Source organism: Dermacentor variabilis, chromosome 8 (genome assembly GCF_050947875.1).
Source record: "Dermacentor variabilis isolate Ectoservices chromosome 8, ASM5094787v1, whole genome shotgun sequence".
Lineage (NCBI taxonomy): Eukaryota > Metazoa > Arthropoda > Arachnida > Ixodida > Ixodidae > Dermacentor > Dermacentor variabilis.
Genome location: NC_134575.1, coordinates 67,548,135 through 67,620,223, shown reverse-complemented (window position 1 = coordinate 67,620,223; position 72,089 = coordinate 67,548,135). Strand labels below are relative to the sequence as shown.

At 45.4% G+C, this 72,089-nt stretch overlaps 1 protein-coding gene across 1 annotated transcript; it reads right to left on the bottom strand.

The window, feature by feature from the left end:
• Positions 1-20,849: 20,849 nt before the first annotated feature.
• LOC142590314 (uncharacterized) lies at positions 20,850-63,725 on the bottom strand. Its single transcript, XM_075702335.1, has 3 exons — positions 63,644-63,725; positions 29,129-29,516; positions 20,850-24,351 (listed from the first exon to the last, which is right to left on the bottom strand). Exons 2-3 carry the CDS (start codon positions 29,468-29,470, stop codon positions 24,019-24,021), a joined length of 675 nt encoding a protein of 224 aa, XP_075558450.1. The 5' UTR covers positions 29,471-29,516; positions 63,644-63,725; the 3' UTR covers positions 20,850-24,018.
• Between the last annotated feature and the right edge of the window lie 8,364 nt (positions 63,726-72,089).

Sequence of the window (72,089 nt, the reverse complement as noted above, 5' to 3'; positions counted from 1 at the left end):
GGCCACTATTTTTCCTTGATATTTTTCTCGGAGACCTCGCTAGCATCAGCTGATCGCAATTTGTACGGTCTGTTTGGCTACAAATCTTAATAATCGTACTTCCCACCGCAGCGGCGGGTCGGCTGCTTTCATCAGATTATCATTGCCCTTCATTAAACGTTACGATCTTGCTTTTCGGGGCTTGTTGGGCGGATCCATCTGACCGCCATTAACTCCCAGTCAATAATAGCTATACAATAGTAGGTCCTATGTTTTGCTCACCATCAACCTCATAGGCGGAATTTTGTCCTCAGCTGGAAGATATATCACATTTCTTAACGAATAAAAATTAAAATATAATAATTTTTGCAGATATAAACATTGATATTCTCGATTTCAACTGTCAGTCCTGGTCCGACTATGGACCTTGTCTATTCAGCTATGGCTTTTCTTTCCTAATTCAGACTCCAACTAGGCGTGATATTTCAGATTCCTCAACGCCGATTGATCACATATTTTCTTCATTTGGTTATCATTTTTATTTCTCTTTTGGGGTAATCGATTACTCTATCACTGATTGTTACCCTTTGTTTTTTTCTATCGGTTCAGAAACAGAAAATTTAAAAGATATCTTCAATCTTTATTCAACAAAACACAGTTTATTCATCTTGTTCATACCACAAACTGCGATGACGTATATATAGAAAGTTGTCCTGAGAAAGCCTTTTCTTTGTTCCATTCCATAACTACGAAATCCATTGATCGGTGTACTGCTTATTCAACACTAAGACATTGGTAGTCTACTCCAAGAAATCCTTGGATCACAGATGCCATGTTGCGCTTCATAACAAGAAAAAATTATCTTCACACGAAATCAAAATCGCAGCGCTTTACATAAATTTCAAAAATCGCTTCCGTATATATTCAAACGTTCTTTCTGCCGTTTTGAGGCGCGCAAAACGAGACTACTACGAAAACAAAATGCTTGAAAACGGAAATGATACCAGGCGTCACTGCAAACTAATTCGACAGTTTCTTAATATGATAGCGTCTGATCCGGCCGTCAGAAAAATTATCTTAAATTATCCTGAGTACACCAGCCATACTTATGTTGCTAAAACATTTAGTGAACGCTTTGTTCCTTGTGACAACGGTCCTTGAGCTAGTGCAATGCCTAGTATTTTGCGCAACTCATGCTCATTTCATCTCGGTCTTGTTTCACCACGTGAAGTCTGCAATGTTATTTCTACCTTAAGATCAACTGGACCTGGCCTTGATTCCATCAAACTAGCTCATATGAAGCTTGTTTCTGCTAACATCTCACCTGTCTTTGCTTATATTGTTCACAAAATGTTCCAGGCTGGTGTATTTCCTAAATCGCTTAAAGTTGGTAAAATAATTCCTGCATTCAAATAAGGCAATCGTGAAAATATCAACAATTATTGGCCCATTTGTATCTTGCCATTTTTTAGCAAAGTTGTTGCAAGACTTATCTATACTCGCCTCATGAACTACCTAAATAAGTGTAGGCTTATCATTCCCCTCCATTTTGGGTTCATGCATGGCCATTCAACTGAGTTAGCTCTAGCTTACTTAGCTGACAAAATTAAGTAAGCCATTGATCGGGGGCTATATTTATTGATCTTACAAATGCATTTGACACAGTAAGTCACTGCATTCTATTCAAACAGCTGGAGCACTTCGGCATTAATGGTCCACCTTTGGAACTTCTCCGCCGCTAGTTGTCTAATCGTTCCATAGTTCTCTGTGTAAATGATCATTACATTACCAATAAATTAATTACCACTGGTGTTCCTCAGTGTTCCATCTTAGGTCCGTTGCTTTTCTTATTATTCATAAGTGACTTACCTAATGTACTGACCGATTAAGACTGCATATTATGTGCCGACAACACCACATTATACTCATCTCAGCACACACTAACACACACACACACACCGCCCTGCAATCTACACTCATTACTGACCTCTCCAACGTCCACACGTTGTGCGCGTTAAACCAGCGGCATATAAATCCAGTTAAAACAACGTTTGTCCTGTTGCATAGTCCATCAAAAGTAGTAGTAAATCTCATAACAACTTCTTCGAATAATTATGAACTACCTATATTTGGAACAGTGAGATTTCTTTGTGTTATCCTTGACAAACCCCTGAAGTAGCAATGTCATGTAAGATCATTACTACACAAATTGTCATTCGGTGTTCATGTTCTCATCAAAACACGTGCATACTTTGGGCCACATATTCTTACTTTATGTCAAGCATATATGGGTAGCCATTTAACATACTGTTTTTCTACATGGGGAAACACATATTCTGCTCACCTCAAGCCTTTAGAACGCCTTCAAAACCAAGCAAAGATACTCATGACATTAAAACCATTGCGCTGTCATTCCCTGTCTATTTACCAACATCTTCATATTCTACCAATTTCGTACTTACGTTAATTTAAGTTATCACTTCTCATGTTTCGCTTCATTCATCTTGACATACCTACGCATGTCATTTTTGGAGGGTCGCCTCCTTAATCTATACAACACTATGTCTTCTGAGGAGAATAACCTTCTTTTACCCTACATCACATCCGATTATGAAATGTTTACCCTCAGCTTCGGGGGTATAACTGTTTGGAATTCACTTCCTGCTAACACTAAGATTAACTCTGTACTCCTTCCAACGAAAATTAAAAATGAAATTGTTAGAAAAGCGGCTTGCACTGTGACCTTTCTCTTTGTTTCTGTGTTGACCCGCCGTGGTTGCTAAGTGGCTATGGTGTTGGGCTGCTGAGCACGAGGTCGTGGGATCAAACCCCGGCCACGGCGGCCCCATTTCTATGAGGGCGAAATGCGAAAACACCCGTGTACTTAGATTTAGGTGCATGTTCAGGAACCCCAGGTGGTCGAAATTTCTGGAGTCCTCCACTACGGCGTGCCTCCTAATGAGAAAGTGGATTTTATCACGTAAAACCCCATAATTTAATTTTTTTTCTGTGTTGTTGGTTTTTTTTCTGATTTCCTTTTTGTTTGTTTTTTCTGCGGACCCATGTTTTCTGGTATCTTTGTAGCAGTTTCCACCATGTATAAATTTCTTCACTCTTATTGTTTATATTCATTTTAAGCAAATACTTTCGTTTTTTACTGTTATATATTCTTGATAAACAATCTTGATAATCTGTATCTATGCCTTTGTTAGCTTATCATAATGAAATACCCTTTTTTTATTGGCACAGTTTTTTATTTTAATGTTTTCTCTTGTTGTTTTGCATCTACATAAGCTTCTGCTGTGTATAATAGTTTGTTGAATACATCTTACTGCTGTTTATGCCATTATCATGTATGCATTGTAAAACGGGAGGTCCCCCAAACACTTCCATTTTGGGACTGCCCAATGCAGTGCTGAAGATGTACGATTGTCTTCTCTTCCACTACAAATTAACCTCAAATTAAAGTGGACGAGAAGACAACTTCACTCAAGTTCGAGTCGAACCCACATCACTCCGCACTTTGCTAGCGGTGCTTTACCAATTAAGCCAGCGGCCATCCTCCCGTTTACTTTCTTGGGTATCTGCGCATGTGCACAAGCTTAGGCCTGGGAGCATTAGCCAGTGCCAATCACGGCCATGATGGCGGATGTGCAACGTCCTTGTAACCGCAGGCGTCACGTCTTAAGTGAGCCTTCGAAGCAGCAAACTGAATAATCAACAATTCACGGCATCAAGACTGCCAAACTGAAGGATCTCGCCATGCAATGAGCGAAAGAAGAATAAAGGAATGCGGGCAGATATCGTAGGAATGATCAGAACTGCCCGTATATACACGAAGTCATATCTTCATACTATCTGCACCAAGTTACTTCTGCAATAAATTTATTCATAGGGCACAAATGGGCATTCGAAATATTCAGGAGACGCCCAGTAATTCATATTTAGCGAGCGTATCAGGAACGCCCACCGTGTTACCCGTATCATATAAATCGTCTCATGAAACTTTATTTTGAACCTAAACTTTGTCTGTGAGATGCGCAATAACCTGGGAAGGCTAAGCTAGACTGCTCCAAACACTTCAAATGACGATCCATGTTGCCTCGTTCTACATTCTCTCCAGTATGATTGGCTACTCACTTGGTATAGCAAAGCTTGCCTAGCAAATTGGTAGACTTATGCCATAAAAAATAGACTCAAAATAGTACCGCGAAAATAAAGATTCGCATAAGATATCCATAACATTCGTGTGAAACAGACATTTGTTCTCTTTTAGAAAATAAGTAGGTGACGCACGTAAGCGCATAGAATCGCACACATTTTTGTGCTGGACAGAAGCTTTCTCTGAGTTAATATTTTACCAGAATAAAGTCTGGCTTTACAACATGTATGCTCCCTTTATAGAATATTGTACTCCCTCCGTGTGTGCTATACGTTTTTGAGGCCTACATGACTCTCGACACGCGTTTACAGGACTGAACATGTGAACGTGTGCGTAAGCACACGTTCACGCAGATATTGCACGTCGCAAGAAATATCACAGGAGACGAGCATACTTTTTATGTAATTTGTGGTAATCGAGTCACTGAATGCGTGGTACGAACGCGCCTTCCTTTTATACAAGGTGACTGCACTGCTGATTTTTTGGAGTGGCAATAGCGGGGGCGTTTTCACAAGAGTGGTTGCATTTTGTCGTATTGAGGGCAATCTTTGTTGTCCTCTCCATGTTTGTTTATCTGCAAAAATTTCACAGTAAATGGGCGTCGGGGGGTGGTCGAATGCTTTTAGTCTTGTAATAATGGGCTGAATTCGGGCTCACCATAGGCAAAGCCTTTTATTTGAACACATGTCGTCTTTGCACGAGTTCAATGTACAGTCGTAGGTTGTATCTAGTTCAAGCGATACTCCTGCTTACCAAGAACTATTCTCTTGCTTACACTCTCAAATATCGGGCACATCGCCATTCTTACATGCTCGCCTAATCGGGCTGTGCACTTTTACTGCATTTATTGAAAGTCCTTTGTTCTCTAAGGCGGTCAGGCGCAAGGCGTAGATGGTGAGAGAGGAGACATTGTCAGGCGTCACTTGGTTTAGTCGATCCCAGGATGGAGTCTTGGTATATTTGCAAGTCATTTGGTGATTTGTCTCTTGCGCCGAGGTTGCATCTTGTCAGAAAAGGGCCTAACCAGCACCCCTGCACCAGCAGAAGCCCACCGCGAATAAACGATGGAAAATCACATTGAGGCTACGCCTAACGCCACCAACGTTTTCCCTTTGGGAGCGATAATCGAAGCATCATTCGCAATGGACTGTACGTTAAGGAACAACGACGTCATTGTGGCTCTCTCATTCCTACAACGAAAGTGTTAGGGAATGTTTCCCAACGGTTTTTGTGCGGTAGCGGTGAAACACAACGATGGCTTCCGGCAGAGTGATTGCCATCAGTGTCAAAGAGCCAGCGATGCGAACCAAATCATGGGTCCAGGTCACGGGTCCAGGTCATAGGTCCAGGGTAGGGCGGCTAGATCCAGGGTAACAAATGGAACACGCAGCGAGGCACCTGGGTCAGTGATGAATCATCATTAACATGGCGACGCTTGAAGGCAGCATGCCGCGTAGCTGACGCTTTCAACGCAGCCGTGTCACTGAGAATAGGCAGCAGTGCACAGCCCTACTAATCAGTCGGAACTCGTGCAGCCTAACGCCGGGTTGGCACAGCCGGCACCACATGCAGGAGCATGCGTCGGATATAATTGATAGTTTATGGGTACTGAGCTCCGATATAATGAACAACCACCAACGACGCCACAACCATCGCCTGTCCTGGGCGTCCACCATTCCTAGTTACCTCGCTTGTAAGCCGCTGTGTGCTCGCCGTTCCAACCGACGCATTCGCACCGCTCGTTTACGGTCCTAGGAGCTGCACGATGGCAAAACTAGAAGCTCCGAATTTTGCCCTTCATTTTACCGTTCACAGACGGCCTGCTTGTCACACAACTTCACCTGTGTGTGTGTGTGTGTGTGTGTGTGTGTGTGTGTGTGTGTGTGTGTGTGTGTGTGTGTGTGTGTGTGTGTGTGTGTGTGTGTGTGTGTCTGTGTGTCTGTGCGTGTGCGTGTACGTGTGTGTGTGTGTGTGTGTGTGTGTGTGTGTCTGTGCGTGTGCGTGTACGTGTGTGTGTGTGTGTGTGTGTGTGTGTGTGTGTGTGTGTGTGTGTGTGTGTGTGTGTGTGTGTGTGTGTGTGTGTGTGTGTGTGTGTGTGTGTGTGTGTGTGTGTGTGTGTGTGTGTGTGTGTGTGTGTGTGTGTGTGTGTGTGTGTGTGTGTGTGTGTGTGTGTGTGTGTGTGTGTGTGTGTGTGTGTGTGTGTGTGTGTGTGTGTGTGTGTGTGTGTGTGTGTGTGTGTGTGTGTGTGTGTGTGTGTGTGTGAAACAAGCTGATAAATGTGAAGCAAGAACGACCAGTTCAATTCTTTGCCTATGTTTCGTTAATATATTTCGTTTATATTATATATATTTCGCAAATATATAGGATGCTTTTTTAGCTGCACCAAATTTTGCAAGATTGCGAGTGGCAGATTACGACACCACTGTTTTATGCATTGAAGCGCAAAAGTAATTCGTACAGCAATGCATTTCGGAGTAATAGTTCTTGGGAGACCTGCAAGGTGGAGAAAAGTAATTAATAAAGGGAAGATGACACATCCACCCATTGGATGGATGTCACATTTTGCCGTTATTAAACAATGCATTTCGTTGGACACACTGAAAATGAATATATTAAAACTGGTGCAGTTCGGATAATTCGTTCCAAGTGGATACGCCTTGCGAATTTTCTAATTAAGATTTGTAGATTAAAAATGGCCATAAAATAATTATTCCAAAATAATTAGCGTAATTGTGTTACTTTTTCAATTGAGCACTTTGATTTCTCGCAGTGATTTAGACCAAGGGTTAGCATTGTGCTATCTGCCATAGCCAATCTTAAAAAGTTTTGTGCAGCCAAAAAAGAAACATCCTCTATTCCGTTTACTGAAGCACAAGGCAGCTCCAAGGAGGTTAAAGAAAAACTGTTTTACGTTTTGTTTTAGGTTAACGAAAAACTGTTTTCCTTTAACCTCCTTGGGCCGCCCCAACACGCTGGGCATGCGGCGATCTTCCGTGCTTACCGTTTTTTCGGGCATAACTGCCGCGGCTGCCAGTTGATCCAGATGAGCTTTGGTTTAACGTCCTATGTGCTCAGATGAGCAGACAATTTGCGCATTGGTTTTGATTCGCCTTCAGGACCAGTGCGAAGGACGAAGAAAACGAGACTATGAATTCACGACTGTTTCGAAGAGCAAACGCCCACAACGAAGTAGAACGAGACATAACGAGCGCAGTTCTTTTTCTCGTCAACGCAGACGGGTTAGAGAGATAAAAAGTAAAACATGTGACACGACCTGCAGTAGAAATGATAAATTACAGGAGAGTGGATAACCCGTTCTCGTTCTTCGTGCGGGCGCTTCCAAACAACCATGAATCTACATCAAATGGCCCGGCTATCCACTCTCCTCCGAGAAAATGAACGCGGCGCTCCAGTAAAGTTTGCCTGAACTTCTTTTTTAATTTCTTGCACTGAACCGAAGCATGAATCCATTGCTTTAATCTCGAAAAAAGCCATTTGTGCTCAAGAAATAATTCCGATTCATGCGGGTTTCCGGGCTAGTCGCGAACATTTATTTTTTACCGATAGCTCGGTGCATTTGCCCTCCTCTTATCACTGTCGGTAAACACGGCTCAGACCTATGCAAGTCTGGTTCGGCGTATTTAGACTCGTTGCCAGTGTTATTTTTGTGTGCCGTCGGAAAGTTGCGCAGATCCGTGTCATTACGATGCGAGAAGGAACCCTCGGATGAACAACTACGCAGGAATGCTAGCAGCCGGTTGCGCCGCAGGTAGCGTGAAATTGCGGATACGCCTATGCAACGAACCGGAAGTGATGCGCGTGCATACATCTATGCGGAGCGTTTTTTTTTTTTTAGATCATACGGAATTTTCTAGTCTTACATATGGCTGACATTGTAAGTCTAGGGATGGTCGATGAACTTTTTGATTCGATAATCGATTAATCTTTCGTCATTTTAGCATTAAAGCGATTCATCGCTTTCAAGGTAGGGCTTTTCTTCGATTAACTTAAAATATTGCCGCGAACTTTCAAAACATTGAAACACAGTTATCGACTTTTGTAGGACCCTACTTTAATGTTTGAGAGGTGGAGCCAAGTTTGAAACAGAAGTGGCACTAGTGGGTTTCGAAAAGATAAACAATATATGGCATAAATAGGCGGGTGGTATATACATCGTGTAAATATATTAGCACATACAGTCGCAACAGAGCAGTCAACATAACATAATTCCCAAACAAATGGATATATAGAGTGACATTGAAATGAACAGAACAATGAAAGCACTAATAACGTCCCACGATGCCGCTGTCTTCAAAAAAAGTCTTTAGTGCTTTTAAAGCGTTCTTCTGCAAGGCCGTTGTTGGCCAAGGGCCCAAAAGTTTCCTTAAACTGAAAGGTCTGCGGTCTAATTTAGTTAGCGCTGATTTAAGTCGGCATCTTGGTGTGTCGTGATGTGGGCAATCTAGAAGGAGGTGATATATATCTTCATCTACAAATCCACAATCACATTCGGGGGTTTCCGCTCGGCCAATTCTGTGTAAGAAATGCTTTGTGTAGGCAGTGCCTAGCCTTAATCGATGAATAAGCGTTTCCATAGTTCTATCTAATGACAGTGAAAATTTGAATTCAATAAATGGATCAATATGATGCGTCAGAGCTCTTAGAATTCTGGTCAAACCAAGTGTTTCTAGACATGTTGAAAGACGTTGTCCTTATAATGCAGCGCAATTCATTCTTTGATATTGGGAGCGGAGCCGTATCATCTTTCAGGTGCGCTTGTCGTGCTGCTTCATCGGCTGCTGTGTTGCCAGGAATGTTGCAATGCCCTGGTATCCACTGGAATGCTATTGCATGTTTCGCTTCGCTTGCCTTTGTGAGGTTTTTAAGTGTTTCATATATTATAGTGTTGCTGAATGTTTTCCCCTTTGTGCTGCAGAGTGATGTTAGAGCCGCCTGTGAATCGCTGAAAATTACCCATTTTTGCGCTTCTGTTACTGACAATATAAATTTTACCGCACATAGGATTGCGAACAGTTCAGCCGTTGTGGACGATGTCGCACGAGATAAGTTAAATGATTCTTGTTTGTTGAGGTGCGGTATAATGAATGATGAAGTTGAAGAGGTTGCTGTACTGGAGCCGTCTGTATAGACGTGTGTGTATCCTGAATACCGCATATATATCTTGTATAGTGCTAGTTGTTGAGCAGCTTTAATGTAGTACCCGCTGACCCGCTGACTAGAAAATATGTTATTAGGCGACAGTATCGTTTGTACTTTTGAGACTTTCGACTACATAGGTGTGGAGACATTTGCCATAGTCTTCCTGTGGAAACGTTGCTTTATAAGTCCTGGTGTTGTGTGAAAATATTATTTGATATGTAACCGTGAACCCTGAAGGATGTGTGACGGAACCACCCAAGAGATAAGGAGTAGCCGGCGCCTTAAATTGCGCGTCAACATCTCCTTATATCATATCAATAAAAAAATAACATACATGCCACTAGTGAATTCCTGTACAACAGAGTTAAGAGATAAGGAGTAGCCGGCGCCTTAAATTGCGCGCCAACATCTCCTTATATCATATCAATAAAAAAATAACATACATGCCACTAGTGAATTCCTGTACAACAGAGTTAAAAAAGAAATATGAAAAAAAATGTCAAAAGTGAAAGGTGAAGTACAACTGAAATATGCAATAAAGTGCAATATGCACTGGTGGAAAAATTACTGGTTTAGAAGTCTAAACCACCTGTTCTTTTCTACAGAGCGAATATGTCAATTGGCATGGATGTTTGGGCAAAACCGACACCTTTTTTTGAATGACCTCAACCCAGCAAGTCAGCATGGATGCTCGGACGCTATAGATTGGCTGGAATCGACGTGAAGTCCATCGCTATGTCTCGCTGAATTGAACGCCGGTCACCGTGGCCACATTTCGAAGGAGGCGAAATGCGAAAACACCCGTGTACTTAGCTTTAGGCGCACGTTAAAGAACCCCAAGTGCCCAAAATTTCCGGAGTTCCTCACTACGACGTGCCTTATAATCATATCGCAGTTTTGGCACATAAAACCCATAAAACCCATTTTGGCACATAGTGGTAAGGAGCTCGCGCCGCAGAAAATCTGGCAATCTGGTTTCGGCGAAAAGATTTACAAACCACCCATACCCAGGCCCCTCATGTGATGCAAGAAATTTACTTAATTATTTGAATCTTAATTTAAGCTGAATTGAATTAATTGAAGCTAAAATACGCGGAAAATTTTTTAACTATTACTTTTAATACTAAATTGTTAACTATTACTGCAGATAGGATAGCTCTCGGAATGCAATTTGACTATACGAAAAAACAATTCTGTTACCCGAAAACCCCAGCGTTTCTACAATTCACAAACCAGCCGCGGCGTCCGCCATTTGCGCGTGCCGGCGCGCGGGTGTCTCGGGGGCCACGGAACGGTGCGCCCGATTCCTTGCAATACCTCCATCTGGCGCGGCCCATGCAAGAGGCCGCGTTACCAGAAAGCCCGCCTCCGTGCATACCACTCGCGGCGAGCGTTTCCCGGTAAACGTTACGGTTGCGTATGCTCCAATTGCCGGGAAGCATGAGAAGCAATCAGGGATCTTTTAATGCTATCGTGTTACACTCTTATGCCCCTGTCACAGGGACGCGGCTAAGGTCCTTTTAACTCCCTTCAACCAAGGACGTCTTTATCTCGAGAGAGATGCGCGCCGTGTCACACAGCAGTCCTTCAGCAAAGGAAGATTAAGGAAGTTCCTAGCGAAAGGAGATGGAAGATCTCCCTTGCCGAGTGAATGGAGTACTCTTGTTCCCAGCGTGCTTGAATTTCGAGTCAAGAAATCACCCTCATTTATATTAATTTCACATTTACCAGCAATTATAACTGTTTTATTGCATATGATATAGTATTTGAGCACTGAAATAGATATTTGAGTTGAGCAGCTACATTCGACTCTCGAACCAGGCGTTCTCGGAATGGCTGCTGCATTTTCCCTGACTGCGCCATTTTTTGTTGTTTTGGTCAACGCGATCGCACGTCTCGCGCATGCGGAATGAGTGATTCAGGTCTTTCCCAAGAATATATAACGTGTTTCTTTCATGACTGCGTACGACGTGAGCAGCGCGTAATGGGCCCCCAGCGGCAGCTTTCAAAAGCTCGCTTATAGGCCGTGTGACACGGAGCTAACTCGTTTGAGGTGACACTCCCTTGCGGTCCTCTAAGGGAAGGAAGTTTGAAGGAGATCCGTGTTGCCCGTGTGACGCGGGTATTAAAGGCGAAGCTTATGCGTCCTCCAATTTTATTTTTTTTAATCGCTATGTCAGATACATGCTCCAAACGGGCGCACATGCTGTGCCACGTGTTTAGTGGACTGGGAGTGGCACGACAGTCAACCGCTGGGTTGCTATAGTAAGCATTGAAGTGCGAGGGCATTTCAAGCCTCCAGCTTCGGTCGGCGTGGTGGCGGATGCGGTGTGCGGGAAAAGAGAAGGGAAGCGCTCCGTTCGGCATCGCTCGGGACTCGGAAAAACAGTCGACAGCCACGCAGTCACTGCTCGCGCGCTGTCATTCCAGCACGATTTCAAAACTTTCGCGCTATTCTGTCGAAAAATCATCAAAGCGGTTAATCGAACAGGTTTAATCGATGAAGTCGATTAACCAAAGGTGGTCATCGGTGATGATTAATTGTATTGCGGGATACATTTAATCGATCAATCGATTAATCATTAAGCTATATTACCAACCCTATTGTTCTCCTTATGCTGGATTACACGAAGCAGCGTATATTTATTGCTCGAGAAACCGAAGTGCCTAATCGACTAAGTAAGATAAATTTACGAATCGCAGCCGATAAGTTTTCAAGGCACATCCACTTGAATCGACTTCTAAGGATCGCACGGTTCTTGATATATTCACCGCGAGACTTGCGGTAATAAATGCACTATTGTTCCACTATAGTCTACTCTAGTTCACTCTAGTTGCACTTACTCTTTTAACAAACCGCCATTTTATACATTTATGCACAAAAGGAACTGGAGCGCCCACGTATTTGATTGCACAGTTTGGGAATGAATATCTCGAAAATGGCGTCATACTGAAAATTTGCTCCTGGATACGCCTTGCGAACTGACAAGCTACAGTTTGTATATCTCAATATGTTCTCTAATGTAATTAATTGTAAAGTTAATTAGCGAAATTTCGTTATTTAGCCAATTATGTATTTCGTATTTTCTAACTTCTTTTACCGGTGTCGTGACGTCATGACTCAGTGTGTCGTGACATTCAAGTAGGACGTTGCGACATTTTGAAACTCTCACCGGCTTGGTCGATCGCCTGTTATATTGCAACCCGTTGCGATTGCCAATGTAGCAGCAATGCGGACGACCAAGCGGGCCGGAGTGAGTGCCAAAACACCTCAACGTCCTGCTTGCACGTCATCACACACTGAGTCATGACGTCAGAACACCGGTAAAAGACAACCGAAGCTGGCTGTATTGAAGCTAATATATTAAATTGTTTAGGGCACTGCGAGGCTTGATAGTAGTTTTCTGGTGTTTGCGGTACCGGACCTTCATTTAAAGCAAAGCAAAGGATACTTGAAAATATTGCGTCAGTACCCCTTTAATGAGCACAGCAACATAACCCCCATACAGCAGCGGCGGCTCAGTGTTTGAGCATCCAGCTCGTTTGCGGAAAGTATCGGTTTGGAAGCTAGGTGACACCGGAAACTCACCGTTCTCCTTTTTTTTCGGAAAGCATCGAATGGCCCATGCAGCGAGAAGCCGGTGGCGCCTGTAGCAGCGGAGCTGCACCTATAACTTCCCGTTGGCTGCGACGCTACATCACGAGCGTGCGAGCGCTTGCCGGTTCGGGCCTCGACGGAGCATAGCGGCCGAAAGCGTATACCTGCTTCCACGGTACTGCGTGAGGGGAGAGGGCATCGCCACGACTCCTTGTCACCCTCACTCTCACTCGCGGAAAACTGTGTCATCCACGTGTTCCTGGTCCGCGCAAGCTCTCGCCTGCATTCTAACTGCGCCTCGGCAGGACAAGTTCAAACGCGCTAAGCATCTCAAGGCGCCCGCTTGTCCGCGAGGAGTTCATAACTCGAGGGACCGCTCAAAGGCGTTCATTTGGACAGTAATGCCTTCGCATTCACAACTCAAGACCTTAGGTGTTCTCCGATTTTTCGATGGCTTGAGATGTCCCCTGGCCTAGGGCTTCGCTGGTTGTGAGGGTGCTCATCTCTATTTAGAGATTTATAGATCTCCTCTATGGGCGCCGCTTGTCTAATCACACACGGATTCGTTGTGGGGCCTACCACGTGGATGCGTGAGCAGACAAGAGCTGTCACTTGGCACCTGCCTGTACGGTAGGTACAAGCGCTCTTCTCGCCAAGTGCTCAGTCATTAATTATGCATCAACGCTTGCAACAGGGCGTATTTCCCTAGCCCGAGGGCGTCCCTGCTAATAGGTGCTTTGGAATACCACATAGAAAAGTACCACCGTGGGAGCGGCCCAGACCCCCCTTATTTTCTACGTTTCATTGTACCCACGGGGATCAACGGGATTTGCATGGCGCGAGCGTCTTCCCCAGGGTAGTTCACCCCCTAACGAAAGTCAAGTGTCTCGCTAGGGGACGCCTTTGCCCATTTAGATAACCGGTGGGTATCTGCGGTGGCAGCGTGGTTTCGAACCGACGTCCACACCCAGCTGAGGCGGGCATTCAACCGCCAGGCCACCGTAACCCCATATTTTTTGTTTAGTGATACTTGAGTTCAGTTTATGCGAAATTTGTAATCAACTGCTTTAAAGAGTAGATGCTGGTGAACCGCATTTTGCACCGCTGTATAAAACGTGGTTAAGTGAGTATCGCGCAGTGCCAGTACAACGTACTATGAAACTTTCCATATTGGGAGCTGCCTTTTCTTGGAGCCCTTGCTGTTCCTCACTGCGGAAATTTGACTGGCAACATTTTATCAGCAGGTTTATTCATAAATACTAGAAATCTGTTAGACTGAATATCAACATAAAAAAACAGGAAGACGCCGTTTAGTAATCAAAACTCGGAAAGCAACATTTGCTTCGAGAAGTATTGCGCTTTGTGCACGCTAGCGCGTGTCCGTCACTTTTTTCAGCAACCATCGAGACTTCTTTAAAGCTGCTAAATTGAACTGTCGCTTTGCTTGTACACTCACATCTTCTGCAGTTTCCTGTGAAAAGATATGACAGTGCCGCTGGCCCTATTCGAGAGTCTCAATCAATTACAAAAGTGAATATGAGTGACAGCAATTACGCAGTGGATAGATTTTATTGACTGATATTTACAAGTCGTCTCTTTGTTCACTCTTAAAAACACGGTTAAACACTGTTCAGGCACAATAGGACAAAATCATGTTTCACGACGTTCTTTGAGTATACACTCGGACAGTCATCGTAGAACACAATGGTTCATTGGCACTGGAAACTGTACACGCAAACTGGTATATATAAAAATTCGTGTCACTTCCTCCGGCTGTGTACATGAATCGGGACATGCTTGCACCGGCTTAACGGCTCTGCACTCGAAAATAAAAGGTTTCAAGAAAAACGTTGTATGCGCAGGCTGAGTAAACGAAGGAATGGTCATTTCTTAAAAATATGGCAAGCCAAGTTTCGTAGCGGCAAACCTATACTTTTGCACACCACTGAAGCCATGAAAAAGACAAAGCCAGAGTGCTAGACATCCTTGGGGTAATTTAAACGTAAATCAGTGATTCTCGCTTCATTTAATAGATCTAATTGAATTTTGTTTTGGCATAATGACTTTCATGAACATTCTTTTCTCGTCACCTTACGGAACTTTCACACAGAGTTATACTCATCTAATGTTTCAACCCTGTCTTTATTGGAACGCACCAAAGTTCTGGATCTTTCGCGACAGTCTTCGTTGTGACCAAGATAGGTAAGCAATATTTGTCGGGGCTTTATTTGGGTATTGTTTTCCATTTACACAAAAAAAGTCACACGATCTGTGTCTTTTCAGTAAACGTGCTTCCTGGACATGAGCTGTTACTTGTCTGTAGCGATTATGACTCAAATTTCAGCATGTTTATTAATAGGCTAAATACCTATTTTTTAGTGATATTTGTTTTTCTCTAAGAAGGGCTTGTCTCGGTTTGCTTTTGCTGTTCTGTCGTTTACTTTTAAACTAATGGCGTAATTTCTTTTGTGAAGTAACGCCAGAGCACACCACGACACTATGGCATTATTAAGGTGGCCTCAAGTCAGTATATCCAGCTCACAGGCTTTTCGAACTCACAGGCTCTTAAGATGAAGCACAATTACCCGCACTCATAATATTTTCTTTTGGGGTATATCGGTAACATTGGTACTCGGTAAAACTACAAGAGGTTGCATGGACCTTTCTTAATGGCCAGCGATGAAAATATCTTCAAAGTTCGACACTTGCTTTTAACAAGTGTCTTTCAATTGAAAGTCTAGGTTGAATTGTGTTACTACCCATAATCAACATTATTTTATTATCGTCTTTTTCCACATGATCAGTTTTGTCATATATTCATGTTTATATTTCTCCCGAGAGTGGTCTCATGCTACTAATTTCTGACCCTATTAAATATCTGCTCATATTCTGTATCTACTGCATGCTCAAAAGCAATAAAAGAAAAGGAAAGTTCTTCGTTTCATCTTTCACAATTTCTACCACCCAAAATCCTGTTTGCAGCAAATTTGTCCTCACGCAGTATGGGCAGTGTGCTGGTGACAGCTAATCAAAAAGTCATGGCTGCAAATATACAGCGCAATAAAGAGTTCTAGAAGCAGACTACTCATTTGCCTATAGAACTACGCAGGCAGGTTGCATTACTGTACAACACTGCAAGCTATACGGTCAACGTTATCGGTGACCTTAATGTCCTGGTTGCCTTGTAACTTTGTTGTTTTATAACCCGGCAGCACGTCTACTGACTCGGAATATAATGGAACAGTTGATGAGCTATAAAAACTACACACAGTAAAAAAATTAATGTACGCACCCTACTCCACCCTAAACACTGTATGTGCGGCACTGCCGCTTAACTTCTATCAAACAGCTTTCCACCTGTTTCTTTCCGCAACCATTTTATACTGGTTTAGTATACTTACCAGCTAGCTGGCCAAGTCTTGGTCATATGCCTGAATATCAACAGTAATTTCAAGATGGCGGCGTCACGGTACCATTGTCTGAACCTCCCATACGGAATGCGAACTTCACTGAAATAGTTCGAAAATAACAAATGAGAGGAATCCCTTCCAGAACAGCTCAGCAAAGCTCTTGAACAACGTACATGAGCATCAGCAGTGGAAGCCACAAGAACCGAACCTTGTGCAAGCACACCCGGGGGTAAATGTCTAACTAGCTATAAAGCAAGCGTCTACAAGCGCGTACAGACAAGGACACACATAAACTTGACAGAACTGTGGAACTCAATATCAACAACAGCTTTGCACAGAACAACGGTGAAAGGTACACGAACGAGCTGAAAGCTGACCGACTGGCCACAGCTTGTAAGACGGCGATAAAGTTGCAGTTGTGTACAAGAGCGCGTCACATAGACACTTAAATTGCACCAAAACAAAACACAGCCGCAGCAACGATAAATGCGCAGCGCAGGCACGAACAGTACATTCCTTCTCAAACTTTCTCGCTCAAGAACGGGCAAAACTTGGCGAGTCATGAATAGTCTGTTACTCACAGGCGTTGAGGTTTGACGGCAACATTTCAAAATCTCACTGCAACGAGGTGCAATGTTTTGTAATCACTTAGATGAGCGTTATTATAGGAGTAAATGTGTTTCTCGCGTCCAGCTACACCTGAACGTGCTGTACATGCACATTCGCTGCAGTTATCTGGACTGGCAGACTCAAAGAACAGAACATGTCGCTGTTGCATTAAAATTAAAACTCCGAGAGAAATATCTTCCTGAGTTTCAATCTGGTATTGTTTTTCGTAAAAGAGGTGCACCTAAATCAACGCATCTGGTACTTTTGTGAAAATTCCAGCTGGATATCGGACATTGCTGGAGCTTCATGCTTGCTAGGCCCTTTCTGTGAGTGTGTCATGCATTACACCATTTGTCCTGTGTAGTGTAGGTTTATTCTGCCAAACTAACTCATAAAATTGAGACGCTTCAACAAGAAGTCACAGCAACGAATATGTTTTCGTGACCTAGCATGCCAGGAACCAAATATAACGTATGGGCTCGGCAAATCTTAAAGCAGGGTGTCTAATTAGAAGGCATTTTCTGTAGCCTATTATAGGCAAGGTATTTCACGTACAAGCGAAGTTGGTAGTTGCACGGCAGCTTAGCAGACATTAGCGCTTGAGTATACTTCAGAGACCGAGCTCTGAGTCCATTCCCAAATCAACAATGATAACTTAATCTATTCCAGTTCAATCAGCCGTAGCGAGAACTGTTTGCCCGTTCTTGTCACAAACACCACCGCCTTTAAGATTTGTCGTCTGCTGTACATTCCCACTTCCAAAGTAATAGATGGCGAATACACTATGCGGAACATGCTAGGGTCAACAAGCCTTTCTGTCTCACTTGGCGAGCATGCCTGAGCTCGTAACATCTCAACTCCACGCCTAACACACAGCACCCGACGAACCCGTGCCTACAATGTACGCGTGTTGAAAGCAGTATTTTAAAAAAGTGGCTGAATAATATCGCTTTATGCGTCAGTGTGTATCGGTTGCAGCGAATATTTTTTTTCAAGAAGTGGAAAGTGAAAGCCTTAACTATTCAACTTGTGTGTATTCGTGAATGTGTTTGTTTCAGCATACATAGTGCGTACGAGCAATCTGTCTGCTATCACCTTGTGAAATTCGCTGTCGCTTGGTTTTTTTTCAGTAGCACTCACGGCTTATGGGGGGGGGGGGAGGCGATCAATTGTAAGCTTGATGGAATTTTTTAAAAGTCACTTGTTGCAGATAAAATAATTCCAGTCCTTGAGCTGCATTGTAATGAGAGGCGGACCTTACTGGCATGAAAAGTTTAAATACATATTCGCCTTATTCGCAAAAGGTTAATAATTACCTTCATGAGTAATTACTTTATGGCACATATTGCAATTTACAAATTTTAGTGAGTGAGATTGTAAGGCGTATCCACTTGGAGCGAATTTTCAGAATGACATCAGTTTGGAGATATGCACCATCAAACTCAACGTAAAAATACACAGTTGGTCCACTTACGTTTTTAACAAAACGCTCATTTATGCATTGAAGCATAAAAGTAACCGGAACGCCCATGTATTTGGTCCCACACTTTGGGAAAGATTATCTAGAAACTGGTGTCATCCTGAAGATTCATTTCAAGTGAAATTCGCCTTGCAAACACACCGGCTACAGTTAGTAAATTGCAGTATGTGCTCTAACGTAACTAATTAGTCAATGTTTGTTAATTACTTGATATGTGTCTCAATTTTGTGTGCAACCATCTTTCTGAACATTCCAGCTTAAGGTCTGGAATTATCTGCAAGAGGCTATTTTTAAGAATTCCATAAAATCTAAAGATGATGACCCTGTCTAACGAACCGACAAGGCCTTCACAGCTAGATATTGTTTCAGTTACAGTGCCCTTATCATCACCAGATTATAACAATCAATTTGTGGTTCAACAATAAATTGAAAATCTTCCGTAGCCTTACACTGAAAAAAAAATATCACACGCGTTATTTCAAGATCTTCAATATAGCAGCACTATGTACACGTATGTTTTACGTTTGCTTCAATAGCACAGAATACTGTCTATGCTCTGCCATCAGGACCCAGGAAGGATTTAGGGAGAGGGAAGTCAAACTTCATGACGGCCTCATTATGTTCGAAAAGCTCGTCCGAGTGGCCCTTTAGTTCTTCCTGTATTTAAATTAAATGCATCGCTCAGCTTCATGATTTTGTTTGCAACATCAAGCAGTAAAACAACGCTACCGCGGCTTTGACGGATGAGAAGAAATGGGTTGCTTTGAACCACAGCATCATTGTGCTTTGTTGCCTCGCCTTTTGCTACAACACAATGATGTGCTTGGTACTTACTGCAAACGAAAGAAGTATACAAACACAGACACACATATGCGCTGTCTTAGAACTAAAGTTCACTTCCCACGGCAAGAGAGTTAAGCACGTGGGAGGCAGTACCGGCACCACGGCAGCGCACCACCAAATTTCATGTACCCGAAAGAAACAACTGCACTATGTTCCCGCTTGTATTTGTCAGTCTGTATCATTGTACCTTTTAACTTGCACCTAAGAATGAATTATGCAGCGCCAACAAGCCCCGAACCAATCACTGTATGATGGAATGACACGTAGGTGCTACATTGTTCCGTGTGTGCCTACGCCCTGTTATACCGCCACTTTCACCTAGAGTAACATCGCGTGTGTGTGATCGGTGTGTGAATGGGGCTACACTTAGTGGTGACCTTTCGCTCGTGTTTCATGTGGTTCGAAGCTTGAGTGCCTAAATCTGTAGAAGTTATGCCTAATTTGCCTAGCATAGCTTCTATGCGCATCGCACGCCCCAAGATATCAAGATACTCCCTGGAATGTTTCGGACATTCACCCGTTTGCGTGTGGTGCACAAGACTTGAAGATAATACCGCTGTCATTGTTGCCAAGTTAACACGGACAATGCTTTTGTCTTAGAGGAAGAGTAGCACTTTACTGCAAGCTAGCTGCAGGTCCCTAACTAGTGTTGAGCATTAGATGCTTCTGTAAAAGTGTTCCACGTGCGCAGTCACATTGGAAGCTCGTTTAGTGGACTTTAACATTCCTGCGTCGTTTTACTAAATTCAGCTGCACGCGCAGTGGCAGGTAATGAAAAGCAACAGGAAACGTACAAACGTACACTTTCTCTGAAAAGCGCGAGTTTTACACGTTAACAGGGGGCATTGAGAAAGCACATTAACCCTGTGTACATAGAGATTACAAAGACGTTCACGCCCTTTCTATGACTGATACTTCACAGAAAAGCTGCTGCGGTTTACTTAGCACTCGTAGCAAAAGTTATTTATTCGCTACGCGCTTAATTTACCAGCTTCCATAAGGATGGCTAAACAAAATAAGGCGAGCGTTCGGTTAACCTTCCGTGGCAACCATCAATTGAGCGTCAACTGATTACTGAAGCATCATTGAAAAGCCTTGCCTGAGAAGACTTGTACTGCTTATGCCTAATTTTTGCGGAAAGAAGCTGCTTAATTAGCAGGATAGTCTGCTGGCCCGTAGTGAACAGATTGCATAATGCAGCAATGATGCTCCTCACGGACCTCCTAAAATGACTCAATTTTGTTCTCAAAAGCGTCGAATTTCTTATAAGGCTGTAAATTCTCCGCAAAAGGACTCGTAGCAAGCATCTGTGCATTCTAGCTAACAACTCGAGCCCTAACCAAAGTATGAATTTTTGTTCTCGGAAAGTATTTTACAAATAAAACCGTTCTAATGTCAGAGTAATATTTAAAAATAACTTGGCAAAAGTGCCTTCGCCTAGCGACTTGGTCATTCCAGTGAAACAATCAACAGCACCATTTTATATTTGGAGAAAATGCGAGCACGTAAGTTATGCCACAGTGATTACAGATCGAAGTTTCTGTGAATGCATCATCAAAGCTAACGCTGCGCTTTCCAAAACCTAACCAAAACCAAAAGCTAACCAAAACCGTAAGCCATCAGATCTGCCTTATATGGGCGTTAGAATAGAAATGAAGCGTTGTGGAATGAAAACGACCTTCATTCGGCAGAGACAAGAATTTGCTTACCATCACCTTCGCCACATTTTATTTATCCTTCAATGTGCGCCTGCGCAGACCCGAATACCATATTTTTGAACACCTAGCGCAGTTGTGTTGCATGCACGACAGCAAGTAGCAACGACTTTTAGTTATTCATAAGTCCTACTCAGCCGATTTCCCAAGAACAGATCTCAAAAACAGTAGCAAGAATACTTGCACCAGTATACACAAAAATTGTCTTGCCTCAGTGCAGTCAAATATTGACCATCACTGGGGTAGTAGCTTCATTCACAGCTTCACAAAATGAATTCAAGTGTTTGTTGAGCTTGCGTCTCTATGCACGCATTCCACGGCAAGATGATGATAGAGATTCAGGGTGCTGCGTCAGATTTGTGCGCGACAGAAGCGGCTCCGGCTATTTAACGCGACATAGGCTTTATCCTTGACCTGTAAATTTTCGTGTGCTCGCATGTCACTTTGCTTGAATAGGTTTTTGCATTCAACTTTTTTACTCTACTTACTTTCTTATTTCTACAATACATTATTATTATTTTCTGCAATTTCTTCACGCTCAACATCTGGCTCAGCATGTAAGACTTGTGGTTCTCCTAACGTCTTCAGCGCTAACTTAAATTTTTATGTGTATATTCTATCATCCCGCTGAATGTTATCATTCGCGATAAGAGTGAAAGTATCGGCTTATAAGCAAACGCTGTCGTGCAAGGGAACTTTGGTGAATGGGGCCAATTGTTGCTAACACTTAACATGCAATGCTAGTGATCTCATGGTTTCTGACTTTTTTATATGCAGCACGTACTGAGCTAGCCGAGCGAAAGCTTCCCTAATAGGATAAACCGCAGCTGCATGGTGCTCTGTAGCACTACTGTCACCGAAGATGAAGCGCCTTCCTTTGACTAACCGTCAAAATTCTATGCATTCAATATTCGTTCCGACAAAGGGGGTAAAAACAGCGCGAAGGACAGAACGAAATCAAAGACGACGTACACACCCCTGAGATGCTTCCTGCAAAACACGTCTGTACGCGAATTCTTGCCTGTCTCCTACGGCCTAACGCCTCTTTGAAGGGCTATCCCCGTCCGTGGGACATGCAAGCTGGATGCGTCGCATCCTGCACTCTCATGCTTGGGGACAAGTGCGATTCTGCGCGAATGTCTGCGTGTTGCAAATATCGAACACAGCGCTATTTACGTCGTCTCTGCTTTCTGCTTGTCGTTCGCGCTGTTTTTACTCCCTTTGTCATGAACCAAACAGCCCAATTCGGCACACTCCTCTCGTTCCGACATATATCCCAAACGGGCTCATGTCACCAATGCACGTAGAAGGTTGTTGAAATGTTTCTAATAATAACGAAAAGGCCTTTAAATATTAGAAGCCGAAAACTGCCACGTGGTGCTTTCTCCATGTGTCGTTCACTTAACGTCGGTGATATTCCTGGCACAACAATCCAGTATGACCACTGTGCACTAACCCACATTAAGAAATCTGACCAGAAAAAATAAGCGGCATTCCTTCCGAAGAAGTTTCAAGTGCTTTCTCAACGCCTCGTTCACTCGTGATGTTCACCAAGAAGGATCACTTACCACATTACTTTGACGAAGCACGTGCAGTGGCCTCGTTCACTTCAACGTGCAACCTTGCTCATTCCGCTCTACCAGTATATATATTCATAAGTACATCAGAAGACGTTGGTGCATTCAGCAAAACAGTGACACCCCAGAATGTTTTTTTCTTATGACTATAAAACGGCAATAGTACACTCTATGTTAGTGTAATTTAGCCCCCACTGATAGCCTTCGGACTTAGCAATTCATGGCACGCTGAATGCAGCTTAAACCACCTAGATTTAGTGTACCTCGCATGTGATAACCCATCGGGACTGGCCAAATCGTATGCACTGATTGATCACAATACGCATCAAGAAATCAGCTCGTCGTGCACGCTGATTTGGATAGCTCTTCAGTTGCCAGAAGCACCTCCTCCCTGCACAAATCACACGCTTTATTATAGCCGTTTCCTCCTGTTACTCAATAAGTGTTCAAGCTGCTCTAGTTCCGTAATCAGTTGTCACTCAATGCAGCCGCCATGTTTACTGTGTTCGCACAGGTGCTTCGCAAAGCTCTTTACATATATACAAAACGCACAATAACAACGCTTCCGCGTCTCAGTGAACAAGCTGCCTTACCGCTTCCAGAGCCGAAGCACTGGAAGCTTACAACCGGCCACTGTATGAGAGAAGGCCGACAGAAACACATTGATATCCGAGCACTCGCACATACTTTCGCCGCATTCTCTACTTCCCGCGTTACATGAAGCAGCCCACATGCTTCATCGTTTCCTCTCTCATCTCACTCGCAGTCGACGTCTCTCCTGCGACATTCGGCCCTAGATGAAACCAACTGGCCGATCCAGCGGGCCTATTCTGTAAGTGTTCGCCTAGTGGACATGCCCATTTCCTCTGCTGCTGAAGTGCTGATTGACTAGGGATGCCTGTGTCTTTCTGACGTGTACCCCAGTCCAGCCAATCAGAGCTTCAGCAGCAGACGAAATGGACATGTCCACTAGGTGGACACTTACCGAATACCACCCCAAGGACAACATGTGCAACCTTCCAGGTTCACCAGGTCATGTTGATACGCGGTTCAAAGCTGGAGAAAACTTGCTATTAGTACCATACGTAACTCGTAGTAAGCATTTCTCCCACGCACTTTGATCCTAGATTTTATCTTCAAGCTCACAAGGAGGGCACGCGCACCGAACAAGGCCGAGAGACTGATCATGCGCCAGTCGCACTGCTCCAGGACTCGACTGCACGACATCTGGCGAACACCAAAACATTGCCTTATCGATGCTTGCCGAACATCGCCACACTGTCGAACGCCCCCACAAGTGAAGTTCCTTCCTGGGACAACAATTCTCGTGCGTCACGGTTCATCAATAGGTGTCGGCTTGAAATTTTCCGGTGTCGAAAGTTGGGCGAGAGGTGGTCTGCGCGCGCGTGCGTATCGGTGGGGTTCAGGCAGTACGTCCACGCTGCCCGCAGCGCGCGAGCCAGCGTAACCATGCGCGGGCGGCGCTCAAAAGCGGCCGTCAGCCAGCGGCACACCCCGTTCGGATATGAGTCCTTGCGTCTCGGCCGCGTGCAGGCTGTGCGCGGGACTGCTTCCGCTGTTGCTGTTGTGCGGCTGCATGGGCTGGTGCCGTGCGTCCATCCGTGGGCTGGTCGTCGTCGTCGTCGTCGCCGCCGCAGTGGCACCGGCCGCCGGCGGCTCCTGTGTCTCTCGGCGCATCTGCTCTAGGGTCTCCTCGGGCACGCTCTTGACGGCCGGCGCCACGTACAGGGATTCACGCGAAGACACCAGTCTTGCTCTGCGCACGATGGTTTGGTGGTGCTCGGGAGTGATGAACAGCTGCGCACGTGAAAGGAATTCAGTGGACCGGCTCAGCGACACGAGAGAGAACATCAAATTTGCTTATAGTCCAGAATCACTCGCAATTGCGGAATGAACCCTGCCACGTCAACGACTGGCAAGTAGCTCTTCCAATCATGCGTCCGTGACGTACAACACATATCTTTCGGCCTAGTTACTTAATCAGCCAACTTCTCATAGTAAATATTTTAGTTTCATTTTATCTGGTGATTCCCTGTGAAAACATTTTTTTGCGTTGCTGTTCGTCGACATGCGGTCATACGATTACAGATTGAAATTAGTGACGTAGAATTAGCAAACGCGCTTCAAAAAACAACAGGATTCGTTTAGAGGGACACTACAGGGTTTTTGTCCCCCTAATTGGCGGACCTCATCTCAATGTCAGCAGCTTGCCATATCAAAGCGCTGTCGCGAATACTATGAGTCGTACAAAAATCACGCTTTTCATCTGCGCAAAACTGTCGTGTAGAGCAACTTACTGCAAACATAAATAAGACTGGAAACACTACAGTCCTCAAGGCTGTGAAATTCACTTAAGACCTGGTACAGCCTAGGCCCACAGGCATCTCGGGGACTCAAGATGAAGATTTCTGAAGTCATGGCATAGCTCGTATTGCCAGCAAGAAAACTAACGTTCCAGTATCCTCAGTAGCGTGCGCGATAGCACCAGCCGAATAGGTTCGCCCGGACACACTTAGAATAACTTTTTTCTCATTCAGTAAGGACATATTCAAATTTCATATATGTATCGACAACGCGGTCCCCGAATGAACACTCTGTCCTTGCGGAGCATGTGGTACAAATTTGAATCCATAATCACCAAAATATCTTACCGAATGATTGTTCATATGAGAAGACTTTACTGTATCGTGATGCTCGGCATGTCAGTATCGAAAGAGATCACCCAATGACGGAAAGTGGTCACTTAAGAAAATGCTTTGCGAATGGAGATTCTTATCCTTATTCAGGAGCCTGCTGCATTGCAGGTTCCTGAAATTGTTGTCTCTAAATTTGCTTGATAGACATCTGCTTCTCATTCTATGCAATGTCGTGAACATGCTTTCTTATTTTTCAATGCGAAAGCAGTATACGGCGTGATCATTTAAAAGTTATGGGTAATTTTTGAAAATCGCCTGTGACATGAGCCATAATTCTTGTCGTTCAGCTCGATTATTTGAAAAGCCGTAATTTATTAGAATGAGAAACCAAAAAACATATTCAACTAATTGTCAAACATCGCTAAAAGAATTTCTTAAATAAGTACTTCATGGCACATATTGCAATTTAGAATTGCAGCTGTAGCTGTAGTTGACGAATTGTACGGTGAGCTTTCGAGACGTATCCACTTGCAGTTAATCTCTGCGATGACACCAGTTGCGAGATACTATTTCTCAATATGTAGAGCGCAATACATAGGCGTTCCATTTACTTATGTGCTTCAATGCCTAAAAGGACGTTTCGTTAAAAAATGTGACAACAGCGCATATTCAGATCAAGTTTCATCTCGCATATCTCCAAATCGGCGCCATTCTGAATATTCAGTCCAAGGGCATACATGTTGCAAACTCACCAGCTAAAATTCCTAAAATGTGATATGTTGCGTAAGGTAACTAATTCAAAAATAATTAGTGGTGTTTTGTTAATTAGTTAAATATGTGTTTTCAGTTCTCGGGCAAGTACTGTCCACCTTTTAAATATTCCATCTCAAGGACTAGAATTATGTTATCTACTACAGGCTATGTATTTAAATGACATAAAACCTAAAAATGGTCACCCTGTATGTCCCGCGAGGTAGAAAAGCCGGCGTTGTCCTCAATGAGTGACGTCACCATCATATTGTATGATGTCAGTAGTAGTACAGAAGATAGTAAATAACATAACTAAGCTAAATATTAGTAAGTATGGGTGATGGATGTGACTTAACGTCAATTAAGGTCGACTAGAGTAAAGTGAGTTAAAGTTAGTATAACAGAAAGGTGACTTAACTAGGAGTAAACTGAATTAAGGTGAAATAAAGTGAATAAAGGTGCACTATTGTGAATTAAGGTCCAAAGTGGATTAAGGTGAATTAAAGTAGATTAAGGTTGGCACAAAATAGAGAAAAGTGAATAAGTTGGAATTAAGTGGGTTCAGGTGGATTAAGGTTATTGAAAATTAGATCAAGATGGACTAAGATAGATGAAGGTAGAGTTGTGAAGGACACGTGACAGCGCATGATGTCAATTATCATGGACGTAACCAATTAATTCGAGACGTCGTAATGCTCTTGCATTGAAATCACGGAAGGGTACTCAAGTGAGTGTCAATTTTTACTTCTTTTTGTAAGAATTGGTGCATTCACGCGGCTTTACGCGAACAGTGAAGAGCTGGATACATTTACAAGTCCCAGGGACTCCTGTGGATCATCCAGATGGAAAGCCTTACGTTTGGCTAGAAATAGCGCTGGCTCACAGCACCAGGTTTAACTCATGAATACGTGTACTTGAATACACAGTCAGACTCAATATGTCATACGGACTCACAGCCACCGCCATAGCTCATTTGACAGGTCATTGCAAGAGTTATGCGGAGGTTGCAGATTGAGCTTCCATGCGCCAGTTTACTTGTATGTCCCATTTCTTTATTAGGAATCTAGTACTTATTGCTCATTAGAATATTGCCTTTATTTAATTATACCAAACTCAAGTGCCACCCATTATGCTTTCATTATCTTCACTGTCTGTTCCTTCATGTAATTATTATTAGCGCACTACTTTGGCTCCAAGGGCTACTCACGTGCTAGGTATACTGAGTGCAGTGCATGCACCCCTCCATAGGGGAATGCTCAACAAGCCATCATCATTTCGTACACACAAGAAAAGCGTCACAAAAGTGGCTCAACACAGTATATTGTGCCTTTCCTTCAAACGGCAACAACTTTTTTTTCAGCTCGCGCCTGCGTTGCGCTCGCCCGATGATGCACATTTACTCTTCCTTTAGCTCTCGTTCTCCCTTTGCTTTCTCCTGAAATCAAAGTTGTATTCCTCCTATATGAATACAACTTTGATTTCAGTACACGTCAAAGAAAACGCCATGTGGTCCGAGTCAATCTAGAACTCTCCACTACAGCGTGCTACATAATGAGATGGTGGGTTTGGTTCATAAAACCTGAGAATTGCAATAATTTTTAACGCGACAGCGTTGAGGGTTCCGTGTCACAGAAAATCAGGTGTCGGCGTCGGCGTCCGCCGTCGGCAGCGTTGGCCGTCAGGCAAAAATCATGAGCCATTCCAATTTGTGAAGGTGGCTGACCAGAAAAGCTGTTTAGTACGCGACATGGAGGCGACATATAATTTTGAGCATTGGACAAAAGTACGAACTCCTTTATTGTCTTGATAGGTGGTCATCGCGGAGAAAGGTACACTCACTCATTTGTCTTGATCGGTGGTCATTATTTCACTCGCATCTGAAATCACGTTCTTTGATAATGCCAAATCGATACACGTACGCCGCTGGGTGGTCCGTTGGGCCTCATCAGCGTGGCGCCGCAAGGGTCTGCGACACGGAGCGCGTAAACGGCTCCCTTTTCGGTACCCACACATTCACAATGCATTCACCGAGACGACAGCAGGAGCAGTGTCATCGCCGCTAATTCACGCAAAGTGAGTAGCCACGAACCTTACGAAACCATCAGTCAATGCAAATTTCGCTCGCTTACGGGCATATGAGCCATTGCTCACCGGGGTATGAGCCATTGATGGTGGTAGTTTTCGACATGCTTTTCTGCGTGTTGTATTATTGCTTGTTTTCAACGCATACATAGAATTAGCAATAAAGGGAAAGCGAGAAAGAGAAAGCGAGTCTCCTCGCTTTCCCTTTCCTGTTAATTGTATATATGTGTTCAAAACAAATAATAATACAACATGCAGAACAGCATGTCGAAAACTGCCGTCATAATGGCTCATAACTCTGGTTAACCTCCCTGCGTTTCCCTCATTTGCATCTCTTTCTCTCTCTCTCTCTCTCTCTCTCTCTCTCTCTCTCTCTCTCTCTCTCTCTCTCTAATGGCTCATACGCCGGTGAGCAATGGCACATACCCTCGTAAGCAAGCAACAATTGCATTGACTGATGTTGTATGCGTGATTAGAAAGAATTCGCACACTGTTCGCTTCACTTTGCCGAGTGCTTGTAGCCTCTGCCTTACGGGGGTATGAGTCATTGATGATGATAGTTTTTGTTCACGGAGAACCAAAATGTACGTAACTCTGGTCACATACAGCTTCGATGTAAAAATCATCCCGAACAACAATCACGCAGGCCATCCACGTGGCGCAGAGGCGTTACTGAACTAATTGAATTTCTCAAAGTAATATGCGTCAGAAAATTTTTAAAGCCCGACTCGCAAGCTGCAGATATGATAGCGTCAGTCTGTAATTTGAATATACGAGAAAACCCCATTTTGCCACGCGCAAACTCAAACGCAAACACCTTTTTTCTTGCTCATGGCAGTATGAGCCATTGCTCTGCCCTGCACCGCTGCCGAGATCGGCCCGCCATTGATTTCCATCAGGCACCGGGCTGCAGAATACGTGGTGTCGGTGTCGGCGTCAATGGGGCTAGATAACGCTATAGCGCTTACTGCAGCGAAGCGTGAGCGGCCTCCAAGTTATATTTTTTTCTGAGAATAGCTTAACCGGTGGCTTTGTTTCTTATCGCTCATCACCTACGTGTGCAGGCTCGATGGCCTTCGGCAGTGCATCGCGCAATCGACACCGACCTTGACGAGACACAGGAGCGCGCCGACGGCGATGAAGAGCAGTCCCACGGTGCGCGTGTGTGTCATGCTGCCCCCCACGCCGATAAAGAGCAGGACGAGTCCGGCTACCAGGAGCAAGGTGGCCAAGTATATGAGCACGCGGGCTCGCTGCTCCTGGATGGTGCCACCGCGCTCCCGCCACCGCCGCGCCGCCGCCCCGTTGGGCTGCGAGTTGAGCGTCGACAGGCTGTCGGGCCGGTGCGGCAGCGAGGCGACGCTGCCCTGGCGCGAGCCCAGACCCCGGCCGCTCTTGCTGCGCCGCCTCTCGCGGCGCACGGCAACCGCTGGCATCGCCGATATCATGGTGACGGTGAGCCGGTCGCCTCGGTGCTTGGGTCCCTACTTGTGTCTGCAGAGAGGACAATAACAAATGAATGTTTTAGCTGAACTTCCAAAATGTACAGTAAATCCAAGTTCCACTTTAATTTTTTCGATCAACTTCAGGTGTAAAACGAGTGAGAGATGAGAAGGGGAAGTTTACACTTTGCCCGGACACATACACAATGGAGCGTTCATCACAACATGCGATCATGCAGGCTGGTGCATCTCACATTTTTATAATGTTAGAATTTTGTGGAACCCTTTAACAATTTTAGTTGGCCCCGGAGAGTGTCTACAGAGCATTGTACTGTTAAAGAAATCTACACTAAGATTAACTTCAACCGTGAAGCACACAAAAGAACAATAATGAAACGCAGCTCCCTTTTTGTTGCTTTGCACATCACAGACGAACGAGGCCACGGCTTCAAGATCTTCTCATCCTTGAATACTTGTAATCTAAGTGTCCTAAAGTGTCTGAAGGGCAAGCCTCTCATCCTTGTATATTGGACAGCCACACAGAAGGTGTTTTATGGTTCCTTCGATGTTTGCATGGTGCTGCAATGGGCAATGTCCTCCATTCCAATCAGGAATCAGTGAGCGTTCGTCAAAAAAGCTTCTAGTCGCAGGTGACCTAGTAATGCGCTTCTTCTGGTCGAGTAAAACCCTGTAAAAATTTAGCTTCACATGTAGGTCCATGACACATATGTGCCAGTTAATGAACTGCGGCGTATTGCCTTTTGTAAGTGTGATTGTAAGAGCCATAACGCTGAGGTTCCGCACTGCATACATTCTCGGCAACGGAATCGAGATGCTTTCACTTTCTCCATGTGCCACACAGGCCGCTTTGTCGGCACATTCATTGACAATGAAGTTGCAGTGTCCCGGTAGCCATCGGAATACTATTTGTGGCCTCTCTCAACCGCTTGACCGTAGGACAATCTTCTCTCTGACACCAATTATTCGTGTGGCCGCCACGCACAACTGATAGCAGAGATTGCATGGCTGTCATTGATACACGGAGTACAACACAGAGATTAGGTGACTGTTCATTCTCATAAAAAAACTAAATTATGGAGTTTTACGTGCCAAAACCATTTTATGATTATGAGGCACGCCGTATTGAAGGACTCTGGAAATTTCGACCACCTGGGATTCTTTAACGTGCACCTAAATCTAAGTACACGGGTGTTTTCGCATTTCGCCCCCATCGAAGTGCGGCGGCCATGGCTGGAAGTCGATCCCGCGACCTCGTGCTTAGCAGCCCAAGTTTATTCTCATAAGCAACTACACTACGGAGGAGGACGAATTCGGGCCCTGTCGACGCTGTACCGTGGCTGATCTTGAACTCGCTGCAGGTTGATGTCGACGGAAAGAACACCGCCCTAGTAGAGCTGGTCAGGTACTCTCACGGTGCCACGAGAGTGAAAAAGAAGACGATCACCAACAAGGCGACAGAGACGACGTAATGGGGCTGTGCCATACCGATTGCACCGGCCATATCTCCTGCAGAGCAAACACGGTCCCATTTAACCTTATATATCTGCCCGTTTCATTTGTGGTGGAGGTGCTGAATTTCACAAGACGTAACTCGGCAGCGGGCTTGTCCTCGAGCGTTCTACCATGCTGGCAGATGACCAGGCCACTGGGTCAGGCACGGCGTCCGCACCCGGCGCACCCGGGCTGTCACCGTCCGCGACGCCGCAACCGCCAGTCGTCTTCACCCATCCGCGCGACCCGGCCATCTTCTCAGACAAACACACCAAGAATGTCGATGTCGAAGAATGGCTTTGCATATACGAACGAGTCTCTGCACAAATACCGATGGGACACTACAGTAATGCTCGCAAATATCTTATTCTACCTTCAAGGACCAGTACGCACCTGGTATGGTACACATCAAGAAGATCTGACCAGTTCGGACTCGTGTAAGAAATGAATAGTATAAATGCTAACTCGATTGTAGTGCGTACCATGCAGTAGATGCGGAGCACTTTGCTTTAGACCGAAAGTCGGCAAATCGGACTTTCCTCCAACTCCGGGAGTGGAAAGGCGTACCTGTGGTTGCCGGAGACACCGCAAAAGACAGGGTGATTTTGCTGCAGCCGTTAAATCGAACGGATGAGAGGGACGGTAGGAGGCTGCAGCGCTCGAAAATGTTGCCTCTAGGCCATTGTCCGACAAAGAAGCAAGGCGTCGAGACTGGAGCTGGGCAAGGTGTGGAATATGAGTCTAAGTTTGTCAGTAGAGGCAAACGTAATAGTGGGATGATTACTGAGGATGGCAATTATAGCGGCTAATGAAGTGTATCACGGAAGATCAAAACATTTACTCAGAGCATAGACTTGCATGTTCTTGAGTACCCTGATATTTGTCTTCTGAGTGCTTTATAGCAACGTAGAACTCTAGCAGAAAAAACTCATGAATAGTCTTCTGCATAATTGAAGCATAGAACAACAATTAACATGTTTTGCCAGCGATGACTTTGAATAAGTTATTGGTCGAGATGAGCCTCTTTCTCAGGTGAGCGACATGGAGTCTCCAGGACCGGCCGCGGCCGACAATGGTTCCTCAATATTGGTGCGCTTTTTGTGCAGAATGGGCTTGCCTTTAATAGCTACTGTGTATCTAGTCACCGATTTTGGTGTGAAGGCGATTAATGCGCATTTTTATATTGAGACGCTAAGGCATTGTTTCTGGAGATGAATTGTTAGCCTTGCTACTTTTCATGATTCTGTATCTTCGAGTAAGTTACTCCTGAAGCCCAGATGCAGACGTCATTTGCATAAATTGGCAGACTGATGGTGGAAGTGATACAGCTAGCCCGAGAGAGGTTGAACAGGCTGAACATCGTCGTGATGACGATGATTTCTATTCGCATTCCTCTCGAAAGGGGGTTGCGAAATATAGTCACTCAACCTGCTTCAGCTGATCAGGTATTATATATAAGGCGTCCCATGTAACTTCAGCCAAACTAAAGATATGCAAATGCCACGTAGGAGGACAGAACCATTATGACGTTGTCTGCCGTCGCCTGCAGATACTCAGATTGTTTTTTGCATTCTGCCTAAATGCATATTTCATATTAGTTATTATAGATATAATAAAAGTGTCAATGAGAAAACTGTAGAGCAACATAAAAAGCTTTCGATACAGCTTTCTATCGCGCAATACTTGCTGCATAAAAGTGCTTTTCCAAGTATGAGAGCAGCCTGTGAGCACACGCAAAGTCCCTTGAGGGGACATTGGCGCGGTAATTTTCCGTGTATTCACGGGCTTCTTTGTGCAATGGTACAGATTTTGGCCTCCATATTTTTTTTTATTGTTGAATTTTCAAAGCTCCATGATCATGTTCGTTTCGATCCTCTGCATCCAATTTACCTTCTTTGTTTCTCTCTGTGCTCAAAAACGGGGCTCAAAATGCCACCTTAGGGGACTTCACGGCTCTTCTAATATGGCCTATGGCTTGGCTGTCTGCGGCGAATACAAAGCAGCTTCTTATGATCAAGTAGCTCCGAATTCATCGAAAGGTGTGGTCCTCAATGTCAGCAGCAACGAAGTGCAAAGGATAGTTCCATGAGAAAGATTATCATAAGCGACCTTCACGGTTCTAAATAGCGCTACGGAGAGATGCTTGGCTGATTTTTGTTACTGAATCGCAGACGCAAGATCGACGACGTTGCCAATCAATGAATAGCCAGTCATAAGCCTCTCATTACAGCTGAATAAACAATGTAATGGTCAAGAAAAAAACTTGGAGGTTAACAAACATGAGCAATGTAACGAAAAATGTGAAGCATAACGTTAAGAAACAGGAGAAAGCAATGTGGATCACAGGGCACACGGATATATCCGATATTCTAACTGACATTAGGAGAAGAAATTGAGCTGGGCAGGCCATGTTATGCTTAGTGTAGATAACCGGGAGGCAATTAGAGTTACAGAATTGGTGCCAAGGGGAGGGAAGCGCAGTCGAGGACGGCAGAAAATTCGGTGTGGTGATGAAATTAGGAAATTTGCAGGCACTAGTTGAAATTGGCTAGCGAAAGACCAAGGGGATTGGAGAAATCTTGGAGAGGCCTTCGTCATGCAGTGGACATAAAAATTGGCGGATGATGATGATAAGGATCATGATGATGATCAAGAAAGCCCTGACGGCGCTAAAGGATCGTCCTTCTCGTTACCTTCTGAACACAGCTGGTGAGAGCTATAGGCCGATGCGATGTTCAAGCGTAGACTTTTATTGCTTTGCGACAGGGACAAAACTGCTAGCTACCATTCAGAGAGAACAGCATCGTCACTCCATGGGACATTGTGAATATATGCCAAGGTTTGCCGGGTATGCGTGTCAACGTGGCGCAAACTTCCACACGGTATATCGTAGGGTCCAGGTGATTACCAACGCCTGCAAATTCCCCGAGCAGCCTCTAATTAATCCATGGAGGAAAGTTCGTCCACTGCAGAATCTCCTATGAAGTGGACTTCGCACAAATATACCCTTCGTAACCTGCGATTGTCTCATGAAAGTAGTATCCAGCTTCTCCAATTCCTTAAAAAGGTAGCGTTGCTGGGGAGAAGGGCGAATATCTTGGAGATTTCTCCAAAATGGTTTCCATCGTTTGTTTTTTAATCTGCCAATGCGACATCACGTTTTCTGTGCGTGTCTGGCCTCCCTAAGGTACAGATTTGGCTTTTTGCGTCCGTATTTATTCTCCGAGCGCCAATGTAATGCCGGGAGCCTTTCTAATTCAATGTCAAAATCTGTACGAATAGCTGACCACGAGAAGCAGCGCGCTGCAACGTGCATAGCGACCCCAACCACAAGCTCCGCGCTAGGTTCAAAGCCGTTCTTGAATTCCGCTTCCACTGAAGTTTGAAATGCGGACCAGTCAATTTGTCGAGAGACAGTGCTTGAGGGCATGCTGCTTAAAAATGTAAATCAATGGAATACAGGATGACCCTACAGCTACAAGTGAATTCGACCTGGCAAGTTGTACTCGGCGTTATTCCACGTGAAGTTTCCAGCGCTAACACGGATGCCATTAACGAAATTCTCAGCAATACTGTGCCCCGGATGCACTTCAGCATGTTGTACCCCTTAGTGAACGCCACCTAAAGGAAAGTTCAACTATTATCAGATGAACTCGGCACAACAAGAGTAAATGCTCCACGTTGGCCACCTCACCGCTCGAGTGACGTAGGCCTGCACATTGACCCGATCTGTCCTTTGTGCTTGTCTATAAATTGGTGCACTGCACAAAGAACGTCACAGACTGTAATTTACACGGCAACCCCAACGCTTCATTGTAGCATATACCAATCAATAGAATGCTCACGATAACACTAACAGTTGACAGTCCTGCGTGATTGTTTCAAACCTTTTGATGTACGCCCCACATCTGTGAGCAAAGATTCCTTGATAAGCAAAGGAGTGCCGCCAGTTTTCTTCGCGACTTCTTACTGGACAGAAAGCTCATAGACTGCCTCTGAGTGCCATGTCCGTGTTGTTTGAGTGGCAGTTTGGTGCTATGAACTCACTTAATAAGATTATGTGGAAATTTTTATATGGGATTCTTCGAATGTAATGCGGGGACTGTATCTAAAACCTAAGCACTGCTTCCGCAGCCGATACGCCCGGTGTCACAACTTACGTGCGTGGGAATTATAGTACAGTGTGTGCAGTGTTTGTTTCACAGTTATGTTGCTTTATCTTTTTTTTCCTATTTTCTGCTTCGCTCTTTCTCTAGTAGTGTTCAATACTAAGGGACAGCCGGTCCTGTAGGGATAGGCTGTAAGAGAATTTATTCACTTTTTTGTCCCGGCTTAATAATGAATATAAAGAATGGCTGCATTCTCATCATTCCGTAGCTTACTGTGCTCTCGCTGTTTTTCCAGCTTCCTTCATATCAACCCTTTTGGTTCGTTAACCGCATGACGAATGTGATGCCCATCAAAATAAATTGAGTCTGCCGAAATCACATGTCAAATTTGAGTTAGAAAATGAACGCGGCTTAAAATCTGTCTCATCACGATTTTTTGCGCATTTGAAATGGCCTCAGTGTTTGAGTGAGTGTGTCCGCTACTGCCACAAAAAGAAGTCGCATTGAGGCCGCCGAAGTGCCGTGAACTCCCTTTTTTAGGAAGGCGTCAGCCGTCCGGCAAAAAGCAAAATTGTCGCAGTTTTCCTGAACACAGTGCCAAGAATACCGACGTCGCTGATATTTTCTTTAAAAATCCTGTGGCTCATGAGGTTATCGAATTGTTTTGCGGAAACATGGGTATGTTTATTCTGCAGAAAAGTTTGATGGCATGTTGATGTCTTGCTAGGGGCGCCAAGTGCGCCCCTAGCAAGACATCAACAGAATAAGAGCAAATATAGTAGAGTTACCTGAATTGAAAATTCGCTGGCACGTGCGACGCGAGAATAAAAATGAACATGCATGCATCTTTTTACTTACGTCAACATTAGAAAAAGTGGGGTCGACCAAAACTTGAGACTAAGAGAAGCTCCTTTTAGTTCACATTACCTAGGAGATGTAAGCGCCTTCTGGCGGCAAAGACAATTGTTTCTCTGCACACAGTTAATATCTACACGATAAAAAATTCTAGAACCAGGTTGGACTGAAGAAATAGAAGGACGTGAATAAACACCATCACAAGCATATGCAATAAAATAAAGTGAACACTAATACAGAAACCATAGAGTCAGGCCATATGAAGGCAGAGGAATGCAGGTCGAGAAAGAAACCTATTGTTTAAAAAGGAAGTCGTCCTGTTTTAACGTTGCCGCACCAGTCTGTCCGCCTTTTCTGCTGCATTGCGTATTACATAGCATCCATGCAGCCCCACACGGTTACATCACAGCAAACAAACTAAGTTATACGAAGGGCGTAGGGAAGCGTTTAACCGTGCTGATGCCCAAGAGTCAACACGACTTTGCACGACTTCTCGTATCCAGCGTCTCCATTAATTGTGTTTTCCACTTGAATTTCAGCCATACTCCCAATCACTTTGGTCAGGTGCAGCGTTGCCGCCGAGTACTCTTACAAATGAACTCGTATTACCCAAAGAATGACGTGTCTTTGTAATGAGCACTTACTTTATCGTTGTGTTTTCTACGATGTGCCTCTCTTTTCGTACATCTGCCTGCAGTCCCGGCGCACCGTTCAGAGATATCCATAATAAAGAATGCGACATCTCGCAATCCACCCACTCCCGCCAGCTGCCATTCCTAGCGGACGAAAAGTCCAGCTGCAGTGTCCTTTACACTGGATTGCCTGTACATCCCTCTTCGTGTGCGTACGTGGGTGGTCACTTTGCGGCTCCATTAGCGAGCGACGCGACCCTTAAGCAGTCACTGGCAATCGGGTCACGGCGGTGCCATCGATCGTACCACGCCTGCCTTTTCTGGGCACGCACAATGTTTTTCTGACTTGCTACTAGGTGGCACTGCGACCGCTTCCATCAAACCCTGCTGGGCAGGGGGCGCCTGTGATTACAGGAAAAAAGAATAATAGTGAAATACAAAAAGCACGGCACAACTACAGGGCCGTTTATGCTCCACACATATACCGTGTACTTGCCGTTTATAGATTGTCTCCTTCTTCCAGCATCGCGCACATGTGCGGCGTGCCGACGACTGGCGATTTCGAAAATCGATTCCGTCTTTAAACTTTAACGCGACCGCCTGGGTGTGCATTTGAACCTGCCGGTCGCCGCCGCTCTTCATTCAACTTTCCTGGTTCTGTATTTGGTATAGAGTAGAGCAGTCATTGCACGAATTTTCAACCGAGAACAGGAAACAGCCAAGGAGCCTCAAATACAAAAACCATGTCGATCCATAGGTCACTGTTACTGCCGTCCTGCCCTTCTTCGCTATTTGTGTTTTCAATCTTCTTTTTTTTTTGGTCACACAAGCCGGCCCATATTTTAGGTCACGCGGACCGGATTCCCTCAAGCTGGAATCTAGCTCATATGGCGAAGTTTAAATGCTTACCGCTAACGTTTCAATAAATATTTAGGCAATGAAAAAGACGCCTTTTACAGATAATGTCTCAAACCACACTAAAATAAACTTAGTTTAGCACATAGCATGACCTGCAACGCCAAAGATCGTGGTGGAGCACTAGCGCGTTGTAGCTCATACTGAGTGCGATAGAGCATATTGTATTAAACTATGGATACTCTGCAGAACAAGTATACAGAGAATCCCTGTGCGGGCTTCTTACTTCATGCCTGACCCGACATTTCAATGTAAACATTTGCAACAGGGCGGGGGCGTTGTATAACAAAAAGTAATTGTGACACATACAGATATGTTGTGCATGCTTGTCCCATATAGGGACTTTGCGCACGGAATCCACGTACTCACACAGAAATATCGTGTATGCAAATTTTTTTCTGCATGTCATCTTCGTCCTCTTACGTTATGAAGGTTACTGTCATGTATGCAAACTGCCCACGTGCTTCATAAGCTTTTCCGGGTCACTCGCTATGCGTGGACAATCTAGACATCTGTAAAGGTGGGTCGAAGTGCTTTTCCTAAGCTCGCTTGATAGCTCGATTAGCCGGACTCCTTATCTGACGTCCGCCTTCCAATCTAAAAACTAATACTCGGACACAAGTCTGAATGCTGTATTAACACCGACGACATCATCGCTAGTGTTGTTTAACAGCGGCATTATATAAAGTTTGGCTACTGAGAAGCCAGCTATTTATAAATTTTGAATTAAAACAAACTAAAAACACGGAACGAGATGAAATAGAGATAGAAACAATATAAATAATTAAAACCTCTCACATCCGCTTGAAGTAAATGAAAGCGACGCTGCATAAAAACTTGATATGAAGTGGCAATTACATAGAAAAAATCACGCGTGGTGCTGAGTCCGCGTATGGCCCATGAAAATTATAAGCAGCATCTACTCATGCTGAAATAGTTCATTTATTATTGTTGGTGTTAGATCTGGAAACATGTGCAATGGGCAGAGAGGCGTAACACTGCTGCAGGAACCCGCAAGGTGGAGACAGGTAATTATTTAGAAAAAAACAGACATCCATCCATTCATAGCAACTGCAACAAAGGAAACCCAAACGGGTTCCTCGGAAGGAAAGCCTCACAGTTGAAGAAAAATTCCTCCTGGTCTGGGACTCGAACCCGGGGCCACCGTCTTTCCGGTGCAGCTGCTCTGCCATCTGAGCTAACCAGTCGGCTAGCCGATGGCAGGGCGAAGTCGAATTCATCAACAACTCGAAGCAACTCGACGCTTTTGCTTTAAGCCGCTGTCGTTTTTGGTGAGCCTACCGCGCAGCTTCATCAATGGACGCAGAAGGACTCAAAGTGGAAGCAGGCTAGCCCCTGCCACCGAGAGGGATACTATGCCTGCCTGCCATTTAGGAAAGAGGGGATAGAAACCAAATTTGAAAATAGAAAGGAGAGAAGCAAAGAGGACAGAAAGAATAACATGACAAGTCCCAATGACTAAAGCAAAGCAACGACAAAGAATACGGTCCGCCAGCAGGAACAGAACAAATACGCAGGAGCGGCACAAAATATGCTGGCTCTCCGGTAATCGAGAGTAGATGGAAGCATGAAATGGCTTCCGGCAAAGCAGATTGGTTGGCGATGTTACTAGCCACAATCCTAAAAGAGGTGTAGTGCATATTCGGACACCCCACCACATCACACTAATTCACGCCATACGCTGCTCTGGTTGATATGGACGCCATAGTTTCCTGTCACAGACAGAACCTCATTGCAAGTATCCTCTCGGTCAAACGGTCATTAGCGGCGTGCCGGATGCTGCCGGCTTGGACGCTGCCGGACGTTGCCGTCGCTGCCGGCGCGTGCGAGCCACTGGCGTTGAAAAGAGCACTCAGCGCCGAAAGATGACAATCAAGTGTAGAGTGCCCTATATCCGCCTTTTGAACGTCGCTGTTGAAAATGGCAAACAAAACTTCATCGTACAAGAAGTTACAGGTTGAGTGCTATTGTGAACAAACATTAGGAAGAACTCGGAAACAATGTTTTTCTAACTTGTTTGGGAAGTAACCAGCGCATGTAATGTGGGTCTTGACTGGTTGCCCGGATGATCACGTTTTGTGCTCGCAACTTGCCCCGATGTTCCCGTTCGAGTGCCCGGATAATGGCACTGGCTTTTGGCTCAAGGCCATCTGAAGGTCGCCGACAATAGGAGCTAAAAGCATTTTATGCTTCAAACACGCAGCTCGCCCTGATTCGTAGAGAATGTAAACAATATTAAAAACATATAAAAAGACAACATTTCGTCCCTCGCTAAAGCTTTGCCAACGGCAAGCCAAGTTTCTTGCACGGAAATAAACAGGGCCGAACGGGAGCCTGGTCACGTCGACAAGCACAACCACTCGGATAAGGGCAATTGTCGAGGGTCCTACATCACAAGCCAACTAGAATATCGATCCTTAGTAGCAACGTGCATTGCACCAGCAAGCAGTACACTCTAATATAAGGTGTCCTAGGGTCCTACAGGAACATCAAGACGCTGACTACGAACTGTCCACACGTTTTGTCGGTTATAAGCATTTATACACCAAAATATAACCAGACGATAACTATAGTTAAGGTGCTATAGCACCATGAGGCAAGCGTCGATCACGAACACAGAGAGTAAAGTATCAATTTGCCTCCCACTGCCCTGGGCGTTGCTTGAGGAGGTAGCGGCGAATCAATAGATGACTCTCGTCAAGCATGAATGACATTTCCGAGTGGTTACATTCGTTGCGAGCACAAGTGGAAGCCAATCGATCAGCCTCTTCCTTTCGCGTGATACCCACATGGGAAGTTGTCCGCTGGACAACAATAAGTACCCAGCGGTGGGTACTGTTGCTGGCAGACGCACTACTGCGCGCTAATCCTCACTTCTCCATGGTCTGCTAAGGACATAGCGGGACTCCATAAGCATGACATCATTCATCGTGCTTATCTTCTTTTGCACGTGCTTCAGAACAACATCAATCGCTAATAACTCCGCCGTTATTGATTAGGCATGACATGCTATGCGAAATAACTGTGAGATTTCAGCCGAAAGCCCGAATAAAGCTGCAGAGATGTATTGGTCATCACTGCGTACAGACTCGTCCGAAAGTACAATAAGATAAACTCTAAATTTTTCGAATAACCCAGTAAGGGCCAACTGGTATACCACTGAAAGAGGCAGATCACAGTTCTTGCCTATTTTAGATATTGGAAGTTGAACGGGGAATAGATACTTGCTGGGTTCTATTAGAGGTGTAACTGAAGTAGCGTCTTTAAAACTGCCAGAAACGCGTATAAACAAAGCCACCATGTTTTCCAAGTCAGAGAACATGCCCTGGCCAATTAGGAAGCGCTTGGCCATCCCACGCGCGGTGGAGATGGTCGACCTGATATAGAGCGTCCTGGTCTGCTTGCAACCTGAGTGGCAACTGAAGTGCGTCAGCAAGTAATGGAAAAGACAGCGCCTCACGAAGTAAGCTAGGCATGACTCGGAGTGCAACCTGATGGTCACGTTAAGATTCGGCAGTCAAACTAGACAGCTCACTCAGGAATGGCAACGCATGCATCTCGGCAGAGAGAGCAAATGATCGATACAACTACAGTGCTGTCTTCTGGTGGCAGCGGGTACTCCTAGGAGGCAACGGGGCCACATACTTCAGGAGGGACTGCCATTTGGGCCGTGCAGATTTACCGGCAAGGTGATATGACAGGCGGTCATCGTCGATGACGCCTAAGTAATGGTGTATTCGGAACCAATGTACTGGTGTATCGTCGAGGTACAGTCAGCTTTTGGTTCGACGAGCATGTTCTCTAGGATAGCATGAATTGCAGCCCACTCTGCAAGTGAAATTTGCCAAGGCAACTTCGCCCAAGTATCGCAAAGTGGCATTCAGAGCTCTCTGCAAGTTTGAACGAAGATGCGGACCAAGGATCAAAGGGCCGCTTTTCGACAGAGCGTTCTCATCAGCATACATAGCTATGCCTATTGGTAAGACATATTCTCAATGCAAATGGCATGAACGCCGAACAAGAACGCCGTTTAAAAAATAGAAATAAGACCCTGCCTTGCAGGGCACCCGGCCTCATAGTGCGAAATGCACTGGTTGCTCCTTCAACGTTAACTTTCATTCTGCTCTCCGATAAAAATAAATAGCACGCAAAATGAACCGGACAACTCGAGATTCTAACGGATGCAAGAGAGAAATAATCGCATTATGCGGAACCAAGTCGAAAGCTTGCTTTATGTTCAAAAATATTATATACGCGGAGCACATGTTTTGCCGACAAAGTTAAAGCGACGATACAGGGTCTGCAATGCTGTCAAGGGCTCAACGACTGCAACAAAATCCGCTCAAGCCATCAGTACAAAAATTCAGCTCCTGCAGACTGACATCTACATTTACGCGAAACAGCATCATTCCTTCTATCAGCTTGATCACATTTGAGGTCAGTGATATTCGACGCTAAGGCATCAAGTGTTTTTCTAGGCGCCTAGGCTTTAATATCGCTATCACCATGGAGAATTTTCAATCAGCAAGAATGCGATGAATTTGCCACACTTCATTATATTTGTCCTGAATACGCTGATGAAAATCTTTATCGATATTTCTCAAGGTTTGGTACGTGACACTATCTTTACGCAGTGCGGCATTAGGAGCCCCTGAGCGCGAGGTGCAACTCCCCGAGAGTGAAGTCTCCCTCGTTGATCTGGCAGGCAGGTCTGTTAACAAGAATTTGATACACTGACTTGTCAGAGAATAGAGGTTGCCGTTTGTGATGTCACTTGGCTTAGACAAGACGAAAAAATCTGCAAATACTTCCGCAAGAATTTTCTGGGCACACAATGCAGCAGTAGGATTCCTACAGATTTCAGGATTCCGAAGAGCCTTGAGAATGCGTCATACCCTTCCAAAACTGCTTTGAAACTGCAAGAAACAACATAGAGCTGCCCCATCCAAGCCGCGCAGTTGTTTCGTGGGCCACCGTTTGGCTGCGTCAAGGTGGCCACGCCTTGACGCAGCCAACGCCAGTCTGTGCGTCACTTTGATAGCTCTGCCGCCCTGTGAGCGCAGCGTCGACGCGAGCAGAGCCTCAAGGACGTAAGATCAGGGTTGGATTTATCTGTACTACGGCGTCGTCGTACCGTAGCTTTGTGTACGCACTCACTCACCAGTTTGAACCAGTTGTCAGGCGACGGCTCCTCTGAAATGAAGTGATGGAAATCGTTCGAATTTGTCATTGTGTACACGGCAATCTAGCGGCTCAAAATACGTTCTCTAGACAACCAAATCGGTAGACCACTTCAGCCCCATGGGTCGAATTCACATGACCAGGCCCGGCACGCACCTCTCGTCGACATCATAAGATGGATGACGGAATGATTCTTTCCTTTGCCCAAGAGATTATTGCCAAACATGATCTGCAAACAAACAATAGTGGATCATTGATTGTTTGCAGAATATGTTCGACAGTTAGCTCGTTAGCCTCCATCGCACGACTGCCTTCTAGCGGAGAACACCAGTTCGGATGGCGGGCATCAGTCTCCACATCGCAAAATTGATTGGCTACATCGAGACACTAAGCACTTCTGTAGTGTGGTGTCTGGAGGATGTGTGGGTTGATTGTATATACTTGTCACTGTCCGCCTCGTAACCTTGAGACTTGCAGTTACAGCTTTACGCTGGAATGTGGTTTCAAAGATATTTTCTGTCTCAATAACTGTGACATCCAAGTCAGCGCATAAGTAAATTGATGCTTTTGAAACATTGAGTGAATGCGTGGTGTCCTTGCATCGAAAAGAGTCACTTGTTAGGGCTGCGCATAGAGCGTTACTTTGGACACACACTAAGCCAAGCAGCCTGAATTTGTCTTTCCTTGCATTAGATTGCTACAGCGCTGTAACGTTTGGTGTAGTCTTCATTGCGAGAAGCTCAATAACTCGATAATCATGGCATTGTCGCAGTAACCAGACATTCCGTTACAGCACAAAGAGACGTCGCTGTCGGCAAGCGTTCAGAATACTTCCATCTGGACGTCAAGTGAAGACAATCGAGGACTGTAAGGAGAGCCTACAAAAGTTTCGCCGCTGCTGATGTTGCTGGTGTGTGGCGACCGACGATCACAGGTCTTATGATGTTGACAAGCACCTTACACGTTGGGCGCCTTCGTTGGCTTAAGCGTTTTTCTACGTGATGATTTATTTATTTATTTACTTATTTATTTATTTATTGCTGAAGTTCCCGAGGGCATACGTGATGGTTGGGTTATTACACTGCCAGTAGCATGATACATCAATCTGTATCTTCTTTACAATGTTCTCCACTGAGGCCATGACCTTTGAAGAGAATGGTTCCAACACTTTCGGTGGTGTGCTGACCACTACGCCTCACAGTGGTAGAATGTCCGTATTTCTCCTTCCATCCCATGCATGCTGTCTTTGCCGTCCTTTGTAGATATAGTGATATTCTTACTTAAGGCATTTGCAACTGCTGGATGAACCCTAGAGCGGCTCGTTCTCTCCTCACCATCTGCCTTCTTTTTGGCTTTGGCTTTCGCAACATTTAGTGTATTTTTAAATGAGGGAAATTCTTTGCATTTTGCCAAGTGTTCACCATTATAGCTAGCGCACCAAGATATCTCACTGTTGCAGCAATTAGCATTGTGACTGCCGCCACATTTGGCCCAGATCACGACGCTTTGCCAGAAACCCTGCACATGACCAATCTTTACACTGTAAGTCCCTTGATACGTAAAGTTGAGCAGGCCGGGTATCGCAGAAATCCAGCCTTTATATGACCAGACAACTTCCTACAAGCAACTACAGTCTTCAACCACTTCGATAAGCCCAGCCTTTGAACACTAAGCATTTTTTCATGTTGGCGTGCAAAACAATCGTGTTTTTAAAAACTTCATTCATCAGTTCTTGGTCAACGACAGATACGACACCAGCTGTTGCAGCTGCCCCCGGGGCATGTGTAGGCCTGCGTGTCGACTCCAAAGACCTCAGACAAACCAAGCAGAGTTTGCACTGCCTTGTCATCTGTTGTGTCAAAGGCAATGCCATTTTTCCATCGGTTTACGCGAATCTCTTGAATGATACCAGGGGAAAGTTTGAGGAAAAAGTCATCCAGCTTTAGTTTGGTGATGGCACTCAGGCACACCATCACATCGCTGATTGTGAACACTAGTTCAGTAGTCACAGTGTTGATGTATAGCATGGTCACTTCCCGTAAGGACTGTGTAGCAGAGGTCTGTCTTGAAAGGCGGTGCTTAGCAGGTACGATAGTATACTAGCCGTCGCACCTCGTAGCAGAAAGTTTGCAAACTGCAGTATCTCATGCTACAGAAGAATTTAGTCACTTCCGAGCAATGGGTGGCCTGTCCTTGCCACCTGATGGATCCACCACCCTCACTTCTACTGCAAGCTTTCTAGGGAGGGCCACCCAGCAAAGCAGGAGTCGTCAGGGGCCAATACAAACAGCGCTGGGTGTTACCGATGCACGATGTATCACAAGAGCAAAACAAAACTTCAGTGCCATAAAAAAATAAACACTGGTCGAGCAAGAAGTTCCGTTCGGTTTACAACAAAGCGCATAGATGTCACTAACGTGGTCAAGCTGTCATTGCTACAAATTCAGGTGAAAAAGGCGAATGTTACGCAAAAGCACGCGCAATGCCACTAACACAAGATAATTACTAGCACGCTCACTACTGCATAATAAATGTGACGTAACACCAATTATATAGCACTATTGACAAAGGGCTACAACAAATCATGCCAGGCTGTTGCCGTTTTCTATAGTATGAAAGCATTGTATGCAGCATGAGACCGAAAATTCTGCGTGATCAAGCGATTGTTGGAAAAATATGGCCGACAGCGCAAAGAGTAAAAACACGTCAGAAATGCTCGGATTGACGTCAAATTTCTCAAGGAGGTTCCTGTAAACAAAACAAAATAATGACTCTAAAACCAAATTTGGTACATTTGGGTCTGGGTGGGAATCAGACCCGGGCTTCCGGAGTGAGAGACGAGCAATCTTCCAGGCGCCACGGTGACTCCGCGATTCCGGCTGACTAAATATGTGCCTAGTGCGTGCGTAATTGCACACATCACGTCGCAGCCATTTGGCTGCGCCGTCAGAGTGATGCGCCTTGAAGTGAAGTAAAGTGAATTAAGGCGAGTAAATTGAATGAAGATGAACTAAAGTGGGTGGTGGTTGATTTAAGTAGATTAAGTTGGGTTATGGTGTATTCAAGTTCGTACAAATTACAGTAAAATGAATTAAAGAGGATTAAGGTGGGTTAAGGTTGGTTAAATTAGAGCAAGGTGGGTTTAGGTGGTTAAAGTAGAGCTGTGAAATACACGTGAAAATGTACGACGTCATGTATCATGGACGTAACCAATTAACTACACAAGTCAAAATGCATTCGCATTGAAATCACGTAAAGAAAGTTAAGTGACTGTCGATTTTTTTTGTTTTAAGTACGAGACGACGGACTGAGCTATTTATTACCGGATAATTTACGCCTATACCTATGACGTCAAGACAACCACGTGGTTATCCCACACATGTCGGTCAAGTTACCTATATTCGATGATGATATCTTCTACGCTGTCATTGCTCCGTTCTTGTTATCTCCCTTTAAACCTTGGTTCGCGAAGGATTTATCTATAATCTGGTCGATCTGGGCACAATTAATAATATTTGGGGTTTTACGTGCCAAAACCACTTTCTGATTATGAGGCACGCCGTAGTGGAGGACTCCGGAGATTTTGACCACCTGGGGTTCTTTAACGTGCACCTAAATCTAAGCACACGGGTGTTTTCGCATTTCGCCCCCATCGAAATGCGGCCGCCATGGCCGGGATTCGATCCCGCGACCTCGTGCTCAGCAGCCCAACACCGTAGCCACTGAGCAACCCGGCGGGTCTGGGCACAATTACATAATATTATTGTAATACTCAAGAACGCCGTATAACTTTTACTGTTAGAGCAGGATAAATGCAACAATGCTCTAAGTATAGTTCCGGTCCTCTTCTTATTATATCAAGCATTTAATTTATGAGATGCTTCTAAACAAGATATTATTAAACAAACATTGTAAACAAGTTAACTGGCACATCTGGTAAACACTTGACAATCAAAATGCAAAATTCTTTGAAGTTCTTTCTTGCTAAAATCAAAGCAAAGAATACTCAGGGCCATGCAGACAATTATTTCTACTATGAAGACACTTTTTCTCAAAAATATCAGGTCACATTTTATGTCGCTTAACAGGTTCATGTATCCACGCCCAAGGAACAGTGGCTCCTCTTTCAAATTTGCGCGTAACGGTGTGTGTGAAAAGCCAGGAACAGCTGACAAGAAACTGTGGTGTAATGCAAATTCAGAGCTCGCAAAGTGTCCCAGTTCAAAATTTTTTTCTTCCATGCGGCCTATCACCTTGTCGGACTGAAACGGCATCCGGCAATTTTTGAGAGACTGTTCCTTTCGCACCACTGCTCAAACAATAGCGCTCTTGAATTGCAGAAGCTTAAGATTTAAACAAAGCAGCGGTAATGCAAATAAATAAAGCGTTCTGGACGGCGCATTCATATGATTGATAAATATTTATAGATTTGTAGAGTGTCTCTGAAAGATTACGTAAGAAAAGAAACTGCTTTGTGGGGTTCCTACGCAGTTCTCCCCCCTGCTGCTGGCTCTCAAAATTGTAACACTATGAAAATCAAAACGTTGATTGCGTTATATTTATTATCTGCTTCCTTGCTTGATTGCTTCCTTGCTTGCTGCTTGCTTGCTTGCTTGCCCGCTTGCTTTCTTTCATGGTTCGTCTATTTGCTTCCTTGCTTGCTTGTTCGTTTGTTTCTTGGTTTGTTTGTTTGTTTGTTTGTTTGTTTGTTTGTTTGCTTTTCTTGCAAGACATACGAGCTTCTCGTGCCTACGTATTCCGAAATTGGTTCGCAGACCTCATCGTACAATGGACTCCCTCCTTCGCAACAAAAACAATTTACTAATTCTGGCTGCATGCCAAGTCTGCAGATAATGGTCTCGACAAAAGCGCGGCTTCCTTTCGTGAGTCTTCGTGTAAGCAGGGCGATGTGGGGGACGCAATTAAGAAATTCCTGCTGGCATCCAGGTCAGCACTTCACGTTCTGTAAATAAACAATCACATATTCGTGCAAAAATAAGCTCAGTGCAAGTAAGCTTCGCAGCCTTATGGCGATACATATGTGGTTATTCAAACTTAAATGTGAATGCTGCCATTTGGGCAGCGCAAGACGGCAGTTATACATAGAACCGAACTGTTGTATTACTTCTTTCCACTGATGTTCCACTTAGTACGCCGTAATTAAGGCTACTCGCCAGTGCGTTTCCTTTATCCCTGTACGGCCATTGAATGCAGCAGTGACTAACGCTGGGATGTGCTGGAGTCACATTTGCCTACATATTGGCACTCAAAATAGTGTGCAAGGCCATATGTCTGCAATTTGTAGCGCACACTCTAAATTTAGTGGCTGGAAAAAGGAATCATGAACCAGCTACCTCAGACAAAATCATTGTTGACACACCGAGTGAGTTTTACAGCGAAGCTTTTCTTTGCCTCTCCCCCCCCCCTTTTGCAGTTCTCACTACTTGCTGCTGGTTGCTGCCACGCACACATGGCCGGAACCGGCCCTAGTGTAAACAAGCATGGATATAGCTTACGCCATGCTGACCCGGGCTGGCAGGTGACACACGTAACTCCGACACCAACACGCCGTTTTCTTCATTTCATCGTCGTCATTGCCTTTAAGTCATTGTTATCATTGCTTCGATATCACGTCATATCCACACTTGCGCTGTCATCACTGTGTCGTCGTCACTTGGTTGTCATATCCCCTTCACTATACCGCCATCGTCGAACCATCGTTGTTATAGTATCGTCATCACTGCGTCATCGTCATTCCATCGTTATCATGCTAACATCTTATGGTGTCGTCACACAGTCGCCGTCCAGCTGTCATGGTCGTTCCAGCCTCATCATTCTGTCGCGCGGCTTCTATTGTCGCCGTTGCGTTACCACCATGCCTTTGTTGACGCACCATTGTTGTCGCACCATCGTTGTCATCCCAGCTTCGGCATCCTGTTGTAGCCGTGCCGTTGTCTTCATTCAGTCGTCGTCAGTGCAACGTCATCATAGTTTTTGTCATGCGGTCGTCGTCACGCGGCTGTCGTCCTACAATTTTCGTCATCTTAGCATTATCTTCACATCGTCGTCATGCCGCCATCGTGTTCATACCATCGTACTCATTCCAGCTTCGTCCTCTTATTGTCTTTACGTCGTCGTCGTCCTACCTTCGTCGTCATGCAACTGTTGTTATTGTGTCGTCGTCATACAGTTGTCAGTAGGCCGTCGTAATCATTCCACACTAATTTTCTCATAATGATTCAAGGCCCAGCATGCTTTCGTCGTCGTTCAGTCATCACCATACAGTTGTCGTCATGCCATCGTCGTGACTCCTTTATCGTTATTCCTTCGTTGTCACACATTGTATGCACCTGATTGAACACATCCCAAGTATGTGGAATGAGGTGGTTTTCGGGGAAAATGTTTCAGCTTGTTGGCGTACTACGTGCTTGCAAGTGGTCGCTAAGCAAGAATCGCGTTCTTCGCGGACCCCAATGAAAGCTTTGCTTAAGCCAATTCCCACAGCGCGTGGAATCCCCCATTTTTACAGCGAATCTGCTAAGGAAGTCTTGCAGCCGTTGTTTTTGCTCGTTTTTTATAATTAGGAGCACATACTTTGTAGACAGTTCTACGCATCGTAGGAGCAACAGAGAAAGAAGGAGAATAGTAAGTGAGCAATCGTAACCGAGCAGTAATCGAGAGAACGTTCTGTGGAGTAATCCTACACAGCCGCAGGGAAACGTGGTAGTAGAAAATTACGGACCAGCAGAAATCATGCCACTGACCAAAAAATTCTGGTTGTTTGCAAAGGTTTCCCTGCTTCCGACCGCCGCAGTGATCATCGATACAAAAATTTAATCAGCAGCAAGCAAAGATAACGGGGACCATGGCTTTTGCTACCGATAGATTCCCCGCTTGCACGCGGTTCTGCAGCTACGCCCGCTCGACACTGCACATGTTACCCACCGATCTATGGCGGATTCCCAAGACCTAGCCATAAAATACTTTCCGCAATATCTTTTGCGGCAGTGGACATGGCCCAGTCGCAGGGGTCATAACGCTGACCAACAATTTTTTTTGTTTTTACACCGAGTAGTTCCACTTCAACGTGCGACACTAACAACCCGACGTTGTTGATTCTGGAATGCCCATTAGTGTGCCCCCTTGCTACTTAAACTTCTTCCTGTGCCTGTAATTTACTGAAGCTTAGACTGTTGGGCCAGTTGGTGCATCATGTAGGGTCGTTGAGTGGAAATATGAGCGGGGAGAAAAGGAGTGGACAGGACAGACCGGAGAGTGGACAGTCCGGAGCGTCTGTCCTGTGCACTCCGTTTCACCCCGCCCGTATTTCTGCTCAACGACACTACATGTAAATCACTGGTTAGCGGGGCGCAGAGCGAAAACAGGAGCCTACTGTTGTGAAAATATCTGCAAAGTCTGCCCCGAAAGACCCATCGCAACTTTGAACGGAACTTTTTGATATTCGAGAAAGGGGGGCAGCAGTAGAGCGTAGTGTAAACGATTTAACAAGTCAGTGGCAGGAAGGCCAGAAATCAATCCAAAAAGTAACTTTAGAATATCGGCAGAACCAACCTCATGATGAATGTCAATGTTAATGCGATTAATATTGAAGCGTTGTGGGGACAAATCGTATTGCTGGAGTCAACTTTATTTACAATCATTAAATCGGGAAGTAGCCTAAGAACGTTAATTGCATTAATTCACGCATGCGCCACATGTAGCGCCACTACAGGCCACAGTGGATAAACCTTGAGATTTCAAAAAGCTTCACTAAACGGCGCTTCCCAACCGCGGCCAGCATTGTCTCGATGCCTTCAGCAGGCAACAGCGTCTGCAACTTTGGACACTACTAAGAAACGCTGCATCTTGGGACGCTCCACTTTTTCCGCGTAAAATCCAAAGTAGAATGCTTTGCCTGGTGTATTCTTACCAGATATGGTCGCCACATTTCAGCAGGGCTGTGTCCGCCCTCTGAATACAGTGTCGGATCTGTTCTACATTGTTATTATCATGTGTTCATATACTTCTCTTACAGACGGTTATCGTTTTCTTTTAAAGCGAAAGCTTTACTGGCCGCGAACTTGCGATTTCGCCGTGGCCGTGCTTCGAGGAGGCACATGACGTCACAACGCGTTCCTCGCCGTTGCGTTCGCCTCCGCTCGCTTCGCCAGCTGCGTCGCATGTCTGATGTCGGAGGATTGAAAAGGAGAGCTCGCGTGTGCCGCAACCACATTTGAGGTGGCAGTATGGACGGCGACAATTCTGATAAGCAGGAGGAGGCCTGGGATCGACATCGGAACGAGATGAAGAGGAAACGAATCGCCCAAGAAACAGACGAACCGCGCACTGAACGACTGGCTAAACGCCGCAACATACCTAGACAACCAGACTAACCTGCGCTTTCAATCAAGATTAACCAAGGCTAACCATGCTATTCCTTAGCTTTCGCTACGTATATCCTGGCATAGCCGAGCTAAGCCACTGGCAATTTTTTCATAAGCTCGCACAAAGAAAAACTTATATTGTTTGTATTCTCTTCTACCATCGCTGTATTTGATTCCCATCCACCTAGTATTGTTTAAAACAAAAGTATGCTTGTAAATATATCAGTGAACAGACACGTGCGCGTGAGAAAAAATTTGCCGAGTCATAGGCGACCACAACAACAAGTCAGATTTTAAAAAGCGGGATAGAGCCTCCAAAGTCTTGTGCGTTTATGAAAGCCGAGGTCAATGTTCCAATACGCTCCCTGTTGACAAAGAACGACCGCCCAATTATGTAAATGCCACATACGTTAGAACGGGGACCGCAGGAAAGTGAACTCCCTGACGTCTGGAGCCTTCAGCAATAGACAAGCACGTAATATATCCACGCATCTACGCAGTCGCCACGATTTAGACTTCTCCGCTTCAGACGGCGTTTCTATGCTTATGTAAAATATAAGGTAAGATTTCCGCAATAGGTTGTGCGTTGTCCACTGAATCAGCTCATAACAGCCGTGGTAGCATAGTAGCACAGGTAGTCGGCAAATGACACATCGTTATTACAGACAAAAAGCTATAGTAACTCTGCTCCAGCTACTGTATGCGCGATTACTTGCGTATACAAAAATTATTCGCACGAAATAAACTAAAATGTGACGGTGAGAGAGTTACGGCGTTGCTTTCACTTGTTGATCAAACTTTTATGACTTCATCTTACACCGCACCATTCCATTCAAGTAGAAAAGACTAAGAATACACACTAGCAGTTAATCTGAAATAATTGTATTATCTAATATAACAAGACTATAAAACACTATGAAAGTCGGATTTACTGAACTTTATAAGGACAGAAATAACGCAAAAGACTCTCGTATTTTAAATGCATATGTGACTTCCTAGTTGTACGTGAATTAAACAAGGCAGGGGGTACACCTTAGGCTTTACCGTTTCTATTTGAGCGGGCTAAATTTCATAAGCAACTTAAGTGGTCTGCAAGTATGAGTTGCGCGAACGTTTACTTTCCCACGACGGGTTCGCCTTAACCAATAGCAGCCTCAAGATAGCAGCATTACCAATTTGAATCATGCCCTGTGCCCAAATATTTCGGTGGCTTCTAAAAACACGACCTAAAAAGAAAGTTGTATTCGGCGAGACCAAACAATGGGTTCACGATCGAGCCTGGGGTTTCCCGCAGATTTTAAAGTCACTGAGAAGGCTGAATGTTAGCACTCTTCCGTGTTCAGTGAGCCGTATACTCCGTGAGTTAGCAGCCACCCACACATCGAGGAAGTCAATCTGATTTCAGCTTTTATGCCCACGGATGAAGACAGCTTGATAATTCCGTGGTTTAACGCTCGGATAACTATTGGCGCCACGGCCGCACAGAGCGAGCTTACTCGGAAAGCCCTCTGTGAACCGGCGCCAAGTCGCAACCAATCTCGACGCTAATGTAGCAGCAGGGACAGGGTTAAATACGGCACTCGCTCTGCGGGCTTAGCGCACCGATTGCAGCCGAACACGCGTAATGCCGAGCACGAGCTTGCGCCCTGTTTTCCTGTCCAACCATGGCACCAGGACTCGTTTGCTGTGTGAGCCTGTGCAGGTGAAGGAGATGACGCAACGGGAGACTCAGTGGCTGGCTTAGAAGACGGTGAGAAATGTGTGATAAACGGTGCTGCAACGACTGCGAAAGCTGGACTCTGTAACGTGGTATCTATCTGACCGATCTATGATTTTTATTGTTCTTGTTCAGTAAGTTACGAAAGCGCGATCAACTGAACCAAGGTGGGTGCCTTCAGCTGGCTATCCCAGCATCACCTGTAATGAAGAACTCCTAAGAAGAAAGGTACCATAAAAAGTGAATAGCCAACAGTATGACTTTTTGTCGTTTTTCATCTTCAGGCCTAATTTATATGTAATCCAAGAAGTTTTGCACGTTTCTGATAGAATGTGTTAGAACGCTGTAGATCTTTGTCATTTTGCCATCACGTATTCTTTATACAACCAATAGGCAAATTGCCAATGAAATTGTAAAGCAACAGCTGGCCCTTATTTGTACTTTAAATCTATACCGTCTGTAGCCTGTAGACTGTGTTTCTATGGCTGTACGCTTTTGATAAAAAGTTGTACACATTTTGATAAGCTCTGAAATGTGTATTTCTATTCCTGCTTATTTCAAAACGAAGATATAGCAAGTTAGGCCCAAGTTTGTCAAATATTCTACAGACAGTATTACACAGGCTACGGACTTATCACTTCGTTCTCACCGACAGTTCATGATTTGTCTCTCAGTTGCGCTCCTGTTCAGATAGCATTAAACTTTCGGCGTCTCTCGGTGTGTACTGCGTGCAGCCTACGGCTATAGCGCTATTGGGGGCGAGGAGTTACGGAGTCGCCATCTGTCGGAAGCGCCTCCATTGCGTAGTATGAGGGATAACGCGGCGCGCTCCTCATAGGTTCGGCTCACGGCGCTCAATAAAAACACCACGCGACAGCCCTCCTGAAAATTTCTGTAAGTACTCTCAAAAGGAGTGGATTTTTTTTTACTGAAAAAATAATAATATTGGGCAAACTGGAGGCATGGAATGGTTTACAGACGGTATCTTTTTACCGAATACCTAGAGCGAACGCCACTGCGCGCGGCCGCCGCGATGATGTCTCCCGAACCGGCTGCTTGCGTGAAAGGTATGCAAACGCTGAAAGCAAGCTATGTGAAATATGTTCTTCTAGTGGGCTATCTGCATAAATGAATGGAGCATAGAATGAAGCCTCAATGAAGCGATCGCACGGGTTCGCAGCGACCGACTGCTCGTCTGCATGCATGTCCGCATACAATGTTTTGCATTCGCTGCGAGCGCATTTTGGCACCGTTCCGTGAGCTCTAGGGAGCCGAATATCAGCATCTGACAGTACGCAAACAACTATTGTTGCGTAGACGTTATCAGAGCAGTTCAAAACTAATTTTGTTAGAGACTTCAACGCCTACGGCGACTGTGATGTCCCGTCGCGATGATGCAATCTTTCCTTTTCTAAATTTTTGGACGTTTCAATATTATTTCTTAAGTTGCGTCCCACTGTATGTTTATCTGTCTCCTCAGCGTGCGTTTTCCCGCTGCTTCTTTTTCGTAATCCAGTACATTAATTCATAATACAAACATGACCATGTGCCATGCTTCTTTTAATGTGCTTCTTACCGTTCCCTTTCCATTCCAGCGAACTTGACAGAATCTAGCATCAACAAGTTCATAGACCAAACAAAGCGTCATGACATTAGCCGGGCAGCAAGCACGGGCGAGCGTCTCGGTGTGCGTTTTCAGCTACTCACGGAACATCGCAGTCCCGACGCCGTAGTAGAAATCTTCCTCGCGTCTTGCATTCTCCGTACCCGAGTACTGCGTACTGCGTACCCGAGTTGTAGCCGACGGCTGTCTGCCGGTTCTAAGTTTCGCGAACCAAGCTTCACGCAGATTCTTGCCCTGCGTCTAATTGTGAATAAGGCTGGCACCAGGCTCCGTTGCGTACGTCTGGCACTGCGGCACCCAGCAGTAGCCTATCAGACTACACGCCTCCAAAAGCCGCCACTACCTATTGTAGTGTTTTAAAATGCTGTGAAGCAGATACCCAAGGCGGGAAAACCTCGCCACTTAATCAGAACCGCAGCGCAGGTGGGACCTTAAACTTTCTTTTTCAGTTCGCTTCGTCGCTTCCGAAGCCGGCGACGCGGCCGCTGTGTCCACGTGATCCCTCATGCCACATCACGCCGATGTTGGCGCCAGCTTTTCCAGTGGTGGAGCTCGCCCCCAATAGTGTGCGCAGTAGAGCCAGAGGTGATGCGCTTCATATCGGTGAGAGCAGCGTAAACGGTCATCCACTGCAATCATACGTTGGCCTCTCGGCCATTTCTATACGCAAATAGTATACCTTCCTAAACGAACGTCCCAGTACTCGGTGGTATTGCTTCGCAGGTAAGAATCTCGCTCTCCACATACTTTTTATGGACTGTAGAGCGAATTTTCACAGAATCAACCGCCATACAATGACGTGATTCTGCTATCACCCTCAACGCTCGAGTGCTCTGGGTATAATAATGAATTCGCCCCGTGACTCAGCTCCGGTTTCGAGAGTCAATACAGTCAGTCACCGGAGATACGCCGCAGCTCCAACTGGAGAGCCAATCTGAACTCCTGCTTAGACGACCGCCCAGTGCTTTCCAATAGTTATTTTGTTTCGGGTTCTTCTGAAGTAGTGGAAGGAGGTTAAGGCAGCTGAGAGGAGAGGGGACGTGATAGCGGGAAAGAACGCTTGGTGAAGTTTCCTATTTTAGTCATGCCGCAAACGGCAATTATACGCGTACTATCCACTTGGTAAACATTCTGTGTCAATACCTGTGCTCGAAGGGCACACTCATTTAGGTCTCACTTAGGCCCTCACAGTCGTAGTAGCCCGTTGGAGGGCATCAAAGGACAGTGGCGGTTAACTTAAAATTGAACTGACCGGACCAGTTTCGAACGCAACACCAACATTTTAGCCAAATAATATATGTTCATTTTGAAACCAATCTGATATATAGTTAGATATACAAAATCAATGCAGTATAAATGAATGCAGTTTTTATTACAATCCCTAAAGTTCCGGTTTCCATTCGACTGTCCTATGTTCTACTTACATCAGCGCGTTTTGAGGATCCCATTCACATGTTCTGGCGTCATCTGCTTATACTGTGGTCTAGGCACGCGCTTTTGTCGTTTTAAGAAGCAAAATGTCACCAATATGGCACAAATATTTACTTTCTCCTGTGTGCGACCGGCCACATGCGTGAGTCCAGTGTAAAGTTACCTTCATACATATGTACACATACGTAAGCAGTCCCTTCTTCCTGGCCGTCCAGCGCGCCCACGATCAGGCCGGCAGGCTAGACTTGTCAGTCCCGTCGTGGGATTAGCAGGGGGCGTGTTTTATCGCGTTTTTCTGGACCCAATGAAAGTTTACTCACTCACTCACTCACTCACTCACTCACTCACTCACTCACTCACTCACTCACTCACTTACTCACTCCCTTATTCACAGGTGATTGCTGCAGCTGATGTTCGGGAAGCAGGTAATTCCTTTCCGTCGAAAAACAATATCGATTTCCCGCTACACAAACGCTTGCGGCGTTCAACGGCCACGCGCTGAAATTGGAAGCGGCACTTGATCATTTGGTGGCGCGCGCTACTAAGGACCTCACTAATGAACTCGGCGTCTTCCAGGCACCTCTTTAACGCAATGTGTTAATTGGATGGGTTCGGGACCACGTTCTTGTCAACGTAGTGGTGTCTCTTAGACGAGACCAAAGTACACCGTCTCCCATTGCAGTCGGATTCCTTTGGTTTTGTTGATGTTGCTGCTAACGCTGTTATGAAACTCGGCTCTTTTATCTTATTCAGATCGCATATTGCAAACACCTTGAACCGTGACTAAAATGGCACTCAGGCCCGCAACTTGAAATCTTTCGCACCAACGCATTAAATACCCACCCACCCCTGCAGTTCTAAAATAAATACCGTCTCTTGTTTTTGCTGTAATACTGCTATATACTGCGTATACATACAAATGTAGTGCGTTTCACACGTAGCCGGCAACGCTGCGGAGACTATTTACGCAAGTAGTGCAGTCATACACGTGTTACTCCGCGCGTTCAGCAGTGAATCTTTGTTTTATCTGCTGCGCTTTCGACGGAAAAAACTACCTCGCACATTACAACTGCAACTTGTGGACGTAAGCGCGCATAGAATAACGTATCTGTGGACGTTTGACTTCAAGTGTGCAGCGTACTACGTTTCAGTCGCATGTCGCCCCCATTTCTCCCCCAGTTCTGGTCGCATTTCGCCTCCATCGAAATTGCGGCATTGCATTGCCTGCTATGCATAACTCTGAGCGCGCCTGATCTGGTCTTCAATGCGTTTAACAAATGCTCGATCAAAACGTTCCTGCATAAATTTAAACACGATCAAGCGATCACGTTCATATAAAGGCACCTTCACAGTGTCTATATTCAACGCTTTGCTGCGCTTAAGGCAAGCGAGGACGATTCGTGCCAGCACTGCGCCGGGGGCGGCTTTACTATATAGCGCATGCAAAAGATATTGCATGAGGCGCCAGTAGCCTGTTACCAACAGTCTCTGCTTAACAACCACTGCGAAGTTTGCACAGTTACATTACATTGACTCTTTAGCTGCACGTCAATTGACAAGTGAAGGCCTCGAAATGGCGGTGTCTTGAAACCTTCCGTTTACAGAAGCGATCAATGGCACGGCATTATTGAACGTGCTGCGGTCTAGCATGCCTGGAAGTTAAGGAAAAAAAATCGGTCATACAGTAGCGACAGATGGCAAGGCCGGTGAACAGATGAACTCGCGTAGGTGAAACACGGTGACAGCAGACAATGTCAGTTAAATTACAGAGTGAAACTTAGCACAGTGTGCGACCGACTTTGTCGCTGTCTGTTTGTCCGCCGCAGTAGAGATGACGTGCGCGAATCGGTAGGTTGATCCAGCAATTAAATATAAAACACCGCGCTAGGACAAAACAGTTGAGGGAGCCCATGGCAGGTTACTGAAAGCCAAAGTAAACTACATCTTCAACCCTAATAGCAATGTGAGTTTCTGCATCTCAAGCCGATGGCAGAGAATTCGCCACACCACGACTTCTTTTGTTCGAGCTCTATACCGCTCTTCCCTCGAGCATAAGCCAACAAAGCTCTGGTCCATCCGCTGCAGGAAGTCGATGCTCGCACTAATTGCGCGCCGGTCATAATTCCACGTCTCGTGAGCGGTGTTTGTTGTATGCCCCGCTGCCTTTTGTGGGTTGCTACGGCTCTGAAGGCAGACGGGCACACTGGAAAGCAATAAGTCGCGGTGTCGTCGTCATGACGGAAGCCAGTCTGCCGCAGCGCCATGCGGAAGTTGTGGATCACATCTTCAGTACGCGCTCTCCATGGCTCGCGAGCAGTGGTTATCAATGCGAAGGTTTGTTTGTGAATGTGTGTGCGTGTGCGTGTGTGTGTGTGTGTTTGTTTGTGCGTGTGTGTGTTCCTTTTCTCTGCCCACATCAGGAGCGGTATTTGCCCATTGCTTATCGTCGTTACACGGTCTTTAAGCACGGCACGTATTTATCATATAACCTTACAACGATTGCGGGCCAACTAAGATTGATTGGTGGTTTGCCACGCCGAAGATACACAATAGCGACGCGGTATAATGGCGCATGGGGTTATTAACGTGCACCCATTGCCCGTCCAACGAGCGTTTCTGCATTTCGTTCGCAGGAACTTCATCTACAGCAGCAATTACCATATATCCGAGTGTAACAATGGTAAATACAAGGTGCATCAGTGTAGCAATTTCTAAGTTAGAAAGAACTCCGGTTCCTGAAGGAAAACCGAATAGTACAAGTTGATGATGCCCTATGCTTTCGACGACCAACTGCTAATTGCGCATCTGCGGCAAAAGGAAAGGATTTCATCGATATACAGAAGAGACGTGTGACTGCACTGATTTATGCCCCCAGTGAGACTAGAAATGAAGGCCAGCAGGAGTCGCCACTTCACTATTGGCAGGGATCAGAGACCACTTTTTATTTCTATCGCGGCTGCCTGCTGCAGCCAATTTCTGGTGAAAAAATAATTAACATCCATTCAGAACTTGTAAAAAAGACAACGCTCGAAGGTGACTCTCAATGTAAGCGAATAGCGAAATGCTTCGAGAAAGATTTTTCGTTTTTCGCTTTGCTCGGAGAATGACGCACTTGATGGCGTATATGTCCTGGACTGAAGATATTTCGGTAGCGCTTGCTGTTTCACTGTGCAGTTACGCAGAGACTAGGTCCCTTAACCAGTTCATCTGTAGCTGTAGCATACGGGGCTATGCACATGAGCCGATGTGTTGTGTCTAGCGGCGTGAGTCGCTGCGTGGAAAGTAGTTTCGATCTCCTCTACCGCCAGAGCCCTCTCCCGCGGCAGAAACACAGGGAGCGCGGGTGGTTGGATGAGAGGAGGGCTGTCCTTCCGGAGCGCTTAACCACAGCATTTAAACCTTCAGACGCAACAAAGTTCTCTCGCTAGACCTTACCGCAAGCGTGTCTCAAGGAGACTTCCTCCCGTACCCCGACTCACCCTTGTAGCCGCATCGAATATGGAACCACCACTGACTTACTAACTAGTAACTACAGACCACCAATTACCGACGGCCTACCAAAATAATGGCGAGAAAGGTAAATTGAGCTGTTCACCTTAAGTACACTTGATGTAAACCTAGTGGTGTCCCGTTTTGTCAGAGATACGGCCTGCTCGACGGGTTCTTGCCTATGGTAGTAAATAGTATTGTTTTAGCTCCAGAAGAAAAAGAATAACCCTAGATAGTGACCTCTGGAGTACCCCAAGGCCCTGTCTTGGGGGGCCTCCCTAATGTTTATTGTATATAATTGATATAACTAGATGTATTAGGTAAGCTATCAGGATGTTTGCAGACGACTGCGTAGTATATAGGATTACTGATAGTGGTTGTGATTTTTATGCCCTTCAGTATGATCTAGATAAAGTTTCAACTTGGTGTGTCAAATGGGAAATGTCGCTAAACGTATCGAAATATTTAAACACTACCTTTACAAGGACAGCTTTATTCTACGCAGGGTTGCGGAATGCAAATACTTAGGAGTTTTATTTACCTCGGATGTAAGGTGGAACAGGTATGTGCAGGAGGTAAGAAGGAAGGCGGCACGACAATTCGGCTTCCTAAGTCGAAATTTCGGCCAACCACATAGTAAATTGAAAGAACGGCTGTATTTCACTCACGTACGTTTGGTACTTAGGTACGCAGTCATCTGCCGTGATCCTTATACGTGTGAGTTAGTCAATTTACTTGAAAAAATTCAGAATAGGCCGGTTCCATTCATTCTGTGGAATTCCGGCAAAAGCCTCAGTATCACCGAATGCAAGCGCACACTTCGTTGGCAGGATCTAAAGGACAAAAGAAAGGGCCTCAGACACAAATTTTTTCACAGCGTATACCATGCTAAAACAGCAATTGACAGGAACAAATGTATTACATTACCGTCATATATCTCGCGTAGAAGGGACCATGCCTTGAAACTTCATGAATTTCCTTTTAAGGCTGACACCTAGCGTTATGGGTTTTTTATAGGACCACGAGGGACTGGAATGCTCTTTCGTTAAATATTCAGGTATACAATGCAATGAAAACATTTACCTCGGTTTGTGTGTTGAAATTAGTGAAAATTGATGCAGATATGTATGTACTCCCCTGCTGTAATGTCTTCAAAGGCGTTGCAGCTACTGAATAAATAAATAAATACATTGTTTTCACTCGCCTTTCTCGCGAACTGTATTTGCTTTCACTGAACCCCTATTATTGGACATTCGTGACACTGTCTTCGAATTTGTTATCATGATGAGGGCTAAAATAGCTGTCGCAGCTATCAAATCTCCATTATTCCCAAGTCAACCAAAATTCATACCAGCCCCTATCAAGCTCGCATCGTGGTCAGTGAAAAGACTCACAGAGGAGGAGCGCTTGTCAGCCATGACTTGACAATAGACGGGAACATCACCGCCCCCTAAGGCCCATCACCATTTATTTACCAAAAAGTTTGGATAACTTTGGTATTTTCTCTACATCACCCGCAGCATGATCAGCAGTGTTTGACCTCTATGTGTTCGCACATTGCCTGTCATCTAGACGTAGCAACAAAGGATGATGGTCCTTTGCGTCATGAACTACTCCAACAGCACAAGTATTCGTTCATGCGCAGTCGACTAAGCTTTCAACAACAATCTCTTCACCGCGCAGCAAAGAAGAAACCAATCCCTACCACTGTCTTGATACAGGCAGTGATTGATTAACTTTAGACTCGCTTTGTTTTGAGCCCATCTTTTTCTAATGCAGCATACAATGCATTGTTTTGCAAGCGTTAGCGTTATGCTGATGGCTGCAGTGTCAGCGGCAACTGCGGCATCAAGTGAATGGCGTAATGCGGTTTTTTTTTTTTGCGGCTTTCGTTTTTAATATTAGCTTGTCCTTGTTTCAATCGAGGCGAGGGATCCACGAAGGCAAAGTAGTGCCATCGGCGACATCGCGGTCCTTATACGCTGCCGTGGTTGCTGCGTCATAAACCGCGTTCGCTGCGGTTTATGGCGTGTGATGGTTGCGCAAACACCCTTTGCATGTCTTTAAAGGTTAATGTGGAAGAAAATTTGACGTGACGACATGCAAATGCCTCAAATATCGTTTTGGGGCGGATGTCATTTAAACCTGCCTTGAGTAATTCTCAACTTTACAGTTAAGAAGTGTGGACTCTCTTTCAGATTAGTGTGATGCGTAGAAGGCAATGGATGTTTGCCGCTCGAGGATGAGAAGTAGTCCTAGCCCTTCAAGTGCGTCAACCACTATGCCACGAAGCTCCACGCAAGCGCTCAATCCAACGGCAACCTGCATTACTCGGCACAGGTGCGCTATAACAAACATACGAGTACGTCGTTACCTTTTAAAACAACAATCTCCTGCAGGAAGCGCTACGATATAATCCTCACCAAACGCTAGCGCCATCTAAAGAGACAAGGTCTTTGGGTCCACTTGTCAAAAAGGGGGCATCAGCGTGTTCCTGGTGTCTTCCTACACAAATCCTGCGAATTCCGTGGTGGTCACATGATTTTGACCGCTACTAGGCAAGATTATTGACGGAGCCGATCCGAACGCGTCTGCACTCCTCGGCGCCACTTGGCGTTCCCCGGGTATGTAATGAGTTTTTCGGTTGTTTCAAGGTGCGAGCTATACCACAAACGAATAAAGCGTAGTATGCTGCCTGAAGCCATGCTAATCAGAGCCATTGGCACGGTAATCGAGTAGGCGCTGGGTTTCTTTTTAAACATAAACTAGGCTTTTAAACCTCAATAGGGAGAACCACTATCAAGAACACCGCAGAGATAACGCCAAAACTTGGCTGCCGCCTGAGGATGAAGGGTAGCGATAGTCTGCGAAGCTATTCACTTCCCGTAAAATGGTTACACGGGTCAGAAATAGCTGCACGCCTGGCCTGAAGCCGGCAGGATAAGCCTGCGCGCTCGATCGACGACGACCTACGGCAATGATTTGGAGAAAAATAGCTCCTTCGGTAGAAGCACACACGAAAACGTACTAACCGGTAATAGGATAGATACGATATCACTTTCATAGAAAAATATTGTGCAATGCTCAGCGATTGAAACGCGGTGATCAGACCACATGGTGGTCCACTCTTATTATGGCACGGGTGAGCACTGGGGGGTCAAATGCAGTCGAAGTGCACCACAAAAGCTCTCGCTTTCATTGTATACCCCGTGTCGCAATTAGGGCATGCCTATTAGGGCGCGAAACAATTATTCTAATCTAGGCACCTCACCAAAAATAGCGTTGGCTTTGCCTTTTAATATATGTAGATATTTCTAACTATTGAACGTCTTTCTCTCTCTCTCTCTCTCTCTCTCGTTGTTTGTGCCGATGGATGAGTTCGGCGGCTACAATGTTCACCGGCGGCAGGAAAAGCACCTGTGGCCATTCGATGCTCAGTTAGCTGAGCACTCTATACAGGGATATCCATGCTTTTCATCCTCTGCATCGACTCACTTCCGGGTATGTTTGTTTTTCCACACTCCTTCGTCCTAAGCGAAGTAGCAAGGCAGACTTCGGCCGATCTGTCCACCTCTATTTCAATAGATATCTATGTATATTTCTTTGGCTACACACAGCCTTTCCTTGCCTTATATGTGTTTTATGTATATCGGCAGCACAGTTTTTCATAATATATGATGCCACCGGCTCCTGCTCACCTTTTAAACTGTACCCATCAATGTTGAACGGACTCAAAAACAAAATAGGAATAATAAGTAAAACGTCAATAAATCTCGGACCACGATCACGCACCTTTACGGCAAGGTTCAAATAAGCATATTGCATGTCCCAAAAAAACACATACAAGAGAGCACGTAAATACAGCAAGTTTAAGTAAGCGCCATTGTACGTCACAACAAGCACGTATAGCATTGCAAGTAATGAAATTTGAAAAAAAGAAACAGAACCGAAACAAAGACAAAATTCATGCGCAGGCACTTTCGTCATCGTCTTATTGAGACCGGGTTCACCTGAGCCCCGAGCTGCACCGACGGGGCCCCGTACGGCCGTCTAAGCTGAAAGCAAGGAGCGTTCGTGGAGCGACAGATGCCTTCCCGTAAGCTTTCGACGCAGTATAGCAGAAGCGTAAAAGCGAACGAACGACAAACACTTCAACCAAAGCGTAGAGAAAACTCAATTTCTATACCTCGCTCGCTCTCCGAAAACGGCCGGACAATGGGCTGGGCGGAGCAGCACATCTCTCGGAACCGACAGCGGAACAAAGAGATTCGGCGCCGTTCTCCCTGACCCTCAGCAGCGCGCGGCATACCTGCAACGGCGGAAACCCAGCGCGCCTGTTGTCATTGGGAAATTGCCGCTTCAGAAGGATTCTTCGATTTCCCGTCAGCGATGTGTGCCCCGCTCCGCTGCCTGTATTGTCAGAGTTTCTTTTTTTCTTCTTTTTTTTTTTTGTGGACCGCGCAAGCTGCTCCGCCTAACGGATCTGATACCTCCGCGCAGTTTACAAAAACGAACGGATTTCTGCGCAGCCTCCGACACCCGTAAAACAGTGCTCGCAACCCTTTTCGTGCGTGAATAACTATTTTACCAGCGGTTACCACATTACTTGCACAACTACACGGAGTATACTAAATCCGCTCAGTGTAAGCGGCACTTGACGTCGGTGGCGCTGAATTAGTGTCGTCAGAAAGTTTCCGAACGGAGCTATAATAAAATTATGACCTCTCTGGTGCAAAGTGGCGCTGATCGTGACTCTAGGATGCTGCAACGGCAGTATTATGGGGATGGGAACCGTCAGGGCGCCCTTTGTCTTTCTGCTTCCTCTTGACATCTACATATGCAAATATGCACTTTGAATTAAAGAATATTTACGTCGCTGCTGCGGCCGCAGTTAGGCGCTCAAACTGGGTTTGCTTTCTTTTTTTGTCTTCCGTCATCGCGCCATACCCGCCGCGTGGTAGTTATAGCCTCACCAGGCCACCGCCGCATCGCTTCCACCACAACGCGAGGAACGAAACATTGCCCAAAATCCATCGCCATTCCACATCGAACTCCTGCCGCTGCAAGAACGTGCTGTCGGCAGCCGGGTGTGCTAGCCACGTGCTCTGTGGGGCAGTTTGGTGAGGTTTGGCTTGGTGCCTATGGGTACGGCTCAGCCCACTGCGGGGGATCGGGCGTGAATCAGGCGGCACAAGGTAAAAAGGGAAGAAAACCTAAATGGAATTTTGGAAAATAAAAACGAGATAATAAGTGAATGCTAATCGTTAGCATGAATTTTCACGCTTTATTTAGAATTTGAAGTTGATATTTTCGTTTTCTTGTTGCCGAAAAACAAAGATAACATTATCGTGACAGTCTTTTGTTTCACTTACAAAATTAAGCATGTCATGACATACGTTCGTATTGTAGTATCCTAGTGCCGACGCCCCGTGAGATATTAGCGAGCAGCTTCTTTTTTTTTTTTTTTTCGGCGGTGGTGGTGGTGGTGGTACTTTTCTTTTTTCTTTCTCTTTCTGACGGGAAACAAAGTCGCGGCACTTACAGTAGCATGAAAAGGCACAGCTAAGCCAACTGTTCGGCAAATTGAAACACAAATCAAAGAGAAAAAGACACGATCAAGAACGTTCATTGAGCATTTGTATATTTATGTGAACTATATCTTCCTAGAAGGCGCTCTTGCTTGTTTGCGGTGGTTCGTTATTATTGTTAGTCCTATCTTGCCTTCCAGATACTGCGTCATCTAACACGAAAAATGAGGTTGTAGGAGGAGGTTTAGTTTTTTTTTTATATTATTGCTGCAGCGAGGTGCCTACTGACTAAAATAATTTTGAAGTACCTTTTCTTTATATTAGCTGTAGAGCAAAACAAAAACATTCTGCATCTCAAGAATCAATAAAATAGTCATAAACATATTTTTTTCACATATGGTGCATCTTAAGCCCGGTCCGATGAAATCACTCCTCGTAGGGGAAAGAAGGTGCTTTTGAGGATATTGTAAGTTTAAATTTGATTAAGGTATTTGTCATCATAAAAATTATGCTTTTTTCGCGAATGTCCAGTAGTGGGTAAGCACCATTGCTTGGCTACAAGAATACGAACAAAACAAAGTAATTCTTTAAAGAGAAAGCAAGCAAAATGGCTTTCTTCCTTCTTCCGTATCTGTGTGTGTTTTTTTTTTTTTCGAGAGCTTGTTGCAGTAGAAATCACTTCGGACGTGGGGAAATAGCTAAAGTCTGATTATATATGTATATTTCCTTTTTGCGTTAGCTCCAGTTTACAGACATCGCATTCCTCGAAGGACCACGTCTGATTGCGTAAAGGGCAGGAACCTTCTGATTAATTATGCAAAAAAGGTGAGGCGTACAGATAGGACACAAGAGAAGTAGACAACAAGTGTTACCTATCAGAGGGAATATGCGGCAGCGTGGAACGGAGGGGGGGGGGGCTGGAGGCGGGAGCTGTTTTTTTTTTTTTTTCTACTCTGCGACGCTCCGCTCCCAGTGCTGAGTGGCTGGTTGATTAGCGTCTCTAAAACGACCGAGGGCAAGTTCGAAGTCGCATTTTTTTTTGCGCTTCTAATGTAAATTTGTTGGGAAGGTTCGCAGAAATTAAGAAAGGCCACCAGCAAGCCACCCCTTCCCCAGGACAAAAGTCACGTCAAAACAACACAGATGGATAATCAGTTGTCCTAATTAAAACATTCAAGTAAACAAATACACATAGCAGCTAACTACGCCGGCTCGCTATTTTTTTAACACGGTAGCGACTGAAAACTTACAAAATCCGAAATCCAAATTTGCGCAATCTTTTTGATAGTGGAACCGTTGGAGATCCCACGTACTGTGGGAATTGGTGTAAGCGAAGCTTTGATAAGCCGGAAAGGTAAAACGGCACATCACGATAAAAAAAATTTCGCCCGACAGGCGAAGCATCGATTGCAATATCAAATTAGTAGACAGCTATACGAAGTAAGGATAGTAGTTAATCGGCCGTAAAAGCTTGTAAACATAGGCATAATTAACAAACATGGTGTCACGCGCGCACAAGCAAACATGAACGCATCTCACTCGGTGACCGCGGAAACTCGACGCCAAAACGCTGCATTGAGGAAATGTGGCAGCAGCAGCGAGCGGATTGAACTTCGTGCAGCCGCTCGCATCGACGCGAATAAGTCGCGAAACCCAGCGCAACGCGGACTCTGCACTCCTCGAAGATGTCTTTTCAGAAACAGCGGCCCGGCCGGGCGCTCGCGGCCGCACGGTCCGGCCAGAGTAGATGCCCTCTTCCCTACGCTCTCCCCGAAGCTCTGCGCGCGACGGAAGGCGGCGCGCTTCCTCCGCGCTTTCTTCTGTTGCCCGCGCGAGATTGAGCCGCGATCGCGGCTCACCTTCGTACGCTTTAACTCGCCCATTCAGCATACGGCGCGCGGCGACGATTTTATCACCCTTGGGCTTTATACGGAACCTCACGGCGACGGCGACAAAAGAAATGCGCCTGGAGTGTCCATGCAATTGCTATCGCAATAATAATCCTGCAGTGATTTTCGGTGATGACCACGTCCTGTAACCCAGCCGCAACGGTCATCAGCCGCGACAAAGGGCCTTGCAGAGCAAAGGTGACTTTTATTCAGGGACGATATTCTCGCGCGATCACTTCCGGTGATACTATCACCAGGACACACGAGATATCGCGTTTCTTTACACCGTACGCGTCGAAGCAGCCAGACAGAAGCGCCCCCTGGCACTTTGAAAGATAACCAGCTTGACTCACTGCGAGAAACTCCGTCAGCTGGAATCGCGAAGCGCGCCTTTAGCGAGCGGGAGCGCGACGCGGCGGCAAACGCCCGTGCCCCACCGGCCTAGGGGCAAGAGGGAATGGCCGGTCTACGCTACGGGCGCTGCTTCAGACCGGCCGTGGCGAAGGAAGCGGCGAGGCGTGGCTACGCCGCAGCATAACTTCCATGATACTGCGTGCGCATTTGGTGAGCTTCGCCACCCACGTATGGATGGATGGATGGTTGCTGTGAGCGTCGCCTTTGGAACGGGACGCCCGGAGGACAGCACCATCTGTGGATGTTGGCAGAACCGAGCTTCTTGTCACGTGACCAAATTCGCTTCCACGAACGAAAGCGGTCATAGCTTCAATACAGAGAAATCCTACGGTGGTCACGACGAAGACGACGCTGACACGTATAATTGTGGAGTGAGAGAGAGAGAGATAAAAAAAAGAAGGCGATATCCTTCGCAAAGAAAGCTTCATCTTAAATGTGTTTTTCGCTTGCTTGCCGGCGTTTCCTTTTCGTATATCAACTATAATATTTGGCCGGCACCTGTTCGTACGTATCATTCAGCTCTACGAGGGCTTTTATAATGTACAGCATTGGTTTCTTCATGGCAAGGTCGCGAAAATGAGATGGCAATCGCATAATTTGCGAGGGCTATTTCGGGATAAAAGCAGAGCCATCGCATCTACTGTACAGCCCCACATATGTAGTTGACATAATTCTTAACCAGAAAAGCAATGGGAAAGTTGAGTGTCGATCGCTACGTAATATCTTCTCTGCCCATTTCGTAGCGCATTTTTTACACCATTCAGTTGACTGTAATACATTTTTTCAAGACGCGCTAATGCGCATGGCACTCGGGAACCGCGCTCCGGTGAACTTGATATCATTTGTGTGCTTTGTGGAGTTACACTTTTGACCTTCTATGAATAATTATTTATTATTATATATTATTATATTCGTATATTGGTTAATCTCCCAGAAATAATTCCTCAACATCTTTCTTGAGGGTTAGTTCGTTTTATTGTGGTTACCTCACAAACTGTTCTAGCGTGGCTTCGACGCATTATGTCCCGGTGCCCTGAGTACTTCCCTTTGTTGAGGTTCCTCTAACCCAACGCAAGACTTTTCTTTTTATGCCATTTTTTTCTTGCCCTTGCGCACCTCACAAACTATTATCGTGCGTATTTTGAACATAAGTTTTGCTGGCACTATGGTTTCGGCGTGCAATCTCCCTTTTAAGGCTACCTTCCTTTCATAGTTGATCAATCGCCACTGTCACCTACAGCCCACCGCGAGACCATTACATGGCGAGCGCAACCTAATTACGCATCTGTGGCCCACTGTGCCAGGTATCTCTTGCGCTGATCAGATATCGGGAGAGCCAAATGTGTCTTTTCGGGGGAGTTTCGCCCTGGCAATGTTCGTGTTAACAGAGGATAAAGAAAAACACTACGGCACCATTACAAACACCCGCTTACAGGGTTTGCAACGTGGACGTCACGCCCCTTGCCACTTGCAGGAGGTGTAAACACGTTTGCCTGAACGCTCCAGAAGGTTCCACGAAGCCTGCAGACTATGATACGTCCACTGCAGAAATCCGTTCAAGCGGTAAAACGAAGCACCTTATCAGTCAGCGCTGCGATCGCATCTTATCCCCGCGGAACGTGCTCGCGCCGACAGATTGCACGGAGCCCTTGCAGGTCTGTCCTTGGCTACATCTTTGCTCGGTTTAAGCTTGAAATGCGCACAATTTAGCATATCTTTGCCGAAATTAAAACAACGTGTATTGTTAGGCGGCCAGCGCGAAAAAGAAAGTTAGGGTGAAGGCAAGATGCCTGTTCGTCATTTAATGACACTCTCTAACCTTCCGGGTTGGGGACGAAACGGCGAGAGAAAGTTGTTTCGCAGAAGCCGTTTCGTGTAGCCATGTCGGGTTGATTATTGCAGTGTATAGATTCATTTGAAGTAATCTTACCACGTTCTCTTTATTGTAGCGCAATCATTTTTTGAGCCTGGTTTAATCAGAAGAAAACACTCCGTCACATGCAGGTTTCTCAGACGCGCCGCCGTGCCTCAGTGGCTACGGCGATCGGCTTCACAGTCCGAAGTCGTGGGCTCAATTCACAGCCGGGTTAGTGGCATGCTGATGAGGGCGACACGCAAATACCCTCGAGTACTCTGTTTAGGCACAAGTTAACGAGGAGTACTCAGAGGCCGAACATTTATTTATGAGTCCACCTATTCGCGCAGGGGAAGTCACATTTAACTAAGAATGGTCACCTAAGGAAGGCTCACGTCAAAGCGACGCAGTGAGCCAAGCATCCCGTTTGCGCTGACAGGTAGAACTCATTTCACAGCTCGTTACAGAGTGGAAGAAACTTGAATAATTCGTCCGTCAACTTTGGTGAAGTGAAATTGTTTGTGTTGCAGTCGTTGAGTACTTCAAAACCACGAAGGTATGAATTAAATAGAGGACGGAACGCAGGGATTTGTGGAACCATGTTAGGTCCACATTATGTGTTTAGCTTAGGACGCTCTATCGTAAACAATAAAAAAAAAAAGCTCAGAGTCATTCCCATTTGAAGAAACAAAGTTCTAGTTACCTGCAGAAAAAGAAATTAAAACCCATATCTAATGGCACAATATCTCCAGAAACCGTGTGCATTTTCTTTGCTTCTCTTTTCATTGCAGAATCTGAAAACATGACACGCTTTCTGTCACAGGAAGTTGTCAGCCCTGCTTTGCGAGATGTGTAGATGGCACGTGCCACCATTTCTCGGCTATTCGACAAATGATTGCTGTACTCACTTCTGTACATCTTTTACGCGGCGCAGGAATAAGACTACTTAATATGAATGTCCTTTTGGCAATTACTTAGCATGTATTTATGCACACAAGTTGTTTCTGGTTTCCTTTCACCAGGCGCTGAGTAAATCAACACGTTTTTTTGCTTGCGTTTTTCAAAGCTATCTTGCTGGGCGGTGACGCTAGTCCTACCAAAGCAAGACATGCAAAGAAGACCGTTATTTGTGAAACGCCATCACACCAATTTTGCTTTTAAAGAATCTCGTCGGCCCAGAATTTTGGGTACGCAGGTGCACAGTGACCTGGGCGCCCGACCGAGTAGGAGTGATTGTGAAAACGTCCGGGCGTATTTGGAGCTCATCAGCCCAACAGGACAGGAGCCCGATGTAAGTGCCTGAGTGCGAGTGTCTCTGAACGACGAGCGCCTTCGACTGTTTCAGCGGATAGTGACGGAGTTTCGATGGAAATGAACCCTGGCCTAGAATTACATACACCGTTCCCGAGCCATGGTTTCTTTTCCTTTATTTAGGTGCACTGTGCGTTTGAAAGCACGCGTACGAGGGACTCGAAATCGACCCGACTTCCCCGCACGACACGAATGAAAGCGTGGCAGACTGTCGCTCCGCCCGCGTGACAGCTTTTGCATTGACTATACAGGGATGGCGACAGCATGACGCGCAAGAACGCCTCGGATAAATGCGTGCGAGACTTGTATTGGAAAACCCAAGTTGAGACAGACCACTTTCCTTTAGAAAGACCTGTGTGTAGATGTCACTTCGAATCCGGTTGAAGACTGACGGAGGCTTATGTTTGGAAAGGGCTAAAGCGCAACGCTGCGGCAGCCGCAGGGTTAAACTCGGGACGCCCTGTATCGCAAGCTCGCCACCGAAAAAAAAAACTACAGCAAAATGTAGCTTATGTTCTAACGTACGTCTAGCCGCTGTACTCAACTTGGTCCTTTTCCCTGTTTCAGCCTTTCACGGTGTTTTCCTGTCTTCGTTCCGCGAAAATGAACGCTGTGACGTCGGTGCATAATAGATCTGCCACCGGTGGTTTCGTCTGAAAATTTGAACCAATCAACCTTTTATGCCTATCGAAAAATGCAGAGCTAAGTTCGAAAAAGAACCAACGTGAGAAGAAATGCCACTGGTTGTCCGCTCAACTCTGTAGATTCAGCAGTTGCCCTTTATTTGCCCTTTGGTTCGTTACGTGCCTCAATAGCTTTACTTTTTTTTTTCGAATGATGATGATGATTGGAGTTTATTGGTGCAAGGACCAGAAGTTTTCTTTTTTTTCGGAAGGCGGCCCTGTAAGGACTATAAAGTGTAGCGTACGATTCTTAAATATGCATTCTGGTGGCTCTAAATGATTAACCAGGTTGCGAGGCGGAGCGATCTTGGACGCTGTGCAGCTTGCCACACTTATTGATAGTTAGCGCTTGCGTCTAATATGTCACGTACATCGACTAAGCGACACCTGTAACACAAAAACCTTCATCACGTACTCTGACTGACACTTGAGCTCTACGTAAATGTAGACTGCTCACCAACAACGGGGAGCTATTCCTCCAGGCGTTTTTTTTTTTTTTGGGGGGGTTTTACGTGCCAAAACCACTTTCTGATTATGAGGCACGCCGTAGTGGAGGACTCCGGAAATTTTGACCACCTGGGGTTCTTTAACGTGCACCTAAATCTAAGCACACGGGTGTTTTCGCATTTCGCCCCCATCGAAATGCGGCCGCCGTGGCCGGCATTCGATCCCGCGACCTCGTGCTCAGCAGCCCAACACCATAGCCACTGAGCAACCACGGCGGGTCCTCCAGGCGTTGTCAAACTTACCGTCGAGCTATCATCGCCGTTGTGTAATTGTGGTTGTCATCATGCCATCGGTGGTATTCTTGTTGTTGCTGTCTATTCTGTTATAACTATAATACCCGGGAAAAATTGAGGCAGTATTCTCCACGTCTATATTTTTTTACGTAACCCAATAAAGAAATAAGTTATCAATACTAAAAAAGTGAGAAATGAAGCTAAAATATCGATGAACATAATCGTAATAAATTTAAGGATCCTGCAAGCGGGAGTTACTTTCCAAATGTAACGCCTGGCCGCGCCACTACTTAAAAGTTATCCATCCACTTGGTGACGATCCTGCTGATACTAAT

Excerpts from the sequence above, each read along its gene's own strand:
- LOC142590314 (XM_075702335.1), bottom strand. The coding sequence starts at position 29,470 with ATGATATCGGCGATGCCAGCGGTTGCCGTGCGCCGCGAGAGGCGGCGC. Across the intron at positions 24,352-29,128 it reads CGCTCCTGTGTCTCGTCAAG|CTGTTCATCACTCCCGAGCA; the intron begins GTCGGTGTCGAT and ends TCACGTGCGCAG.